The 59,811-nt window shown below is 46.7% G+C and overlaps 1 protein-coding gene across 1 annotated transcript; it reads right to left on the bottom strand.

The window, feature by feature from the left end:
• Window positions 1-4,457: 4,457 nt before the first annotated feature.
• On the bottom strand, window positions 4,458-45,972 carry LOC140379560 (phospholipid-transporting ATPase ABCA1-like). Its single transcript, XM_072464232.1, has 14 exons — window positions 45,894-45,972; window positions 42,190-42,265; window positions 41,274-41,367; window positions 36,834-36,975; window positions 35,252-35,370; window positions 26,788-26,909; window positions 23,073-23,276; window positions 22,777-22,869; window positions 12,080-12,320; window positions 9,432-9,571; window positions 9,123-9,239; window positions 7,355-7,549; window positions 5,650-5,852; window positions 4,458-4,542 (listed from the first exon to the last, which is right to left on the bottom strand). Exons 2-14 carry the CDS (start codon window positions 42,253-42,255, stop codon window positions 4,458-4,460), a joined length of 1,821 nt encoding a protein of 606 aa, XP_072320333.1. The 5' UTR covers window positions 42,256-42,265; window positions 45,894-45,972.
• Between the last annotated feature and the right edge of the window lie 13,839 nt (window positions 45,973-59,811).

Here is a 59,811-nt window from a genome sequence, read left to right as displayed (position 1 = left end):
CAGAGGAGTCCAGTGTGTGATGTTCAGATCAGAACAAACATTTACATTCTAATCAACTTTTAATAGCGCAATAAAACATTTCAATGTATTTAAAAAGCACCATTAGACTATTTGTTATAAATCATAATAAATTGATAGTGAAAAATAACCAGACATATTATAATTACGTCTGTTATATAGAATACTACTATATATTTTTATATAAAAGTGGCAGAAATGCAGTCTTTTAATGATTTAATATAACTTGTTTTGTCACTTTGGCAAGAATGAACAGTCGGGATAACTGTCATATTTGTACTTGACCTTCTTTGTGTTATGTTGTGATGAGTGAATGCTATTGCAGTCCATCCATCCATGATTGCTTTAATTGTCTAATAAGAACATTAATTTTTAATGCTAATTAGTATTAACAAATACAATGTGAACCTTCAGTAGTTCATAGTTCGTTATGGTATTTAACTTGGTATTCAACAAATAAATGTTCAACAAAATTATATTTTAGGTACATTTATTTTGTTATGAAAACAATTTGACCATAATTATTTTTCATAGCCAATATTGTATTGAGTAATTAAGTTTACTAATGTATGTCGGTGTAATCCCTCATTCGTCCAGGCGTGTTCCATAGTAGAAAAAGCTTCAGTTGTAGTCATCTGGACTCAGTTTGAAAAAAGAAGGCACTGTCCTCATTCTCAGGCATAGCCTGATACTTTTGTAACAATCAAGAAACAAGAGCTGGAAACCTTCTCTGATCACATCAATGCTGTGGACCCACATATCAGGTTTACAAGAGAAGACGCTAAGGAGAATCGCTTGGCCTTTCTTGATTGTTCCACGATCAGAGGAGAGGACGGGAAACTCCAAATAGAAGTATATAGGAAACCTACACACACAGACCAGTATCTGCTCTTTGGCTCCAACCACCCACTACAGCACAAGCTGGGTGTGATCAGAACCTTACAACACAGAGCTCAAGGTGTGCCCACCAGCTCAGAGGGCAAGAAGAAAGAGGAAAAACATGTCCGAAATGCCCTCTCAGCCTGTGGTTACCCCGCTTGGGCTCTCAACAGAGTGAAGAGAACCAAGAAGCAGGACAAAAGGGAAACTGAACAGAGAAGGAAGGGTGTTTCTATCCCTTATGTGTCTGGCCTGTCGGAAAAACTGCAGAGAATTTTTAGACAACACGAAGTCCCTGTTTATTTTAAACCAGGAAACACTTTAAGACAAAAACTGGTTCACCCAAAGGACAAGTTGCCGACTCAAAAACAGAGCAATGTAGTTTATTCGATCCAATGCAGTGAAGAAAGTTGTAAAGAACATTACATAGGTGAGACGAAACAGCCTCTACACAAGAGGCTTTATCAGCACAGAAGAAATACTAGTTCAGGACCACAGAGCGCCGTGCATCTCCATCTTGAAGCCTCTAATCACTCGTTTGAAGACGGTGAGGTGAAGGTTTTAAGCAGGGAGAAAAGATGGTTTGAAAGAGGAGTTAAGGAAGCTATTTTTGTTAAAAAAGAAAGACCTTCTTTAAACAGAAATGGAGGGCTTAGGTTTCATCTTCCTGTTATTTATAATGGGATTCTGAACCCCTGGAAAGGTAAAGGACATTCAGATGCTAATCAGGTACTCAGGGTGGTTGAGCCAGGGTCTCACAAAGACAAAGAGGTTTCTAATAGCCCATTAAGATTCTGAATAGGCTAGCTCGGTAGATACAAGGGGGAGTTTCTGTTGAAACAAACAACTCTTTCTACTTCAGGAAGGCTCCTCCCAATGGGCGGGTCTTACCACAGAACAGTATTAATATCGGAGTTCTCGACCTAAATTCTGTTATTGACAATGACTCTTGGATGAGAGTCGAAACGTCTATTTTTTCAAACTGAGTCCAGATGACTACAACTGAAGCTTTTTCTACTATTTACTAATGTATTAATAACTGGCTTTAGTCATCACATCATAATTTTAAAGCATTGCAACCTCAACATTTTACTCTTACTTTAGCCGGCTGGACCACATTAAAATGCACCAGAATACACACAAAAAATGTGAAAATTTCTGGGGGAGAGCCCCCAGACCCCCCTGTTCATTCATTTAAAGTGCTAATGTGGCTGTAGATCCTTAACGCTCACAAATACATTTGTAACAACATATCTGGGAGGTGTGTTATTTGTACAGGGAGTAGAGATGATGTCAGCGGAATACCAAGTTGCATTGTGGGATTTGAGTAATCAATATTTGAGCTTGTGAGATGCTGAGAATAAACTAACCAAGATGGCAAACGGATGCCCAGGCGTTTTGGTGCGCTTTGTTTGCGTCGAAGTAAGTTCCTATATATGAATTGTTCACTGACAACGGCAATAAAACTGATTCCGATGACGTGGTGAGGGGCCCCCAAAGAAAATTTCGCTTAGGCCCCCCTGAAGGCTTGGGCCGGCCCTGGGTCAAAGGTGACTTTTTTGTTATTAATTCTCGACTTGTGTATGCGCAAGGATGATCATCCAGTGCTTTATGCACCGCCTCTGGCGGTCATCCGGGATTCATAGAACCGTAGTTACAGTCGTAACCTTCGTTATGGACAGAGAAATGCGCCGGAAGAGCATTAGTTGTGAATATTTTCACAGTAGAAAACGCTGTTTACTGTAGAATTTTGTCAAAGTCGATAACTTCAGGAAAAATACAAGTGGATATTGTTTTTCTGTGGATTCTTACGGACAGAACGAGTACAAATTCAGATGGTTTGAACGCCGTTGAGTTGTCATAAATAGCAAACAGGTAAGACATGTGTTAGGAAAAGTTGAGATTTCATCACAAACTATTAGTAATTGCTTAATGGGGCGTATTATTCAATGTAAATCAATGACACATTCGTTTTGTTGAGAAAATAATCTTTAAAATTATGTATTGCTTGCTTTGACTGATAATGAAAAATAAGAGTGATTATGCCTTAGAACTTCTAAAGTCCCGTTTTTGCCCGCGCGTGGGAGTGAACAGCTTAAAGTCACAAATTATTTGTTATTTGGGAGCGCAAAATAATAGGTCTGTTTGCCGTAACCCGACCGACCCGGTATAAAACTAGCCGACTGAAACACAAATATCAGCATTTTGTTTAAAAAACGCCAAATTCTTTTATCTTTCAAATATTTCGCCGACTCACCGACCGGTCTTTCCTAAAGCGCCGTGTAGAATAATTTTATAGCGCTGGCAAACCTATCTTTCACCCCAAGGGACAGATAACGCATTGCGCAACGCATATGCGTCTTCATTTTCGGTCCTCCAAATATGTAACAGATCATGCAGGAGGGAACATATTATTGTCTTTTACTTGTTGAATTGGCTCTATCAGCACCACTGGCCTGGCCACCGCTCAAGTCTGGTTTAGACACTATAATTTTGAGTTTGGCAATGTTTTTTAGATGGTAAAAAGCTGCTGATGTTTTTGATTTGACGTGGCTGTTAAAGTTCAAGTCTGAGTCCATTATTACCCCCAGATTTCTAACTTGATGTGTAGGTTTTAGAGCGAAACTCTAGAGGTGACTGCGAACACTTTCTCTTTTTTTCTGTGGGCCAAAGACGATGATTTCAGTCTTGTCTGAGTTCAGCTGGAGAAAGTTGTTTTGAAACATAGATCTGAGTGTCGTCAACATAATTATGATGGGACACATTTTTGCTGCCCTAACGGCAGCATGTAGAGGTTGAACAGAAGGGGTCCCAGGATTGACCCTCGGGGCATCCCAGAGGTCAGGGGCATGTGGTCTGAGACACAGTTACCAATTTCAACAGAGTACTTCCTGTCTTCCAGATAGGACCTGAACGCATTGCCATCCTTCTGAACTTTAGAAATATGCATCTGGACCTCAGAACTCCTGCCATGGACACAATAAATGGCTTTGTTTGGAATGTACTTTTGGCAGCAGGAAAAAAGGCAATGCCAAAGAAATGGCTGATACAAACATCACCAATGACTCAAATCAAATCTCCCACATTTGGCACTCCGATGAGAGGATGTAACTAGACAGAGTTTATGTACACAACAGAAAGCCCACATGGGGCAAAAAGTCTGATGATCAAATAAATCAATCTACAATCGTTACTTTCTTCAAATGAAGAGAAATGTCCTATTATGTGACTATTACCTGAGTTTACATATGTAACTCCATCTCTTGTCACTGCTCAGTTCTTTGTGTTTTGCATCTTCCTTAGGAGCACCTCTGCTTCTCCTGCTGTTCTGACCATGTGCTTTTTGCCTTCAGCTTCCGTAACTCCTTCATAATGTTAGAAATATGCCGCTTTGCTTTGCCAATGCATGCTCTGCCTCCTCCTCCCACTTTTATGTCTACTTTGATTTGGTCAAGTCTCGTTTTGTTGTTCCCTGCGCTCACCTCCACTCTCAATGACACCATGTCACGCTGTATTTCATGCAACATAAGGGCCACCTGTTGTAAAGAGATGTCCTCTCCTCATTCCGATCCATCTGGAGGTTCCACACTGGGGACGGTGCTAGGTTTAGCGGCGGCAGAGGACAGGTTTTCGAGGGCGCTAGGCCTGTTAACCATGCAAGCCTCGTTAGCTTATCTGTTTTCCACAGAGGCCATGGTCTGTCAGCTTTCATCATTTAGCTCTTGTAGCGTTTCCCGTCTTGTGTATTCCCTGTTTACTAATCTCTTGGGTTTATGTGGGATGAACTGTAATTTTTAGGCAAAATTTTGGCAGCAGTAGAGCGAGTACGTGTCTTTAGCCTGATTTCATAACGGGAAGTCCGCTGGACTATATTCTATCTATGGACAATTGTTAGGAGTCAGGATTAAAGGAAATATAATTTGGGAAGATTTGGGATCTGGCAGGTATTTTGAGCTGTGAGTTTAGATATCAAGACGGTGCTCCGCACATCAGGTTCTGGAGAAAAATTTACCTTTTCCCATTGACCACATTTATGTATATTTTTATTCTGCTATCAATTTTGTACTGTATTAATCACTATTTTTGACGTATGTGTAATTCATCATGAGGTGTCACTATTTGTCTATCGTTTTGGCTATTGTTAATGTGTATGATAATGTTTGTTCTGATGTGTTTCTAAAACGTCTGTGATTGGCCACTCCTATTTTTTAGGCCCCTCCTATCTAAACCTCTGTCCCATCCTCAGTTACCCATTTGCCGAAACTTTGCCTCTTTACTAATACATTTTTATTTGCAAGTAAGACAGTGTGCGGGATTTCTTTCCCTATTAGAGCTGTGAGTTTAGAAGATGTGTCAGTTTTGATGCCACATTTACTTTGTTAATGTTAGTAAGCGCTTAGCTCTTGAAACACTACCACACACAAACATGGCCCGTCTGCTCTCACATGAGCCTACACTAAAGTTCCTAGTGGCTGTGTTATCTGTGTTTGCATGTGAAAGAGCTGTAACAGACTAGTCTATTAAAAAGTGGCAAACTACTTACTACATTAAAACTTAGAATAGCAAAAATATAGCTAAATAATAAATTAATAAAAAGTCAGCTGTGGATTAGCAAATTACTTTTTACATAACATAATATTTTTCAACAGTCATATCAGCTATTGTCACCTCCAAACGCAGATATATCGGTATCTGCACCAAAAACACATATTGGTCAAGCTCTAATCAGCAGTAGCATTTAGTAATCCTTACGCATCCTTGATCTTGTTGGTCCGCTCCACATTGTCGATGTCCATGCGGATCTTGTAGTCCATGTGGGGGGGCAGCTCGGAGGCGTTGGAGGGGATGTTGAAGACAATCCCGGCCCAGAACTTGCGGTCCTCCAGAAGAACCATGGAGCGATTCACCAGCAGCTCCTCTGTGGACACTGGCTGTAGCTTGTCCAGGTTCACACACTGAGGGACACACATGCTGCGGTTAGGAAAAGTACAAGGAGATTACACTTGCCATCTTCAGTCACTCTTTATGGATGGGTATATAATGATAGTAAAATGTGGAACTCAAACCCTACCCACTGAACTCAAGTGCATATCAGAGTTTAATGGAGACCATATTAGAGTTGCTCTGATCGTCTGAAACGTTCTTTAATGTGTGTGTGTGTGTGTGTGTGTGTGTGTGTGTGTGTGTGTGTGTGTGTGTGTGTGTGTGTGTGTGTGTGTGTGTGCGTGCGTGCGTGCGCGCACATACACAGTTATAACTGTCTATAACAACAGGGGTGCCATTAAGTCGACCTGTCTATTTTTAGTTTGTAGCCTGACATTACAAGTGAGAGCCCTACAGCAGCACGAGTGAGAGAGTCAAGGTAAGAAGCAGGAGGAGGAGAGAGGAAAGTCAAGGCAAGAAGCAGGAGGAGGAGGGAGGAGAGTCAAGGCAAGAAGCAGGAGGAGGAGAGAGGAGAGTCAAGGCAAGAAGCAGGAGGAGGAGAGTCAAGGCAAGAAGCAGGAGGAGGAGGGAGGAGAGTCAAGGCAAGAAGCAGGAGGAGGAGAGAGGAGAGTCAAGGCAAGAAGCAGGAGGAGGAGAGTCAAGGCAAGAAGCAGGAGGAGGAGGGAGGAGAGTCAAGGCAAGAAGCAGGAGGAGGAGGGAGGAGAGTCAAGGCAAGAAGCAGGAGGAGAGAGGAGAGTCAAGGCAAGAAGCAGGAGGAGAGAGGAGAGTCAAGGCAAGAAGCAGGAGGAGGAGGGAGGAGAGTCAAGGCAAGAAGCAGGAGGAGGAGAGTCAAGGCAAGAAGCAGGAGGAGGAGGGAGGAGAGTCAAGGCAAGAAGCAGGAGGAGGAGGGAGGAGAGTCAAGGCAAGAAGCAGGAGGAGGAGAGTCAAGGCAAGAAGCAGGAGGAGGAGGGAGGAGAGTCAAGGCAAGAAGCAGGAGGAGGAGGGAGGAGAGTCAAGGCAAGAAGCAGGAGGAGGAGAGTCAAGGCAAGAAGCAGGAGGAGGAGGGAGGAGAGTCAAGGCAAGAAGCAGGAGAGAGGAGAGAGAGTCAAGGCAAGAAGCAGGAGGAGGAGGGAGGAGAGTCAAGGCAAGAAGCAGGAGGAGACAGGAAGTGCTGGTTAAGCTCAACGTTCTATCATTTAGCGTACTTCAGTGTATTTTATTTTTTAAATGCTCTAATTAGACAGCGGATTTTCTCTCTCCTTTTTATATTGCACATTTGTATATGATAAACAAAAGCTATTAATGAAAGCCTGAATTTTGTTTCTGTAGCCTAATTATGGTTAAGCAAAAAATGAAAACCTGTTTAATACTGACAATGAAAACATTACTAAATTATACAATAATTTAGATCAATAGGTAGATCTTCAGGCTTTGTTGAATATAAAAATAGCTCGTGAGCCGAAGTACAAGAAGAGTCTGTGAAGCTGTTGGTGTTCTCGCTCTGGCTGTTAATACTGATGGTTAAAGTCCTGACCTCCATGAAGCGTGAGATGCTGGCAATGGCCTGGTCCGTCTCATTGAACACGTCTCTCCAGGTCAGAGTGGCCCCTGCTGACCGCCCCGTCTCTTCCTGTTTGGCCAGGAAGCGACTAACGTCATCCACTGTCCAATCAGTGTTGGCCAGCTGAGCCCCAAAATACCGAGCAGTCACATTGTTCCGCAGCAAACTCTGGAAGAAAGATCCATTTGTAGACTGGGTTAAGTCCTGATTTAGTCCTTTAGTGATGGTTTGAGTCCTATTTTGAGTCCTAGTTTGAGCCCTAATTATAACCTTGCATTTGTTCTAGTTATTGGACAGGTTTATTTCTACTTTTAGCCCTGGTTCTTGTCCCAGTTTAATCCTGGATCTTGTCCTGGATCTTGTCCCGGATCTTGTCCCGGATCTTGTCCCGGATCTTGTCCCGGATCTTGTCCCGGATCTTGTCCCGGTTCTAATCCAGTCCTGGTTCTTGTCCTGGTTCTTGTCCTGGTTCTTGTCCTGGTTCTTGTCCTGGTTCTTGTCCTGGTTATAGTCCTGGTTATAGTCCTGGTTATAGTCCTGGTTATAGTCCTGGTTATAGTCCTGGTTATAGTCCTGGTTATAGTCCTAGTTATAGTCCTAGTTATAGTCCTAGTTATAGTCCTGGTTATAGTCCTGGTTATAGTCCTGGTTATAGTCCTGGTTATAGTCCTGGTTGTAGTCCTGGTTGTAGTCCTGGTTATAGTCCTGGTTGTAGTCCTGGTTCTAATCCAGTCCTGGTTCAGTCCTGGTTCTTGTCCTGGTTATAGTCCTGGTTATAGTCCTGGTTATAGTCCTGGTTATAGTCCTGGTTATAGTCCTGGTTATAGTCCTGGTTATAGTCCTGGTTATAGTCCTGGTTGTAGTCCTGGTTGTAGTCCTGGTTGTAGTCCTGGTTCAGTCCTGGTTATAGTCCTGGTTATAGTCCTGGTTGTAGTCCTGGTTGTAGTCCTGGTTATAGTCCTGGTTGTAGTCCTGGTTCTAATCCAGTCCTGGTTCAGTCCTGGTTCTTGTCCTGGTTATAGTCCTGGTTATAGTCCTGGTTATAGTCATGGTTATAGTCCTGGTTATAGTCCTGGTTATAGTCCTGGTTATAGTCCTGGTTATAGTCCTGGTTATAGTCCTGGTTGTAGTCCTGGTTGTAGTCCTGGTTGTAGTCCTGGTTCAGTCCTGGTTATAGTTCTGGGTCAGTCCTGGTTGTAGTCCTGGTTCTAACCCAGGTTGTAGTCCTGGTCCTTGTCCTGGTTGTAGTCCTGGTCCTTGTCCTGGTCCTTGTTCTGGTTATAGTTCTGGTTCAGTCCTGGTTCTAATCCAGTCCTGGTTCTTGTCCTGGTTCTTGTCCTGGTTCTTGTCCTGGTTCTTGTCCTGGTTCTTGTCCTGGTTCTTGTCCTGGTTCTTGTCCTGGTTCTTGTCCTGGTTATAGTCCTGGTTATAGTCCTGGTTATAGTCCTGGTTATACTCCTGGTTATACTCCTGGTTATACTCCTGGTTATACTCCTGGTTGTAGTCCTGGTTCTAATCCAGTCCTGGTTCAGTCCTGGTTCAGTCCTGGTTCAGTCCTGGTTCTTGTCCTGGTTATAGTTCTGGGTCAGTCCTGGTTGTAGTCCTGGTTCTAACCCAGGTTGTAGTCCTGGTCCTTGTCCTGGTTATAGTTCTGGTTCAGTCCTGGTTCTAATCCAGTCCTGGTTCAGTCCTGGTTCTTGTCCTGGTAATAGTTCTGGGTCAGTCCTGGTTCAGTAATTACCCTGAAAAGGTTCATCTGCTCACTATTCTCTATGAAGTTCCAGACTTTGGGTTTCATCTCGTCCCACATTCCTCCCAGGTCCCTGAAGACCCCCAGCTCCTGGAAAGTCCGGTTCACCTGGACACACAGACAGGCTGGAGATCAAAACACTGGGGTTTAACTTGTACCTGCCGTATGAGAAATAGAGTCTGTGCCTGGAGCATGACACACTGTGTGAGTGGTGTGTAGAGGAGTATGAACCTGATGATCCTCTGAAAGCAGCGAGTGGAGGGTGCAGAGAAGGGCTGAGGTGCAGAGGATGCTGGTTACCTGGTGGATGATCTTCTGTGTGAGTGGTGTGTGGGGAGTGTAGAGGATCTGTCCCAGCAGCAGGGGTTTGATAGCGGTCCAGATCATCCGGGACATGGGGTTTGAGTCCAAGTTTTTCACCAGGCTGTTGCAATACGGGGCTGGAACACAAAAACAAACATACACGGGCTAAATCAGACTTTTGCCATTTTATCTTGATGTTATGTGTCTTTAAGACAGTTTGAGAAGTGGCTTCTCCTTATTATGTGCACTTTCTCCCACAGAGGATGGGCACCAGTGGATATTTGAGACATGAAGCTGCCCATGTTCGCCTAGCTGAGGCTGACAGGGCCCGCAGCTTCCACAAACAATGCTCAACGTGAACACACAGCGTTGTAAGATTTAGCCTCGCTCTAAGCCTGTGCTATCTCTGCTCTAACCAAAATGACCAGTTTCTGATGTCAGAAAGTGGGCGGAGCTAGTCCGTATTGCACCAATGATCACAGGCAATAGATCAACGCGGGCGTGACGTCAGAATATTAATGAGCACTACAAATGTCCCGGATGACATTCAAGCCCGCTCAGGCCGTCAGGGAAATAACATGGGAAAATGGCAGAACAACAGCGACCACGACAGTTAATCTCAATCAAATTGACGGAAGATGACATCTCAGAAGCGAAGCTGAAACCGCATAAAGTAGAGGACCATTCTGTGTTAGAGTTGAAGCGATTGCTGCAGTGCAGAGGACGTCGCAGAGTTAGCAGAAAGAAGGCTGAACTTGTAGAAAGGTACGTCCGGGCTTTTTCAGCGTCATCATCTAGACCAGTAGTTCTTAACCTGTGGGGAATTCCCAAATGGTGGGGAATGGCAGAGTTGCCAAGTGGGGAATGACCCACCAATTTCAACAAATTTTTCAAATTTTTCAACCAAATTTCAAATCACAACCATTTACAGACTGTTTTAATAACAAAAACAACCGCAGCAAAGGCTGTTTTTGCGGAGAAAAGCCTGAACGCATTCTGGGCCATTATGCATAGTTCGTATCCTCGTGTTGCCAAATCCGGCCAGCCAGACGTTTTAATCTGGCCCGCCGAACTGATTTTTTAAAAATCAATTCATAGAACCGTAATTACATCCGTAACCGTTTTTATCTCTCAAACTACGCGTCCCTCAATGCCGCCAGTGGCCGCCCCTCCCCCACGGGGCTCTGCTGCACTGCTGTGTGAGCTGCCGAGGGAGAAGTGCACTTTAAGCACTTTTGAGCAGAAGTTTAGTGGTGTGTCAGTTCAGGTGTGCAGATAACTACACAGACGTGGAAATGTTAGTTAGTACATTTAAAAGTTTTATTTTGTTATAAAGTCAAATGTTTATCTCTGTGTAGAACTGTAGATCAACTCTGAAGTTGTAATGCACATAAACTGAAGCACAGTATCGGTGAAATTACACTTGTTTTTCTAAATACATTTCAGTTTATGAGAACAAACGTTTTTTTGTTTTTTTTTATCGATCCAGTAATTGCTTCAAAACAGCGTAGGCTATATAAAGCTATTTATTTCTTATATTTTTAATAGTTTTATGTTTTACGTTTATGTTCGGCCCGCGACCCAGCCTGAGCGTCGAAATTCGGCCCGCGGCCCAAATGAGTTTGACACTCCTGATATAGACTCTTCTCTCCTCGGTTCACAACAAGTCTGATTTTTGAAGATTACGACATGGCATTTGTAAGGGTTTACTGAATAAAACTGATGTTAATTCTCCAGCGTGCGCGGAACACGATAAACTTATATCCGGGGCTCCAGCCGCAGGCAGCGGTGCGTGACAACCTACGTTCCCGGGGTTTGCTTACTTTCACGGGCAGAACACGTCCCCTCCGCCGCGCTCTCCGAAATCTTTTTTCAACCCGGTTTAGACCTGTTTTAGACCCGGTTTAGACCTGTTTAGACCCGGTATAGATATGTTCACACGAGTCTTTGACCACTCTCCGGAGAGCGCCGAGGAGGGGACGCCTTCTGCACCGCTGCCTGTGGCTGGAGCCCCGGATATAAGTTTATAGTGTTTCACGAACGCTGTACATCAGTTTTATTTAGTGGACCCTTACAAATGCCATGTCATAATGTTCAAAAATCGGACTAGTTTTATGTCTACTTAAACTATATGTCTGGGATCCACCCCACAACTCCGAATCCACCTCACGGATCCCAGACATAGTGAAATCAAGTACAACTTAGTAGGCAGGCCTAGCTAAAAACTGGTTGTAGCCTATGCAAGTCAAAACAACACTGACACTCACTGTCACTATTATTTATCATCATTTTATTACTATTTATTTATTATGTTTATTACTCTAACTTTTTATACTCTACTGAACTATACTCAGTACCAGTGATTCTCATCTGAGGGGTTGGGGCTCAAAGATTTACTGGGGTCAGTGGTTATTAAAAACTAGATTGCTCAATTATAATGAAGGATTTCAAGTTAACTGCTTATACAAAAATATTTTTTTATAATTATTTCTAATTAACCATAAATCAATTATATTTTTACATATTTTATAGAAATATTTGACAGTAGCTTCACAAGTGGGAGAAGGATGTATCCAGGTACAATAGGGGTGACGGGGAGAAAAATATTTCCCTGCTTTAGTCCCAGTTAGTCCCGGTTTACTCACTGGAGGAGTTGTCATAGAGCTGGTGCGGCTGTTCGTCGCTGGAGTTGCTGTTGCCGAACAGGGCTTTGTAGTTGCTGTCCTCGTACCAATTGAGGCTTTTAATCTGCAGACCTCCTCCCTCTGGATGGCCACACACGATACGTGATACGGCCGAGTACAGCACGCTCGGGGACGACGTTGCGTTCTGTGTCAGGTACACAATCTCGTTCCTCAGGTCCAGCCATGACTTCATACCTGCCAGCTGGGCACAGACACACAAGGCGGAATGTGTAAACGCTGATGCATATTACATGTTATTATGAGCATTTTTTGACCTGAAAGGTTCCAAAGTTCTAGGTACCAACCAGGGAATAAAGAAAGGAAATATATGGCTTTTTTATTTAAGTGACAAGCAATAGGCATTTTTTCTGAAATTAAATAATAAAATACTTGAACATTTATTAACAATTTACTATGTAAGTCATAATTCATGCCAACCTCTGCATTTACAATATATAAAATTTAAAGAGAAACAAATTATTCATTGTCATTATATAATGACAGTATTTTTGTTGAGAGCATGTTGTAATTTGTTTAGAGCATGTTATAGTCATAACAAAGTCATATTATGTTATAGTCATAGTAAAAATAGCCCCCCCTAGTGCCATTTCTGTAGTCACCACATACAGATGGGAAAACAATTATCTGTTCCGGATACTTGCTGGCGCCTGTTTCGGGCATGTTCCACCGGGAAGAGACCCCGGGGAAGACCCAGGACACGCTACTGCTGGTGCCCAGAGTCAGGACTAAACATGTGCCGGCCTCCTGCTGGTGCCAGAGTCAGGACTAAACATGTGCCGGCCTCCTGCTGGTGCCAGAGTCAGGACTAAACATGTGCCGGCCTCCTGCTGGAGCCAGAGTCAGGACTAAACATGTGCCGGCCTCCTGCTGGTGCCAGAGTCAGGACTAAACATGTCCGGCCTCCTGCTGGTGCCAGAGTCAGGACTAAACATGTGCCGGCCTCCTGCTGGAGCCAGAGTCAGGACTAAACATGTGCCGGCCTCCTGCTGGAGCCAGAGTCAGGACTAAACATGTGCCGGCCTCCTGCTGGTGCCAGAGTCAGGACTAAACATGGACCGGCCTCCTGCTGGAGCCAGAGTCAGGACTAAACATGGACCGGCCTCCTGCTGGTGCCCAGAGTCAGGACTAAACATGGACCGGCCTCCTGCTGGTGCCAGAGTCAGGACTAAACATGGACCGGCCTCCTGCTGGTATATGCCAAATGTACAATGAGGTGCACTTTAGTCAGCGCCATGTTTGATCCAATATGGCCGACTTCCTGTATGACTTGGGGTGAGGTCATAATATTATTTTTTACATGTCCTCACATGATTTGGAGTGTCATATTTTTACGTTTTTTTTTAATTGTAGGTGGCTCTAGTGAGTCATTTTGCGTCATTCAATTTTTTAAACACCCCCAAAAAATGTTTTTCACCAATCCTGAATTTTGGGTAAAACATGTTTTGGACTTTTCGTTAACGTTCAGGGGGTCAAAATTGGGGGGGGGTTTGGGAGAGAAAAACAATAACGGAAACTTGTCATATTGTGCCCGGTAACAAATGTTTCAGTTGTCTAAGACAAATAAATTGTCGTTTATGAATTTTTAAAAGCTAGTTTATTAGTTAGCCACTACATTTGCATATCAATGCGTTCAGCTTTAAAATCTCCACAAACGCTACATCAAAATTTTCCCCCAATTTTTTTTTCAAGAAACGTAGATTTTTTGAAATTTTCCATAAATCACGATTTTGTTAAAAAATCACTATGACCATACCATAACAACATATCGGCTTCAGATTTAAAAACACTACATTGCTCATGAACACTGACACGGGCAAAGCCTCAGTCTTAATTCTGTTAGATCTGATGCTGCTTTTGACACTGTCGATCATGGGATCCTCTTACAGAGACTAGAGGACTGGGTGGGCATCACTGGCACTGCCCTAAACTGATTAAGGTCCTATCTGGAAGACAGGAAGTACTTTGTTGAAATTGGTAGCTGTGTCTCAGACCACATGACCCTGACCTGTGTGCCCCAAGGGTCAGTCCTGGGTCCCCTTCTGTTCAACCTCTACATGCTGCCGTTAGGTCAGTTGATAAGCAGTGAAAATGTGTCCTATCACAATTATGCAGACGCCACTCAGATCTATGTTTCACTGTCAGGTGAATATGGACCAGTGGATTCACTCTGTCACTGCATCCAACAGATCAGTGTGTGGATGCAAAACAACTTTCCAGCTGAACTCAGACAAGACTGAAATAATCGGTTTTGGCCCACAGAAACAAAGAGAAAGTGTTAGCGGTCACCTCCAGAGTCTCACTCTGAACCCTACAAATCAAGTTAGAAATCTGGGGGTAATAATGGACTCAGACTTGAACTTTAAGAGCCACATCAAATCAATAACATCAGCAGCTTTTTACCATCTAAAAAACATTGCCAAAAACCAAAAATATAGTGTCTAATCCAGATTTAGAGAGACTTATCCATGCGTTTGTCTCCAGTAGATTAGACTACTGTAACGGCCTGCTCACTGGTCTCTCCAAACGAGCTGTAAAACAGCTGCAGTACATCCAGAACGCTGCTGCTCGGGTCCTGACTAGAACCAGGAAGTACGATCACATTAGTCCTGTTCTCAGGTCTCTGCATTGCCCCCTGTGGCTCAGAGAATAGACTTTAAAGCAGCTCAGCTTGTGTACAAGTCTCTCCATGGCCTAGCACCAAAGTACATCTTGGATATGTTAGTGCCATATGAACCATCTCGGACTCTGAGGACCTCAGGGACCGGCCTCCTGCTGGTGCCCAGAGTCAGGACTCAACATGGGGAATCTGCGTTTCAGTTTTATGCAGCTAAAATCTGGAAAAGGCTTCTACTCTGACAATGTTCAAATCTTAGCTAAAAACAGTTTTGTTTAGCTGTGCATATGACTGAAAGGATTTTTCTTTGCACTCTTCTCTTTTATGTTTGTGATTTCATTAGTTTAGACAATCAGTTGGATTGATTTAAAAGGGAGTTGGACTCCGAAACACGTTGGACGTGTAAAAGTACGTACAATCAGTTGGACTGATTTAAAAATGATTTAAAAAGGAGTTGGACTCCGAAAACACGTTACCCTTTGTGGCTAGGTGTTTTTTATTTTTATTTTGTTAATTTTATTGTATTTCTGTTTCTGTAATTTCTCTGTGATTTTAATGCATTTTTCCTGCTGTATGAAGCACTTTGAATAGCCCTGTGTATGGGTTATGTGTCTTGAGGCCAACTGTGAAGTGTTTTCTAAGAAAATTGTAGGAGAAAAGGCCAAAAGTACGAAAGGTGCACTTTTGGCAGTGCCGTGTTTGATCCAATATGGCCGACTTCCTGTTTGACTTAGGGTGGGGTCTTAATATTATTTTTTACATGTCTTCACATGAACTATTTTTGGAGTGAGCGTCATATTTTTACTGCCACCTTTTTTTGGCCGTTAATGTTAATATGTTAATTGATTTTTGAGGTGGCACTACTGAGCCGAATTTTAACACGAAACCTTCACTCAAAATTAGAACTCACGGAGTTCTAATTTTCTCTAATTTTCTCATTTTTTTTTTATTAGAACTCACGGAGTTCTAATTTTCGATACCGCTCACTAGCATATCCGTCCTTGTTTACTACTTTATTTTTGCGTTTTTCCAGCCCCCGGATAAAATATTAATAAGTCCTTCACCGGGAAGATTCTCGTTCTTCGACTCGGGCCTAATAATAATAAGAAAACAGGCGAGAACAATGACTCCTCACATTCCATCAAATTAATTCTGAATAAATTGTGCAAATCACTAAAATAAAATGAGTGATTGTGATCTCCCTAGTCTGAGATTGTCCTGAGTAGTAGAAGAGGAGTCCTCCGGAGCCAAGACTGTAAATCCTAGTCAGGATTGAAAACCTGTGAGGAAGAGTGAGAGCTGACTCAAGTGATCTATGTGCAGTGTGACATCATCAAGACAAAGCTCCTGCGTTTGTTAATGTGAGTGAGCCAGCAAACGTCATCTTTATTCTTAAGGAAACAGGAAGTCCGCCACCACAAAGCGCAGCATCAGCTTTTATTGGGAAGGAGAAGTGGCTGTAGCTGGTTTTGTTGTTGCACTTTGGACTAGTTCATTAGATTTGATCAAAATGAATTAGAAAATATGCAGAACAAAAACGTCAAACCAAAAACTCCGTCAATCGACACCAATCGAATCTGCCCAGGTCTTGCTTATCCGAACATGCCTAATTTCATGTTCAAACAAGGGCTAAACTATTCTTGCTGTAGTGGCAGAGATATTTTTATGTGGCATAAAAATAGTAGTGGCAGGAAACAGACAGTGCTATTCTGCATTATTCACTCCATAATTTTCTGGTGAAAATCTTACTTGCTTGATGTCATGTTATTGCTTTGTTTTGTACATAAACTGTTTATGTACCGATGTACTGTTTTTAGTATGAACTCTTGTTTTTCATTTTATCTTCTTTTCCGTCATGTTTCTGTAGTTCTTGTGTTTATGTGTTCAACCAGAGTTCTATTTCATCCCTCCTGACCGCCAGAGGCGGTGCATAAAGCACTGGATGATCATCATCACAGGTCAAGAATTAATAACAAAACTAAAAAAGTCACAGTTGACCTCCCGGTGGCTCACGTGAGTCTATATAGGTAAAGTGACACCGGCAGCTAAGTCCCTTTTCACCTTCTCGCATGCATGTTGTATATTTTACGCTAATATATTGCCATTTCAACAAATTTGGGTTTGTTTTGCTGCTTTATTCTGTTAGTCTTGTGACTGTTGTACAGTCGGTGCTGCAAGATCGCTCGTGTCTGGTAAGTTATCCCTTTAATGCATTTTGCCGTAGCCGCTCGGTAGATTTTTGTTGCATTTTAAACCCGTACAACCATACTCGGTTTTCTATTTTTCCGTGATCCGTTTGTTTGGGTTTACGGATACAGCCACAGGGCTTTATATTCTTCTAACTATAGCCGTGTTCGGGTTATTAGTTCTGAACTGCTTTAATTGAATGGTTTTGACCATTGTTTTCAGCTGGTTACACACCATTGGTGGCGTATTCGGCTCTACTTGGGTGGTTACCTGTAGCTGGTTTTATGTTTATATTGGGTTACTAGTGGCGTTCTCAGCTCAACCTGATCATGCAGTGTCTCCCTCACATAGGGGGTCATTTGTGGCGTTCACTGCTCACCCTGACCCCGCTGCACCCCTCTTACCGGGGTAGAGGGTTTGTATTATAGAGTCGCTAGTGGCGTTCCGCTCAACCTATTGGACTCCTGTGACATAATGCTAGAGTCCCTGTGTTGCCGGTCCTGCCTGGCGCCGCTGGAGCCTGATGATGGGCCTGATCTCTGCCCTTCTAGTCTGGGAGTGGATCATCTTCGGGAAGCACTCTCCGATGATGCTTTCTCCAACTGTTCCGTTATGCCCCGTTCTGTGCGTGTGGTGGCGCGCTTGGCTGCTTTCGCAGACGCTTCAGACTGGTTGTTTGTGGCGCCTCCAAGTCAATTACCAGCTGGCCAGACTGGGGACGGCAAGCGGCAGTCCACGGCTACTCAAGGCGGCCCCCCATTTAAGAAAAATAGGGGCTCCTGGAAATTAGCGGCACAAGTGCGCACGCTAACATCTGAACTAGCCCAAATGCAGGCCGTTATCCAGAATCTCCAGACTGACGCCAGTTGGGTGGTGGCACAACGGCAGGAGGGGCATGATACAGCCTCAGCGTATGATGATGTCATATCTGTGGCTGCTTCAGACACTCAGTTTCAGCTGGAGTCTGACCGTCTGAGCGCCAGAGTATATGAATCTGGCTCACTAGCCTCTGCTGGCTCTCAGCCCGACAGTGATGACACTGTCACAGCTCCTATACGGACGGCACTTTCCCGCTTGAAGCTGGATGTTCCACGGGATGAGGCAGCACCCTCTAGCGCCTTCTTTCGGCATTGGGAACTCCTTATCTCATTTGATGCTGGGCCTGTCCGTTTCCCTTGAGACGGTTCCGGTGGTCAACCAGACCAACTTGGGCTGGTTGACGCCTCCTTGCAGGCTTTCACCCTCATGTCAAGGGAACTAGGGCGTCTGCTCTCATCATCAGTGCAAGCTCGCCGCCAAGTGTGGCTGGCACAGTCTCCGCTCTGAGCTCTCTGAAGACCTTGAGGAGTGTTCCAGTTCTTCCTGGAGAACTTTTCAGCCCGGCCGCCCTGGAGGCTCTCGAGTGCACGGCCCAGGCTTGCCGTACACAGCAGCAGTTGGCAGGGCTTCATAGACAGGGGGTCTCGCCGACTGGCTCAGGCTGCCCCTCCGGAGGGTATAGTCTGCAGTTCCACCACCAGCCTCCTGTTCATGGTTGGATCCGAATGACTCTTATTCAGGACCCGGCCCAGGCGCAGGCACTCTCTCGAAATGTTGGCTGTCAGACAAGTGCTTTAGACAATCTTCCCAAGCGACACAACAGTAGTTCACAACAGTAGACCTGAAGGATGCATATTTTCATGTCCCCATTGCACCTCCACATTGGAAGTTTCTCCACTTTGCTTTCTGGGGAGAACACTTCCAGTTCAGAGTCCTGCCATTCGGGCTTTCTCTGTCCCCTCGAGTGTTTACAAGGTGTGTCGCTGCAGCCTTGTCCCCCTTACAAGCCCAGGGGTTGCGGATTATGGCCTATCTGGACGACTGACTCATTTGTGCTCCCAGCCGCAAGCAGGCGCTTCGAGATACAGAGACGGTGCTCAGGCATGTGGCCAACTTGGGTCTGCGGGTGAACTTGGCAAAGAGCTGCCTGGTGCAGTCACAGGTAGCTACTTTCCTCTGGATGGTCCAATTCCCATACAGCGGCTGCATGCCCTTCGCCCAAGCGGGCAGAGGATATTCCTTTGACATGGGAATTCTCTTCCTTACGTCATGCTCCTAAGCCTCTTGGGTAAGCTGACTGCGGCTGTAGCGGCGGTTCGGCTGGGGCTGCAGTCTTTGCGCCCCTTCAGAAGTGGCTCAACGGCCTACACCTGGATCACAGGCAGCGGCAGCTACCCGTGTCTCCTCAGTGCCGGGTGTCTCTGTGCAGGTGGCGGAACGAAGCCTTTATGACGCAGGGCGTTCCACTGGGTCCTCTTCCTGCCCAACGGGAGATTGTCTACACCGACGCATCCCTCCCGGCGGATGGTGCAAGGGGCATAGTCCCAGAGGTAGAGCAGGCTTCACATCAATGTGCTAGAGTTCTTGGCTGTTGAACAAGCGTCATTTCTTGCCACACCTGTGCGGTAGTTATGTGATCGTACAGTCCGACAACACCAGTGTGGTTTTTCACATAAACCAGGGTAGCACCGAAATATTTCCCTGTTTCTAAAGAGTGCCAGGCATTTGCGTCCGCCCGCCCGTTCTGCGGTCCTGCCCCTGATGCTGGAGGCGTTACGATCCCCTCCGTTTGAGCCTCTTTCGCAGATTGACCTTCAATGGCTTTCAATGAAGACTGCCTTCCTTCTGGCGATGGCCTCGGCGAAACGGGTGAGTGAGCTCCAGGCTTTGTCCGTGGCAGACTCCTATTTTCGTTGGCACTCCGACAACTCTGGTGTTTCCCTTTGGCCGAATATGGATTTTGTTCCAAAGGTGATTTTGCAGCATCTTGCGCACTGGATTGTTGGTGTAATCACAGAAGCCTATGCTCGACAGGGGCGACCGCTGCCTTCCGGGGTGAGGTGTCATTCCACAAGGGGGCTCTCAACTTAGTGGGCCGTAATGAATGGGGTGATGCAAGTGATAAACATCAAAAACTACAACAACAACAAAAAATGTTTTTTTTTTTTTAAATCATACAATTCATCATACAGAGGCAAACAAAAGAGGGGAGTTGCAATTTTTATTTCAAACTCAAAAATGTTGAATGAACAGAGTTTTGAATGTAAAGACAAAGCGCAGATATGTACTGGTTAAAGGAACTATCAAAAGGAAATATTTTTTACACTATTTAATGTGTATTCTCCCCCAAGGAGTGATATTCCCTTCTATACTGATATTATGGACCTCATTGTGAAGCACTCTGAGGGAACCCTAATTTGTGGCAGCAATTGGAAGCTTTGCATTCAACCTACATTAGACGTGTCAATCTCAAGAGGCACTGGAAGAAAAACAAATAGCAAATTCCACAAACGATTGAAGAATGTAGGTTTGTGTTGAGACAAACTGGAGAAACGAGAATAAATTATGTTAAAAATAAGCAGAAGGCGCCATGGAGAAATAATGATTCTGTCAGGGCACAGAAAAGGGAGTGCTGCCGGGCCGAACGGAAATGGCGTAATTCAAAGTTCTAGGTTCAGAAAGAGATTTACAGAGAGAAGTTGTACATGTACAACCTCATTTTATGTAGGACTAGGGAAAGATATTTTTCTGAAATAATTGGAAGCTGCAGTAACAACCTGCGTGTCTTGTTTGCCACAGTAAACAGATTAGCAAACCCTCCAGCTCAGCTGCCGTTAGAACTAATTTCCACATCCAAGTGTAATGAGTTTACATTATTCTTTAATGACAATGGTCTTGACTAGAACCGGGAAGTACCATCACATTAGTCCTGTTCTCAGGCCTCTGCACTGGCTTCAGGCTCAGAGAATAGACTTTAAAGCAGTTTTGCTTGTGTACAAGTCTATCCATTGCCTAGCACCAAAGTACATCTTGGGCATGTTAATGCCATATGAACCATCTCGGACTCTGAGGACCTCAGGGACCGGTGACTCCTGCTGGTGCCAAAGTCAGGGCTAAACATGGACCGGCCTCCTGCTGGTGCCCAGAGTCAGGACTAAACAAGGGGTCTGCGTTTCAGTTTTATGCAGCTAAAATCTGGAACAGTCTTATTGAAGATGTGAGACAGGCTTCTACTCTGACAATGTTCAAATCTGTGCATATGACTGAAAGGATTCGCTTTGCACTCTTCTCTTTTATTTCTTAAACTGTTTTGTGATTTCTGTCATGTCTTTGTGCTTTTAATGCATTTTGTTCCTGCTGTGTGAAGCACTTTGAATTGCCTTGTGTACGAAATGTGCTCTACAAATAAACTTGCCTTGCCTCCCACAAGATAATGGTTCTTCTCTTTCCCATTTCCTTTTCATATATTTAGTAGCTCAGTAGTAGATCAAGGTTTTGTACCGAATAGAACTGAACTGAGATTTAAGGTCTGGTTTACAAAAGGTATAAAATGTTTTCACCAGATTGTAAAAGATTATCACATGAAAAGCAAGTAATGACCATTATAACCCTCTGAGATGTTTATCAAGGCTTATGAATCAGAACTTTCAAGGGGAATAATACCTAAATTGTATCAATGCATTTCCAATCTGGAAAGTTACTCTACATCCATATATCTTTTGAATAAGAAAGAGAATATAACCATGTTTTGACAGATAAAGAGTGGGAAAATGTGTGTCCTTTTCAGTGGAAGAGCTCAATGTCACATGTCATGAGGGAATTTAGTTGGAAAGAAGTCAAGTTTTTTCATAACTATGTCAAAGTTCTTATTATCCACAAGGAAATGCAGCTGTTGGAGAAACTGTGGCTCCAGGAGGCAGGACGTGTTTTGGGACTGTCCTGTCACTCGAAAGTATTGGACTGAAATCAAGACTGCAGACTGTTTTTGACATTTCCATCCCTCTTAATTTTAGAACTATGTACTTGGGTCTCAAAACTGCCGTGGACACAATGAATGGATACCTATGGAATGTACTTTTGGCGGCAAGATTAAATAAAATCACAAAGAAATTTAATTAAACTGTGTGTGCGGCTTCTGTAATCATTGCTTTATTGTCCAGTCGTCTGTGTCCTAGTTAGAGCACGTGTCCCGACTGGATCCCCCCCTCTCGTCCCCTGCATCCCCCCCTCTCGTCCCCCGCCTGTCCCTTAATCACTGCGGGGCCCTTGCATTTGCCCCGAGTCCAGCTGGGTCTGGGCTCCACAAACACATGAAGAGCTTGCAGCAGTGGACAGGAGCCAGATGAACCCGAGGACTCTTTGAACACTTCACTGTGTTCTTTACAAGAAAAGTTAGGAAATACAAGTCTGAGTCCAAGCTCGTGGCAAGCCAGTGATCTGGATACAGAAACGCAGGGGACTGCTCAGGGGCGCTGCAGCCCTCAAAAGGGAGAGTAGGGAATTTAACTACCTCTTTCGCGCTTTCACACTAAACAGAAATCCGTGCTTAATCCGTACAAATCAAGTCCTAGAGTAGCCCAAGATCTATGGCCATATTTCCAGTCGTTCTCTTGGAGCGGATCTACTCGGTCTGAATGTGTCTCCACTGTTTCAAAGGAAACATAGTGACCGGTTTATGTAACAAAGAAGAGATGTACGTACCATCTCCCAACTGCAAGAGAGCATGAGTTATATTTGGGAGACATCAGTGGCTCATGTAGAAGATCTTTGTCTCTGGACCCGATTCATGCTCAGTACGACTGGCACCAAGACCAGAGCAAGTCCAAATGTGCCTAAATAACCCGGGTCTCGGGTCGTCTAACTCGGGTCGTCTAATGGTCAAACTCGGGTCTAACTCAGGTTAGACCTAACTCAGGTCTAACCTCTAAATTATAACTTAGACTGGAATAAACCAAATGTGCATAATATGCCAGGGTTTTACTGATCAGATGAACGCATGGCTCTATAAAACCCTGACCTCCACAGCAAGCAGGCCCATGGTGTCCAGCAGGTTGTTGGTGGCCTGGGCTACTCGCTTGACGGCCACGGGGTCAGAGGTCACATCTCTCGGCTGATAAGAAGAACAACAGGATTAAGGATTAAGATATTCAATTTGTGCTTTAACAAATATGTAAATATGTATATGTGTATATTTCAAATTCCCCATAATTTGTGAACTTTAGTACACCTGTAATTCAGTTTCCAGGCCTTGCTATAGGTATAGATATAGCTATATAAAATATAATAAAAAGCATATAAATAATGAAGTGTGACCTTGACGGGTTTGAAGAAATCCAAGTTGTGCAAAAAAAGCTGTTCAGCAGCCTGCAACCAGGAGGGCGGTGCCGTGCAGATTTTGTCAGTGAGCGCTGATTGGATGTCAGGGCTAGAGATGGTGATGTAATTGCTCAGACTCTGTCCCCCGGGTTTGGAGGGACACAGATCAGTGAGGTGCACACCGAAGCCCTTCAGCAGGACCTAGGACCAGAGCATGAGACGCTGTGACTGCTGAAGAGGAAGAAGAATGCCAAGTTTCGACCTCTACAAACATACACTACATCAGATTCTCGGATTAGTTTAGACCATTGGATATAAAACAGGCAGGTTATGGGAGATGTTTGATTTTTTTCATGAATTGTGAGAATTTGTGAAGTGTTTTGATGCAGCTCCTCTGCAGAGCAGGACTGACCCACACTCTGTCCACATAGAGAGGACAGGAGAGGAGCAGGACTGACCCACACTCTGTCCACATAGAGAGGACAGGAGAGGAGCAGGACTGACCCACACTCTGTCCACATAGAGAGGACAGGAGAGGAGCAGGACTGACCCACACTCTGTCCACATAGAGAGGACAGGAGAGGAGCAGGACTGACCCACACTCTGTCCACATAGAGAGGACAGGAGAGGAGCAGGACTGACCCACACTCTGTCCACATAGAGAGGACAGGAGAGGAGCAGGACTGACCCACACTCTGTCCACATAGAGAGGACAGGAGAGGAGCAGGACTGACCCACACTCTGTCCACATAGAGAGGACAGGAGAGGAGCAGGACTGACCCACACTCTGTCCACATAGAGAGGACAGGAGAGGAGCAGGACTGACCCACACTCTGTCCACATAGAGAGGACAGGAGAGGAGCAGGACTGACCCACACTCTGTCCACATAGAGAGGACAGGAGAGGAGCAGGACTGACCCACACTCTGTCCACATAGAGAGGACAGGAGAGGAGCAGGACTGACCCACACTCTGTCCACATAGAGAGGACAGGAGAGGAGCAGGACTGACCCACACTCTGTCCACATAGAGAGGACAGGAGAGGAGCAGGACTGACCCACACTATGTCCACATAGTAGGCTTGTGTTCAAAATATTGATACGGCGTCACAGTATCGATATTTTTTGCGCACGCACACTCTTTAAAAATCATTTTTGGGTTTATACAAGGTGGAATAGTATTTTTTTTATGCTATTTGTGCCACGCTCCTCTCCGTCGAGGTGAGAAGGAGCTGTGGACCTGATCAGAAGCTGATCTATGCAGAAGATGCTGCTGCAGCATGTTCAGACCATGATAATTGTTTGGCCAGAAACATGCAATACTTTACTAGAATGTATTCCTTATACTTCTATTTGGATCAGTTGGTTGGATGTATGAAGTTATTAGAGCAGAATGGATTTATAAGTAAGTGCTTTATGGATAAACATGACATTTCATACATTTCTTATCCAGAGAAAAAACATTATCCATTTGGTACATTTTTAAGACCCTTTTTTCAAAAATGTATCGGGATACGTATCATAATGAGGGAATTGTATCGGAATATACATGTATCGGGATACGTATCGCGAGGGTCTTGGCAATACCCAGCCCTACCACACAGCAGAGGGGACAGGAGAGGAGCACACTGACCCACACAGCAGAGGGGACAGGAGAGGAGCACACTGACCCACACAGCAGAGAGGACAGGAGAGGAGCACACTGACCCACACAGCAGAGGGGACAGGAGAGGAGCACACTGACCCACACAGCAGAGGGGACAGGAGAGGAGCACACTGACCCACACAGCAGAGGGGACAGGAGAGGAGCACACTGACCCACACAGCAGAGGGGACAGGAGAGGAGCACACTGACCCACACAGCAGAGGGGACAGGAGAGGAGCAGGATTGACCCACACAGCAGAGGGGACAGGAGAGGAGCACGCTGACCCTCACAGCAGAGAGGACAGGAGAGGAGCACACTGACCCACACAGCAGAGGGGACAGGAGAGGAGCACACTGACCCACATAGCAGAGGGGACAGGAGAGGAGCAGGATTGACCCACATAGCAGAGGGGACAGGAGAGGAGCACACTGACCCACATAGCAGAGGGGACAGGAGAGGAGCAGGATTGACCCACACAGCAGAGGGGACAGGAGAGGAGCACACTGACCCTCACAGCAGAGAGGACAGGAGAGGAGCACACTGACCCACACAGCAGAGGGGACAGGAAAGGAGCAGGATTGACCCACACAGCAGAGGGGACAGGAGAGGAGCAGGATTGACCCTCACAGCAGAGAGGACAGGAGAGGAGCACACTGACCCACATAGCAGAGGGGACAGGAGAGGAGCACACTGACCCACATAGCAGAGGGGACAGGAGAGGAGCACACTGACCCACATAGCAGAGAGGACAGGAGAGGAGCAGGATTGACCCACATAGCAGAGGGGACAGGAGAGGAGCAGGATTGACCCTCACAGCAGAGAGGACAGGAGAGGAGCACACTGACCCACACAGCAGAGGGGACAGGAGAGGAGCAGGATTGACCCTCACAGCAGAGAGGACAGGAGAGGAGCACACTGACCCACACAGCAGAGGGGACAGGAGAGGAGCAGGATTGACCCACACAGCAGAGAGGACAGGAGAGGAGCACACTGACCCACACAGCAGAGGGGACAGGAGAGGAGCAGGATTGACCCACACAGCAGAGGGGACAGGAAAGGAGCAGGATTGACCCACACAGCAGAGGGGACAGGAGAGGAGCAGGATTGACCCTCACAGCAGAGAGGACAGGAGAGGAGCACACTGACCCACATAGCAGAGGGGACAGGAGAGGAGCACACTGACCCACATAGCAGAGGGGACAGGAGAGGAGCACACTGACCCACATAGCAGAGAGGACAGGAGAGGAGCAGGATTGACCCACATAGCAGAGGGGACAGGAGAGGAGCAGGATTGACCCTCACAGCAGAGAGGACAGGAGAGGAGCACACTGACCCACACAGCAGAGGGGACAGGAGAGGAGCAGGATTGACCCTCACAGCAGAGAGGACAGGAGAGGAGCACACTGACCCACACAGCAGAGGGGACAGGAGAGGAGCAGGATTGACCCACACAGCAGAGAGGACAGGAGAGGAGCACACTGACCCACACAGCAGAGGGGACAGGAGAGGAGCAGGATTGACCCACACAGCAGAGGGGACAGGAAAGGAGCAGGATTGACCCACACAGCAGAGGGGACAGGAGAGGAGCAGGATTGACCCTCACAGCAGAGAGGACAGGAGAGGAGCACACTGACCCACACAGCAGAGGGGACAGGAGAGGAGCAGGATTGACCCACACAGCAGAGGGGACAGGAAAGGAGCAGGATTGACCCACACAGCAGAGGGGACAGGAGAGGAGCAGGACTGATCCACGTGGAAATATAATTATCCTATTATTTGAAACAATTTTAAAAAGGTGGACTTTTCACAGATTCTAGTCTTCCAGGATCAGGTTGAACTCGGGTCCAGACCTGTCTTGGATCCACGCCTCGCCCGGCTCCACAGGCGCTTTTAGAGAAAAGAGAAGCAGGTGGGAGGAACACTATCAAGGATTACCTCACAACTGCAATTAGCCTTGATTATAGCGTATGTCCTAGAGGAGAGTTCTCAAGATAGATTCACTCTGCCAATGTGCCTTTTAGCAGAACACACGTACAGTGCCAGAGTAGCGGCGGTTTGGTAGTAGTACCTGGTTGAGGTTGACCGGAGCAGACAGGATCTGGTCCACAGTGGCCTGAGGTAAGGACGCGTTGATCTTCAGAAAGTGGCTCATGGTCTCCTCCTCCTGCAGGAAGTGCTTCAGAGGGAACCCTGGACCACACGAGGAGAGACCATCTCATCAAGTCCAAATGAAGAATTAACAAGCACAAAACAGGTCCTAAACCAGGACTAAACCAGGACTAAACCAAGACTAAACCAGGACTACATCAAGACTAAACCAAGACTACATCAAGACTAAACCAAGACTAAACCAGGACTACATCAAGACTAAACCAAGACTAAACCAGGACTAAACCAAGACTAAACCAAGACTAAACCAGGACTAAACCAGGACTAAACCAAGACTAAACCAAGACTAAACCAAGACTAAACCAAGACTACATCAAGACTAAAACCAAGACTAAACCAGGACTAAACAAAGACTACATCAAGACTAAACCAGAACTAAACCAGGACAAAACCAGGACAAAACCAGGACTAAATCAAGACTAAATCAGGACTAAACCAAGACTAAACCAGGACTACATCAAGACTAAACCAGAACTAAACCAGGACAAAACCAGGACAAAACCAGGACTAAATCAAGACTAAATCAGGACTAAACCAAGACTAAACCAGGACTACATCAAGACTAAACCAGAACTAAACCAGGACAAAACCAGGACAAAACCAGGACTAAATCAAGACTAAATCAGGACTACATCAAGACTAAAACCAAGACTAAACCAGGACTAAACCAAGACTACATCAAGACTACATCAAGACTAAACCAGAACTAAACCAGGACAAAACCAGGACAAAACCAGGACTAAATCAGGACTAAACCAAGACTAAACCAGGACTAAACAAAGACTAAACCAGGACTAAACCAAGACTACATCAAGACTAAACCAGTACTAAACCAAGACTACATCAAGACTAAACCAAGACTAAACCAGGACTAAACCAAGACTAAACCAAGACTACATCAAGACTAAACCAGGACTAAACCAAGACTAAACCAAGACTAAACCAAGACTAAACCAAGACTAAACCAAGACTAAACCAAGACTAAACCAGGACAAAACCAGGACTAAATAAAGACTATATCAAGACTAAACCGGGACTAAAGGCCTGGGATAGTCCTCGGTTCAGCAGGACTAAGTGGGACTGAATGATCCGATCTAACCAAAGACCTTACCTCGGGAGTGCATTGTTTTGCATGTATTTATTTATTTTTTTAGAAATTAGTTTCTAGTCCAATAGAAAAGCAATAATGGCTGTTGCTAAGCAGAGTTAAGAGTAAAGAGTTAAGAGTTGGCTCAGCCTCTGATTGGCCCAACAGCAGCTTCATTGTACTTGAGTATTTACTAGACTTTAAATCCCACAACCTTGTTACCAAACGGTTGTCTAGTCCTGGTTTGGACTGGATTAAGTCCATGTTAAGCACTTTGTTTAGACCTGGTTTAGTCTTGATTTATTTAATCAAAGCAGGCACTTTGCAGGAAGGTACGAGTTTGAGTGAAACATTCTTGTACTAGGCCTAGTAAAAGCAGTACTTTTGTAGTAATAATACTGCAGTTGTGAAGTTGTGAAGAGAGTAGAGTTGCAGTAGTTGTCCATGTACGAGTGCGTGGATGTCCCTCTGGTCCGCAGTATCACAGGAGTCTGGTTACAGCTCTTTGTCACACTCTTAGCCTCATTTAACTCCCACAAAAGAGTTTCAGAGTGAAACTGAGGCAGGACCAGAACAAATGTACAGGATCACAGTTTAAGACAAGGTTAGGAAAGGAGGAGGGGTGGAGAGAGGGGCCAAGGAAGGAAGAGAAGGAGAGGAGTTAGGGGAAGATGCGAAGAAAGGAGGTTAAAGCTCAGGTCCTAGCTCTGGTAGAGCAACAGACGTCACCCAAACATAACTCATAGTTTCATGATAAATCGTAGCTGAATTATACTCTTTATTCATTGGACCAAAATCCCCTCAGGGTGTGCCTCAAACCCCTTAAGATAAGATAAGATAATCCTTTATTGTCCACACATGGGGAAGTTTCGTTGTTACAATGCAGTAGATGCAGGGGGAAAGGACTGGTAACTTATAAGAAGTTTCAAAAAAACAAATACACTACAGACAGAGGAGACCGGCCTGCTCCAAAACGAACCAGAAACAAGCCACAGGATGTGGAGGGGACAACGAGGACAACAAAGGTAGACAGGGTTAGGAAGCAAGGTTAGGAGGGGAAGAGAAGGGCTTGGAAAGGAGGCGAGATGACAAGGGGAGGGACAATGACTACTGAGGCGTACTTAGGAGATGAGATTGGAAGGAGCAGAGGGGGGGAGGAAAGAGGAAGTGACTTAGTAAGGACATGAGGAGAGGAGGGAAGTAGGTGAGATTAAGAAACAAGGAAGGAGACGAGGAAGCAATCTTAAATACTGAAAGGTTTAGTCCAAGTGTAAACCTACTGTAACCTTACTCCTGGTTCAGTCCAAGTGTAGGCCTGCGTTAACCTTAGTCATGGTTCAGTCCAAGTGTAGGCCTACGTTAACCTTAGTCCTATATTGCCTTTGAAATAACCTTTTTCCACATGAGTTGTGCCCTATTATTCTCACAAACTCCAACTGAGGGTGAGGGAGTTTAGGACGACAGCTGAACAAACAAGCAGATTTACCCTCTTTACTGAGGGGCTAACCACTCTGCCACAGGAACACAGGGAGAACAGGAGACAGGCTTAGCCTCAGACAAGCCTCGAGTAAGACTAGAATTGTACAAATAAATCTGATGCGTTTATTTCCGTTACGCATGCGAAACGGAATCAAAATCTAATTAGCCTCACCTCAGATTAACTCAATTTTGTGTTTTGCCCATTGATTCACTCTGACTTTTTAGCAAGTTGTTCCCCTCGTAAGCAGCCACGGTCCCCCCTGTAAGCGGCCACGGCCCCCCCCGTAAGCAGCCACGACCCCCCCCCGTAAGCAGCCACGGCCCCCCCCCGTAAGCAGCCACGGCCCCCCCCCCGTAAGCAGCCACGGCCCCCCCCCGTAAGCAGCCACGGCCCCCCCCGTAAGCAGCCACGGTCCCCCCCGTAAAGCAGCCACGGTCCCCCCCGTAAGCAGCCTCGTTCCCCCCGTAAGCAGCCACGGTCCCCCCCGTAAGCAGCCACGGTCCCACCGTAAGCAGCCTCGGTCCCCACCGTAAGCAGCCTCGGTCCCCACCGTAAGCAGCCTCGGTCCCCACCGTAAGCAGCCTCGGTCCCCCCGTTCTTCCCCCCGTAAGCAGCCATGGTCCCCGCGTAAGCAGCCACGGTCCCCCCGTAAGCAGCCACGGTCCCCCCGTAAGCGCAGGCGACTGATGCAGTGAGATGATGTGGAAAGACAAATCCCGTGGTCATGGAAAAGATGTGAGTGTGTTTGAGAAGAGTCAAATCATTGACATCAATCATCAATCAGAGAAAACATCTGCAGAGAAGAATAAACTAATGTACTTTAGATCTGAACCCCACTCTGTCACTGAGCTACTGCCACCCCAATGTATGCTGTGATTAAAGCTGAAGGCGTTTCACCAAATATTAGAGCGTAGGCCCTTTTTCGGTCAGGATAGTGTAACAAACTCCTCTCCTTGAACCGACACCTTAACGTGGCGGAGGGGTTTGAGCGCCCGAATGGGAGCTATGTTGTCGGGGGCTTCAAGCCCCTGGTAGGGTCTCCCAAGGCAAACAGGTCCTAGGTGACGGGTCAGACAAAGATCGGTTCAGAAGCCCCCTATGATGAGTAAAAGAACAAGGCCGTTTACGTCGCCCGGATCGGCGTCACCGGGGCCCCATCCTGGAGCCAGGCCTGGGATGGGTGCTCGATGGCGAGCGCCTGGTGGCCGGGTCTTACCCCACGGAGCCCGGTCGGGCACAGCCCGAAGGAGCGACGTGGGGCCGCCCTCCCGTGGGCCACCACCCGCAGGAGGATCCATAAGGGGCCGGTGCAGAGAGATCTGGGCGGCAGTCGAGGGCAGGGGCCTCGGCGACCAGATCTCCAGACACAGAGACTAACTCTGGGGACATGGAATGTCACCTCGCTGGGGGGAAAGAGCCTGAGCTTGTGCGGGAGGTTGAGCGATACCGACTACGCACAGTTTGGGCTCTGGAACCCATCTCCTTGAGAGGGGCTGGACGCTCCACTTCTCTGGTGTTGCCCGCGGGGAGAGGCGGCGGGCTGGTGTGGGCTTGCTTATAGCCCCTCAGCTCAGCCGCCACGTGTTGGAGTTTACCCCAGTGAACGAGAGGGTCGCGTCCCTCCGCCTTCGGGTGGGGGACAGGTCTCTCACTGTTGTGGCGGCCTACGGGCCGAACAGCAGTGCAGAGTACCCGGCCTTCTTGGAGTCCTTGGGAGGGGTACTGGACAGTGCACCGACCGGGGACTCCGTTGTTCTACTGGGGGACTACAACGCCCACGTGGGCAATGGCAGTGACACCTGGGGAGGGGTGATCGGGAAGACACGGTTTGTCCATAACGAACACAATGTTCAAGCACAAGGGTGTTCATCAGTGCACATGGCACCAGGACACCCTAGGCCGGAGGTCAATGATCGACTTTGTTGTCGTGTCATCTGACCTCCGGCCGCGTGTCTTGGACACTCGGGTGAAGAGAGGGGCAGAGTTGTCAACCGATCACCACCTGGTGGTGAGTTGGATCCGCTGGCGGAGGAGGAAGCCGGACAGACTTGGCAGACCCAAGCGCATTGTGAGGGTCTGTTGGGAACGTCTTGTGGAGCCCCCTCTGTCAGTAGGGTATTCAACTCGCACCTCCGGGAGAGCTTCTCCCATGTCCCGGGGGAGGTTGGGGACATTGAGTCCGAGTGGACCATGTTCTCCGCCTCCATTGTTGATGCGGCTGCTCGGAGCTGTGGTCGCAAGGTCTCCGGTGCCTGTCGTGGCAGCAACCCCCGAACCCGGTGGTGGACACCGGAAGTAAGGGATGCTGTCAGACTGAAGAAGGAGGCCTATCAGGCCACTCTGGCTTGTGGGTCTCCGGAGGTCATCGATGGGTATCGGCAGGCCAAGCGAGCCGCGGCTCGTGCTGTCGCAGAGGCAAAAACCCGGGCCTGGGAGGAGTTCGGGGAGGCCATGGAGGAGGACTATCGGTCGGCACCAAAGAAATTCTGGCAAACCGTCCGGCGCCTCAGGAGGGGGAAGCAGTGTCTCACCAACACCGTTTACGGTGCGGGTCGAGGCCTGCTGACCTCGACTGGGGATGTCGTCGGACGGTGGAAGGAATACTTTGAGGATCTCCTTAATCCCTCAGTCACGTCTTCCGAAGAGGAAGTAGAGACCGGGGACTCAGAGGCTGGCTCATCCATCACCCAAGCTGAAGTCACTGAGGTTGTTCGCAAACTCCTCTGTGGCAGGGCTCCGGGGGTGGATGAGATCCGCCCTGAGTACCTAAAGTATCTGGATGTTGTAGGACTGTCTTGGTTGACACATCTCTGCAACATCGCGTGGCGGTCGGGGACCGTGCCTCTGGACTGGCAGACCGGGGTGGTGGTCCCTCTGTTCAAGAAGGGGGACCGGAGGGTGTGTTCCAACTAGAGAGGGATCACACTCCTCAGCCTCCCGGGAAAGGTCTATTCCAAGGTACTGGAGAGGAGAATCCGACCGATAGTCGAACCTCGGATTCAGGAGGAGCAGAGTGGTTTTCGTCCCGGTCGTGGAACACTGGACCAGCTCTAGACTCTCCATCGGGTGCTCGACGGTTCATGGGAGTTTGCCCAACCAGTCCACATGTGCTTTGTGGATCTTGAGAAGGCTTTCGACCGTGTCCCTCGGGGTGTCCTTTGGGGGGTGCTCCGGGAGTACGGGGTACGGGGCCCTTTGCTCAGGGCTGTCCGGTCCCTGTATGACCGGAGCAGGAGCTGTGTTCGGATGGCCGGCAGTAAGTCAGACCTGTTCCCAGTGCATGTTGGACTCCGCCAGGGCTGCCCTTTGTCACCGGTTCTGTTCATAATTTTTATGGACAGAATTTCTAGGCGCAGTCAGGGGTCGGAGGGTGTTCGGTTTGGGGACCACAGGATTCCATCTCTGCTGTTTGCAGACAATGTTGTCCTGATGGCTTTATCAAACCCGGACCTGCAACATGCACTGGGACGGTTTGCAGCAGAGTGTGAAGCGGCTGGGATGAGAATCAGCACCTCCAAATCCGAGGCCATGGTTCTCGACCGGAAAAAGGTGGCTTGCCCTCTCCAGGTGGGTGGGGTGTCCTTGCCCCAAGTGGAGGAGTTCAAGTATCTCGGGGTCTTGTTCACGAGTGAGGGAAGGATGGAGCGTGAGATCGACAGGCGGATCGGTGCAGCGGCTGCAGTGATGCAGTCGCTGCATCGGACCGTTGTGGTGAAGAGGGAGCTGAGCCGAAAGGCAAAGCTCTCTATTTACCGGTCGGTCTACGTTCCTACCCTCACCTATAGTAGAAAAAGCTTCAGTTGTAGTCATCTGGACTCAATAAAAGAACACTTTAAGACAAAAACTGGTTCACCCTAAGGACAAGTTGCCGACTCAAAAACAGAGCAATGTAGTTTATTCGATCCAATGCAGTGAAGAAAGCTGTAAAGAACTGTACATAGGTGAGACAAAACAGCCTCTACACAAGAGGCTTTATCAGCACAGAAGAAATACAAGTTCAGGACCACAGAGTGCCGTGCATCTCCATCTTGAAGCCTCTAATCACTCGTTTGAAGACGATGATGTGAAGGTTTTAAGCAGGGAGAAAAGATGGTTTGAAAGAGGAGTCAAGGAAGCTATTTTTGTTAAAAAAGAAAGACCTTCTTTAAACAGAAATGGAGGGCTAAGATTTAATCTTCCTGTTATTTATAATGGGATACTGAACCCCTGGAAAGGTAGAGGACCAGGACCAGGGCATGTAGATGCTAATCAGGTACTCAGGGTGGTTGAGCTAGGGTCTCACAAAGACAAAGAGGATTCTAATAGCCCATTAAAATTCTGAATAGGCTAGCTCGGTAGATACAAGGGGGGAGTTTCTGTTGAAACAAACAATTCTTTCTACTTCAGGAAGGTTCCTCCCAATGGGCGGGTCTTACCACAGAACAGTATTAATATCGGAGTTCTCGATCTAAATTCTTTTATTGACAATGACTCTTGGATGAGAGTCGAAACGTCTATTTTTTTCAAACGGAGTCCAGATGACTACAACTGAAGCTTTTTCTACTATGGAACACGCCTGGACGAATGAGGGATTACACCGACATACCCTCACCTATGGTCATGAGCTTTGGGTAGTGACCGAAAGAACAAGATCGCGGATACAAGCGGTCGAAATGAGTTTCCTCCGCCGTGTGGCTGGGCGCTCCCTTAGAGATAAGGTGAGGAGCTCGGCCACACGGGGGGAGCTCGGAGTAGAGCCGCTGCTCCTCCACGTCGAGAGGAGCCAGCTGAGGTGGCTCGGGCATCTGTTCCGGATGCCTCCTGGGCGCCTCCCTCGGGAGGTGTTTCAGGCATGTCCCACCAGGAAGAGGCCCCGGGGAAAACCCAGGACACGCTGGAGAGACTATGTCTCTCGGCTGGCCTGGGAACGCTTCGGGATCCCCCCGGAGGAGTTGGAGGAAGTGTCTGGGGAGAAGGAAGTCTGGGAGTCCCTGCTCAGACTGCTGCCCCCGCGACCCGGCCCCGGATAAGCGGCAGAAAATGGAATGGAATGGAGTGTAAAAAACCAGGCGTCAGTAGATTTGCATATGAACTATAATGCGTGACTCAGCATGTTAGGAGGGCAAACTGACCCAAAACCTCACCCTGTTGTGCCCTGCCTAAGTGTGCAAGATGACGGTGGGATGCGTGTAGAGTGGGAGAGAGTTTTTGTGTCCGGGGCTGTGCATAAGTGTGTGACTCAGGGTTTCATGCCTGTGCCTGTCCCAATGCGATGGAAAGGCGGGGCATCTGGATCACCTGAATGCACAGAGATGAGCAGCAACACGCACTGGCCCAGAAGCACCTACCCCCACGCAATATGCTAATGCTACAACAAGCCCAAATCAATGTAATGACACAAAACTGTCCCCGCCTGCCCTTAAAAACCTCCAAAACCAAAAGAGCACAGACTGGCCGGTGTGTGAGGCCGGTGTGTGAGGACGGTGTGTGAGGACGGTGTGTGAGGACGGTGTGTGAGGACGGTGTGTGAGGACGGTGTGTGAGGCCGGTGTGTGAGGCCGGTGTGTGAGGCCGGTGTGTGAGGACGGTGTGTGAGGACGGTGTGTGAGGACGGTGTGTGAGGACGGTGTGTGAGGCCGGTGTGTGAGGCCGGTGTGTGAGGCCGGTGTGTGAGGCCGGTGTGTGAGGCCGGTGGGTGAGGCCGGTGGGTGAGGCCGGTGGGTGAGGCCGGTGGGTGAGGCCGGTGGGTGAGGCCGGTGTGTGAGGCCGGTGTGTGAGGCCGGTGTGTGAGGCCGGTGTGTGGCTGGTGTGACTGACCTGTCCTGCTCTCCTGCAGCCCGCGTAGGGCAGACGCCAGCTCCTTGAAGCCTTCCAGGTTCTTGTCGTTCTGGCTGTACAACAGGATCTTCTTGGCATCAGAGAAAAGTCGAGAAACTCTGACAAAAAGAAAACATTTCAATGGAATCTTTTAACTGTGCACATTTGGCAACAGTCCAAAGTTGTTACATCTGTTAGTTTTCAGTTTCATACTGAAGAAGAATTTTCCTGTGTATTCCTTATTGATTCAAAGTACTCAGCAGTTTTAACACCTGCTTCTACACTTATGAGTGGCTAATAGTACAAGGTTCTATCATTATACTTGCATGGGAATTTGGGAATTATTTTATGATTGTGAGAGGAACATGAGGCAAAAACAGGGAGATCAAAGTTCCAGAGTAGCACAGATTTAAGTCTGGCATAAGTTCCTGCTCCTTTTATGGGGACATATAACCCTTTTTTTTCAGTGAACCTGGAACAATATCTATAAATGTCTCTCCTGCAAACACTTGGAATGCAAAAGGACTAAAAGCCCTCCAAACTGGAATGCCTTTTTAATAGGCCGTGGCTGAAGAGCCGCGGCGCGGTCAAATGGCCGCGCAGTTTCAGGGACCGCTGCATTTCCCTTATAGCCCGTTATAGCCTCATGGCTGACCCTAACCTTAACCCGCGCGGCCGGCACAAAAATAACATGGCAGTTTCGGCCGCGCGCCGCGGCTCTGCAGACACTCCCTTTTTAATAAGCTTCTCGGAGGACTTCCGGTTATGGCGGCACGTTGAGTAGACGCACTTCACACCGCTGCAGCAAAATTTATCATTAAATTCATCGTTTGACCCACCTAGTCCAAAAGAATTTACTTACTTATTTATTTATTTTTATACGGCGAGCGCTGCGCTCACGGCGCGTACGGGGAGTGCGTACGGGGAGCACGGCGCACCGTCGCCAACGCGGCTGGTGCAGAAAAGTTGGAAAAGCTTTTTGGCGGCAAGACGCGGCGCAGCAAATGATCAAGAGATTTTGCTCTAGTAACGTGCTACGCACTGCCCGGAAGAAGGAAACAAAATAAACCCGCATGAGGTTTCGGCCAATCACAGAAGACGTGCGATTCTCACTGAGACAAAAGCGCGTGTTCTGCTTCTGTCATTCTGACATGTCTAAGGTCTAAACTCAATTGCAGTTGACAATTACAGGTTTTGACGAGTAACATTAGTTTCTCACTCTCTCATCCTCTTGAGACTATCTCAATGTGGTCATCTCACAGTTTGGGTTTAATGGGATGTGCCGTAGGGCCCCTAGGGCCCGTGGACCATGTGGATTGAGTAAACAAACATGCGCGACAGGTGACACTATTTGGAGAGTTCATAACTTCTAAATATAAAACGTACCAAAGAATGTTCAGGGATGTTCACTAGAGGTGAGCAGGGTCTATCAAGCTACTATCGTTTTAACAACGCGGTCCAGAGAGAGACAAAAAAACATTTTGAGATGATCCCTAAGTCCGGCGGGACCCACACTAAGCCACACACTAAGCTACACCCAGATTGGAGTCAGTGTACACCAGGCGTTAGGGACAGAACTTACATGGAGTGGTTGAAATTCCCGACAATCCCCGGAGACTCGCCCGGTGTGGGGCTTCGGAAACACGGGTTGTTGGCATTGCATAGAATCCCCTGTATCCACGGCAATGTCCCCGCCGACGGCATCGCCTTGTTCGGGAAGTGACCTGCAACATGCACACAGAGGACAGGATGAGCCCAGGGCCAGAGAGGGGCCCAGAGAGGGGCCAGAGAAGGAAAGTAAGTATTTGAACTCCATGCGATTTTGTACGTTTCTCTTAGAAATGATTGGTGGGGGTCTGAAATGTTCATTTTAGGTGCATTTAGACTATGAGAGACAGAAGAAGAAGAATCCGGAAAATCACATTGTATGATTTTTTTTCATATTTTATTTGTATGTTATTGCTGTACATTAGAATTTGAAAACCTGCCAATCAACAAGAATTCTGTCTCTCACAGACCGGTTGGTCGGTCTTTAAAAAGTTCACCTCTGCTCCACATATTAATCTGAATTAGCAGCAGCACCTGTTTGAGCTTGTTAGCTGCATAAAGACCCCTCCCACAATCAGTCAGATTCCAACTACTACCATGGGCCATACCAAAGAGCTGTCAAAAGACCCCGGAGACTAAACGGTCGACCTCCACAAGGCTGGAAAGAGCTACGGGGTGATTGGCAAGCAGCTTGTGATAAAAGATCAACTGTTGGAGCCATTGTTAGAACATAAAGATGACTGTCAATCTCTGATGAACATTTCAGACCCCTCCATAATTTGTGGGAGAACTTGCAAAATTGCAGGGTGTTCAAATACTTAGTTTCCTCACTGTATATCAGGACTAACACATAACTTAACCAGGACTAAACCAAATATCCTGGCTAAACCAGGTTTGAAATAGTCTAGGACTGAACGACCATTATTCCAGACCAGGATTTAAAACAGTAGATGAAACGGGCCTGAATCATGGTGAAAACTAATCCATATCTTAAAATCCTAATCCCGGTCTTAAAATCCTAATCCCGGTCTTAAAATCCTAATCCCGGTCTTAAAATCCTAATCCCGGTTTTAAAATCCTAATCCTGGTCTTAAAACTGGACTACATCCCAAACTAGTGTAAATCCTGTGGGTGAGGCGAATGGGGCCGGCGGTTGTGGGTGGGGCCATGGTGGAGGTGTCAGGACATGAACTGAGCATGTGCAGAACCATACAACAAAAGACCCAATGTGACCTGGACTCGACCTGGACTCGACCTGGACTCGACCTGGACTCGACCTGGACTCGACCTGGACTCGACCTGGACTCGACCTGGACTCGACCTGGACTCGACCTGGACTCGACCTGGACTCGACCTGGACTCGACCTGGACTCGACCTGGACTCGACCTGGACTCGACAACAGTAGTTCTACACAGTAGACCAGGCCTAGACCAGGCCTAGATGGTCTCTAGGTATAAAATGGTCTCGGGTATAAAAAATAGAGCAGCACCAGGAATAAAACTAGAACTAATCCAGGAGTCTGGCCTGAACCTGGACTAACCCCCCCCCAAAAAACATAGGGAATTTGGCTAGAAAAATGTGTCAGAAAGGAAACGCAGTGCCAACTAGGTACAGCGTCCTCGCTCCACGTCTCCTTGTGTCCTCGCTCCTTGTGTACTCGCCCCACGTCTCCTTGTGTCCTCGCCCCACGTCTCCTTGTGTCCTCGCCCCACGTCTCCTTGTGTGCTAGATCCACGTCTCCTTGTGTCCTCGCTCCTTGTGTCCTCGCCCCACGTCTCCTTGTGTGCTAGATCCACGTCTCCTTGTGTCCTCGCTCCTTGTGTCCTCGCCCCACGTCTCCTTGTGTCCTCGCCCCACGTCTCCTTGTGTGCTAGATCCACGTCTCCTTGTGTCCTCGCCCCACGTCTCCTTGTGTCCTCGCCCCACGTCTCCTTGTGTCCTCGCCCCACGTCTCCTTGTGTCCTCGCCCCACGTCTCCTTGTGTCCTCGCCCCACGTCTCCTTGTGTCCAAGCTCCTCGTCTCCTTGTGTCCTAGCTCCTCGTCGCCTTGTGTCCTAGCTCCTCGTCTCCTTGTGTCCTAGCTCCTCGTCTCCTTGTGTCCTGTCTCCTTGTGTCCTGTCTCCTTGTGTCCTGTCTCCTTGAGTAATAGCTCCTCGTCTCCTTGTGCCCTAGCTCCTCGTCTCCTTGTGTCCTGTCTGCTCGTCTCCTTGTGTCCTGTCTCCTTGTGTCCTGTCGTCTCGTCTCCTTGTGTAATAGCTCCTCGCCTCCTTGAGTAATAGCTCCTCGTCTCCTTGTGTCCTAGCTCCTCGTCTCCTTGTGTCCTGTCTGCTCGTCTCCTTGTGTCCTGTCTCCTTGTGTCCTGTCGTCTCGTCTCCTTGTGTAATAGCTCTTCGCCTCCTTGAGTAATAGCTCCTCGTCTCCTTGACTCCTAGCTCCACGTCTCCTTGACTCCTAGCTCCACATCTCCTTGACTCCTAGCTCCACATCTCCTTGACTCCTAGCTCCACATCTCCTTGACTCCTAGCTCCACATCTCCTTGACTCCTAGCTCCACATCTCCTTGTGTCCTAGCTCCTCGTCTCCTTGACTCCTAGCTCCACATCTCCTTGACTCCTAGCTCCACATCTCCTTGTGTCCTAGCTCCTCGCCTCCTTGAGTAATAGCTCCTCGTCTCCTTGACTCCTAGCTCCACATCTCCTTGTGTCCTAGCTCCTCGTCTCCTTGACTCCTAGCTCCACATCTCCTTGACTCCTAGCTCCACATCTCCTTGTGTCCTAGCTCCTCGCCTCCTTGAGTAATAGCTCCTCGTCTCCTTGACTCCTAGCTCCACATCTCTTTGTGTCCTAGCTCCACATCTCCTTGTGTCCTAGCTCCACATCTCCTTGTGTCCTAGCTCCTCGTCCCCTTGCTCTCTAAAGTGAACCTGGAGGCGGTGGATTTTGCTCAGATTCCAAACATGTCACAACAGGTTCAAGTATGACTGTAGTGCGTTCACCGGCCAGAAGACCAAACCAAGCCTTAGTGAGCTCTAGAATTAGTTCAGTTTTTAGGAATTGCCAAGTTCTACACTTCTGAACCTCCAGACTGCATTCAAGGACATTTGTATTCTGGTACTGAGGACCGTGTGTTTTGTTATTTAACTTTTTTGTTACTTTTAGCTTTTAACACTGGTGTAAAGGGATATCCATGAATTAGGACGTGCATTGTATCATGTTCTGCGTATTGGGATTCGTATCGTGAGGTACAAGGCAATATACCAAGCCCTAGTTTGATGTCTGTAATAAAACCTTAAGGTGACTATTTCTGAAGTTATTTTTTAAAAATAAAAATGTTTCATAACTCACAATTCTAGGTGTGGTCTGCGGAGCCTTTATAAAACTTGAACAACTTTTGATTTGTGCCATGCCTCACCTGGTCTTGTTTAATTCCCTCTCATACGGTTGGTACAATACATATGTGATGCTCGTCCTAGGTACTTTTGAATTGGTCGGTGCCCCTCGGAGCACTCGATGCCCTACTCACAGGGCGTAATGGGAGCGGTGGCACTGTAAACTTCCGCCTGTGCTATATGCGCTGGTCCTATTCACCTTATTCCAGAAGCCTGTCCGGGCGCCACCATACGACGTAATCCTTCTTCCAATTGTATTAGTGAACATAGGGCTGCCAACCTCCAGAGAAAATAAGTTCTACATGGACTAAAAATCCGTTTTTGGGCCGTCCAGGGAATCTGTGCATTGTTGACTTGTTGGTCACATGAACATTGGATATTTTACACAAATCAATCTACTTCATAGAATGTTTTAGCAGTCAGACCCTTCCCTCTTTCTCTATTTAAAGCAATGGAGTTTCCACTGGACTGGAAGTGCAATTACAACGGCAGTACCAATCACGAGGGAAAGGTGGGCAGGGCGGAATAAGGTCAATAGTAAGTGTGAGGGAGATGTACAGAGGTTTTACCTGCTGTAGAGGCAAAAGTGATGTAAAGTTGCAATCGGCAGCTCTGATTCATATTCATGTAAATATACGTGGTTCAAGTGCTTGTACCCTCACCGTGGACTGTAGTGACATTTAAATCAGCCGCCAACACCCCTACACACCTGCTCCAGAATGCCACAGAAGCAGTGAAGAGACCATCTGTTTTAGCTGTCTCGGAGCGTCCGTTCTCTGCGTGTCAGACTGGGGCAGTGGGAAAAAGACCAAAGACTACACTTCACAAGGCTGAACTAGTACTACAGCAGCACTAAAGAGAGAGAGAGGGAGAGACTATCGCATTTTCGTCCCGTGGGCTTTACTGGACAGGGCAGTGCACCTTGGGGGATGAGATTGGGAAAGTATGCAGCAAATTGCCGGTGCTAGATTGGAACTCCTGCTACTGTAGTCTGTCCAAATGGGAGGCATGTGTGCCATCCACTCTGCCACAGAGTGGCACTAATGAACAGTATTGTATTTAATAAAGATTATGGTAGACACTCACATTCATGCTGCTCGTAGGGAGGGTAGTTGAGTCGGACGGCGATGAGGATGAAGAAGATGAAGAGCGGCCACAGGATCTCAACCAGCAGCTGTAACTGAGTGCGCACACGCACACGCACACACACACACACACAAGCACACACACACACACAGAGCAGCAAAACATGATCAGAATAAGCAGTCTAATTTCTACATTTATGGTTGGTAGCAAGCGCTTGTGTCCTCTATAAAAGACAATAGTGAAACCGGGCATTAGGCCTAAACCAGGGTTTAAGCAGGACCAGGTATTAACCTAAACCAGGGTTTTACCAGGACCAGGAGTAGGCCTAAACCAGGGTTGGACCAACTAAAGGATCTGTGCACAAAGCTTGGTCTCTGACAGGAAGTGGCTCGTTATGAGACATGAATATTTGATTAGAATTGATCGACGCTGACACTCTCAGCCATAAAACTACAAACCTACAACTAGAGCTGCTGTAGATCCTGAGACTTTACACCTTAGACTTTGACTTGGTCCTGGTTAAGACCGGGTTCAGGTCCTGGTTTCGTCCTTGTCAAGTACTGGTTTAGATCTGTGAAGGTTTTATTTGGTCCAGCTCGTGTTTATCATGATTTATCTGCAGATAAGTGTCACTGCGTGCACCTCAGCACTATCTGTGTTATCAACTGGACCAGGACCGGACCAGGACCGGACCAGGACCGGACCAGGACCAAGACCAGGTCCCGGTCCCGGACCCGGACCAGGACCCAGACAAGGTCTGGACTTAATCAGGTATAAATAAGGACTAAATGTGGAGAAGACTAGTCTTGGGTTTAGTCCCAGTTGTGGTGTGGACACAGGCTGAATGTGGAGGGTCAGTGAGGGTCAGTGAGGACGAGCATAGAACCCTCCACCTGGTGTTGCTGTGTGTTCTTACGGTCTGTCGTCGTCTGTAAGTGAAGTTCTTCCACAGCAACAGTCCCAGCTGAGTCCAGGCCGACATCCTTCAGGGCCTGAAACAAAAGCACACGTGTTTAAATGGATTGAAGCAGTCAAATGTAGTTGTGCACATGTGCATCCGACTGCGCCTCTTGACACAGATATGAGTGCGGTTCATTCAGTCCATGTGTCGTGTGATTTTGAGGTTTAGTCTGCTTAATCCATGATATTCAAATGAACTCTCTCTGTGGTCATGATTGGCCATTAAAGCCACGTTTCGACTGGCCCTGGGCCCCAGACCAGTTGACTTTAGAGCGCTGTGGAACGGTCTACACAACATTACATGAGCAGCTGTTGTCACCCAAACAAGGCTTTCTTAATGATTAAAACCTAAATTGTACTGGAATTACACTTCAATCATGAGGTTGATCAACAATTCACAAAAAGAAAGTATTTTTGTCGCATTCAAAATACAAACTGAACCGAACTCAAAGTTCTGTAGAGGCGCTGTGTACATGATCAGCCAAAGGGAGGACTTAGTTTACTTAATTACTTTACTAGAATGTGTTCCTTATATTTCTATTTGGATCAGTTGGTTGGATGTATGAAGTTATTAGAGCAGAATGGATTTATAAATAAGTGCTTTGTGGATAAACATGAAATTTCATACATTTTATCATCCAGAGAGTGTGTGTGTGTGTGTGTGTGTGTGTGTGTGTGTGTGTGTGTGTGTGTGTTTTAAGTGCCTTAAAGGTCAAAAAGCGCTATACAAATCTGACTTTTTCATATGAATCTTCTCTTAAAGTCCTTTCACAGACACGATCACATCTTTGGATTTGAAAAAAGGCCCCACTTTCTGAGGCTGTTGTGAACAAATGATTTGATGTTTTTGTGTTGTATTTGTGAGAGAGAAGATGTTGAACTTTTGTTTCAATCAGATTGGCCCAATAATTCCAGAGATATGAACAGAGTACAAATACACAAGTGAGTGCGAGTCCCTGAATGGCTCATGATGCATTCATCGCAGGTAAAGGGTCATCCAACGCAGCGCTCTGGATTCAAAGGTCACTTATCTGGACTTTTATCAGGGATAAGGATAAAGAAAGGAAGCAAGGGAAGGATGCAAGGAAGTACCAAAGGAACTAGGCCTACCACTAACCAAACTAAAAAACAGCAAAAGTCAAGTCTGCTTTAGTCCCGCTTTAGTCCCGCTTTAGTCCCGCTTTAGTCCCGCTTTAGTCCCGCTTTAGTCCCGCTTTAGTCCCGCTTTAGTCCCGCTTTAGTCCCGCTTTAGTCCCGCTTTAGTCCCGCTTTAGACCCGCTTTAGACCCGCTTTAGACCCGCTTTAGTCCCGCTTTAGTCCCGCTTTAGTCCCGCTTTAGTCCCGCTTTGGACCCGCTTTGGACTAGGGTTGTGTTCAAAATATCAATACGGCGATATATCGTCACGTACTCCGTATCGATATGTGTATCAATATTGAGTCACAGTATCGATATTTTTTGGGGGCACGTAGGCTTTAAACGAGATGGAATAGTATTTTTTATATGGTGTTTGTGCTGCACTCCTCTGGGCCGAGGTAAGAAGGAGCTGTGGACCTGATCAGAAGCTCCTCTGGGCCGAGGTGAGAAGGAGCTGTGGACCTGATCAGAAGCTCCTCTGGGCCGAGGTGAGAAGGAGCTGTGGACCTGATCAGAAGCTCCTCTGGGCCGAGGGGAGAAGGAGCTGTGGACCTGATCAGAAGCTCCTCTGGGCCGAGGTGAGAAGGAGCTGTGGACCTGATCAGAAGCTCCTCTGGGCCGAGGTGAGAAGGAGCTGTGGACCTGATCAGAAGCTCCTCTGGGCCGAGGGGAGAAGGAGCTGTGGACCTGATCAGAAGCTCCTCTGGGCCGAGGTGAGAAGGAGCTGTGGACCTGATCAGAAGCTCCTCTGGGCCGAGGTGAGAAGGAGCTGTGGACCTGATCAGAAGCTCCTCTGGGCCGAGGTAAGAAGGAGCTGTGGACCTGATCAGAAGCTCCTCTGGGCCGAGGTGAGAAGGAGCTGTGGACCTGATCAGAAGCTCCTCTGGGCCGAGGTGAGAAGGAGCTGTGGACCTGATCAGAAGCTCCTCTGAGCCGAGGTGAGAAGGAGCTGTGGACCTGATCAGAAGCTCCTCTGGGCCGAGGTGAGAAGGAGCTGTGGACCTGATCAGAAGCTCCTCTGGGCCGAGGTGAGAAGGAGCTGTGGACCTGATCAGAAGCTCCTCTGGGCCGAGGTGAGACGGAGCTGTGGACCTGATCAGAAGCTCCTCTGGGCCGAGGTGAGAAGGAGCTGTGGACCTGATCAGAAGCTCCTCTGGGCCGAGGTGAGAAGGAGCTGTGGACCTGATCAGAAGCTCCTCTGAGCCGAGGTGAGAAGGAGCTGTGGACCTGATCAGAAGCTCCTCTGGGCCGAGGGGAGAAGGAGCTGTGGACCTGATCAGAAGCTCCTCTGGGCCGAGGTGAGGAGGAGCTGTGGACCTGATCAGAAGCTCCTCTGGGCCGAGGTGAGAAGGAGCTGTGGACCTGATCAGAAGCTGATCTATGCAGAAGATGCTGCTGCAGCATGTTCAGACCATGATAATTGTTTGGCCAGAAACATGCAATACTTTACTAGAATGTATTCCTTATACTTCTATTTGGATCAGTTGGTTGGATGTATGAAGTTATTAGAGCAGAATGGATTTATAAGTAAGTGCTTTATGGATAAACATGACATTTTATACATTTTCTTATCCAGAGTAAAAACATTATCCATTTGGTACATTTTTAAGACCCTTTTTTTCAAAAATGTATCGGGATACGATATGTATCCCGAGGGTCTTGGCAATACCCAGCCCTACTTTAGTCCCGCTTTAGTCCCGCTTTAGTCCCGCTTTAGTCCCGCTTTAGTCCCGCTTTAGTCCCGCTTTAGTCCCGCATTGGACCCGCATTGGACCCGCATTAGACCCGCATTGGACCCGCAATAAGATAAGATATTCCTTTATTGTCCACACATTTGAAATTTCGTTGTTACAACGCAGTAGATACAGAGAAAAAGACAGATAGCTTAAAGGACGTTTTTTGAAAAAACACTCTTAATAGAAGAACTCTTATTAACAAAACTCCTCTCATTAGTCCCTCATTAGTCCCGCTTTTGTCTCGCTTTACAGTCCACTCTACAGTAGTACGTGTTGCTTTTGACTGGTGTCAATAATCCGGACCTTTCCACAGTCTGAGCGGAGCCTGACTCACACTAAACTAATCACTATTGATTAAACACCAGCATCAGCAAGTCAGCCTGGCCCAGGCTCAAATCTGCTCCACTTTAGACCAACTTATCCTGGTTCAGACCTGGTTCAGTCCTGGTCCAGACCTTTTGTTATCTAAATGTCTCTCTTTCTCCTCACATTGCGCCTCCTCCTCGCGTCCGGGGTTTTCAGAACTTTTATCTGCCAATGGACCGGGTTCTTTCTTTTCCTTAAGCCTATATTGAGTTTTGTTTTAAGTGTCTTGTGGAAGGAAATGCCGTGTCCGCGCACATCTCCGCGTTGGGTTCGCGTCCCTCCGTAAGATTCACAACTCAAATACCAACAGTAAACAACCACTGTACTTTCCCCCAAATCCCGTTCCCCCGGGACAGCGCGTGTTAGTCCCCCGGTGTGTGTGTTCCTGCCCGGTGTGTGTCCGTGCAGAGTATGGGTCCTACCGTGCCGCTCGTTCCGCCGCTTCGGTGCATCTGCGGTGGCCCCGGGGCTGCGCGACTCTACACGCACACGCGTGCGCTCACAACGGGAAGTAAGACTTCCGGTTGGACCTTCAAAAGAAAACGTAAGAAACGTCTGTCTGTGTCTGTGCGTGTGCGTGTGTGTGTGCGTGTGTGCACGCTCAGGATATCACTGTCAAGAGCGGGATTCGAACCGCTGACCTTCGGCCCTGTGCCACAGAGCTCCTGCTGCCCACAGCACTATGGGCCGGTTGTTTTAAGTGTTCTTTATAAATAATCTTGACCATTCTTTATTGACATTTGGATTTAATAATGCCACTGTCTTGTTATAAAAGGGCTCCTCATATGTGTATCAGACTCCGGTCCAGAGAAACGTTATCACAATACGTCTGAATTAGCCAATTAGTCATTGTAGGCTGTAATTATTTATTTATATTATTATATAGGTATATATATAGGTCTGTATATTAACTTAATGTTGCACAATTTCCAAAATAACTCAATGTATGTAAGAAATAACAGGGCTATATAGTACTGTGCTTAGAAGCGTTATTGTTGTTTTATTTTGAAGGCCAGGACGTGCTCATGCGGTGTCCGGTGTGAACAGCTGTTTGGGGATCACTCCCGGTCATCAGGCGAGGAGGCATGAGGGAAGGGTGCTGAGATAAAGTCATGTTCATCATCTTCCCTTTTTCAGGTTGTCCTGAAAAGAGAAAGAGGCACAGAAAGCACAAAGTGGAAATGTGCAGTGAAAATATGGGTCACCAAAGGTCAAATAGCATATTGGCACAGGAATGAGATCACTATTTTAATGTTATCACCATATTGAACAGCCTTAATACACTTTATTCCTGAATATTCTTTATCTAGAAGCAATAAAATGGAATAACTGATTTGTTAAAGAGTGTCCCATCGTTGAAAAGCTTTCAAAAGTAGGTGTTGCCCAGTGGTCCAGTGGATATGGCTCAGTAAGTAAGTAAGTGAACGTTATTTGTTTAGCACCTTTCACAGACAGAAGTCACAAAGTGCTTCACAAAAACATAGAATAAAATAACTAGTTAATGTGCAATGGCTGAAGCCATTGCGAGTGTCTGCATTCTTGCGTAAAAGTACTACATGTGTGTAGTAAAGACTTTATTCTTGTTAGGCTCGAGCCTTATTCCTATTCTTCATGTTCATACTAGGGCATTTTTGACCCCCTGAACATGGATGAAAGTCACACATGGGACATAGACGCAGGGCCGGCCCAACCTATAAGCAAACTAAGCAGCCGCTTGGGGCCCCGAGGCTTTAATAGGGCCCCCAATCTGGCAACCCGATTTATGCGAAGTGCAAGCGCAGCGTGCGCCACTGGTGTAGTAGCGCTGCTAGCGCTGCAGCGCGGCAGCGCACACAACTGTAACATATAAACGCACAAACCGCATTTATTTGTAATGACAATCTGGCAACCAAGGCACCAAAGCTGCGCTGATTGGGCAACTTCATTGTGCGCGAGCAGAACGAGAGCAAAACATAAACACAACAGAACGTGGTCATCATGTCCAGAAGAATTTCTCCCCGGTGTGGAAAAACTAAAGAAGAAACGACTTGACGATGTAAAAACTGCAAACTCAACAACACTCTCCAGGTATTGAACTTGTTTTACAAAGTGACGGTTAATGCTGCTGTTTCAAAGTACATGAGTTCGCTCAGGCTGGTGGCGAGACGAGAGCTCTGGGCCCCGCACATACCTGTGTCAGCGAGCACCGCGCGTAACATGAATGAAGGATATTAAGTCTGAATGAAGGATATTAAGCATAATATTAACACCAGAGATTCATGACACCAGCCCGGTAGTGTTAGCAGCAGGTGAGGGCGCTGAGGTGGCGTCTATGCCCCGGGTCACTGCGGTCCGGATCCGGACATAAGCGTCGTCTCGTCTCTCTTTCTCTCCCTCCCCAAACACGCTGCCTGTACATCACCATGTGTGAGATCAATCGTGACTCAAGATGTCTGTTTTACTTTGACTTCTTAAGAAATAAGAGCAACGCAGACAAATGAGAGGAACATAAAGGTTTATGCGTGTAAGGTCCATCAGCCAATCACATCGCAGCATTGTTTCACGCAGAGGAGTCCAGTGTGTGATGTTCAGATCAGAACAAACATTTACATTCTAATCAACTTTTAATAGCGCAATAAAACATTTCAATGTATTTAAAAAGCACCATTAGACTATTTGTTATAAATCATAATAAATTGATAGTGAAAAATAACCAGACATATTATAATTACGTCTGTTATATAGAATACTACTATATATTTTTATATAAAAGTGGCAGAAATGCAGTCTTTTAATGATTTAATATAACTTGTTTTGTCACTTTGGCAAGAATGAACAGTCGGGAGCAGTAAAAGATAAATTTGTAAGGATAACTGTCATATTTGTAGTTCTGCTGATGTTTGGTCAGTTTGTACTTGACCTTCTTTGTGTTATGTTGTGATGAGTGAATGCTATTGCAGTCCATCCATCCATGATTGCTTTAATTGTCTAATAAGAACATTAATTGTTAATGCTAATTAGTATTAACAAATACAATGTGAACCTTCAGTAGTTCATAGTTCGTTATGGTATTTAACTTGGTATTCAACAAATAAATGTTCAACAAAATTATATTTTAGGTACATTTATTTTGTTATGAAAACAATTTGACCATAATTATTTTTCATAGCCAATATTGTATTGAGTAATTAAGTTTACTAATGTATTAATAACTGGCTTTAGTCATCACATCATAATTTTAAAGCATTGCAACCTCAACATTTTACTCTTACTTTAGCCGGCTGGACCACATTAAAATGCACCAGAATACACACAAAAAATGTGAAAATTTCTGGGGGAGGGCCCCCAGACCCCCCTGTTCATTCATTTAAAGTGCTAATGTGGCTGTAGATCCTTAACGCTCACAAATACATTTGTAACAACATATCTGGGAGGTGTGTTATTTGTACAGGGAGTAGAGATGATGTCAGCGGAATACCAAGTTGCATTGTGGGATTTGAGTAATCAATATTTGAGCTTGTGAGATGCTGAGAATAAACTAACCAAGATGGCAAACGGATGCCCAGGCGTTTTGGTGCGCTTTGTTTGCGTCGAAGTAAGTTCCTATATATGAATTGTTCACTGACAACGGCAATAAAACTGATTCCGATGACGTGGTGAGGGGCCCCCAAAGAAAATTTCGCTTAGGGCCCCCTGAAGGCTTGGGCCGGCCCTGCATAGACGCCATCGGCTCGGCCCCAACTCCAATAAAATGGAGCTTGCCGCGCGGATCCACACGGCCCGGCGCCGCGCCCCCAGGGGAAGAACAAAAGACACGAGCATTCCATGGAATGAACATTCCATTCCATGGCTCGAGCCTAACAAGAATAAAGTCTTTACTATGCACATGTAGTACTTTTACGCAAGAATACAGACACTCGCAATGGCTTCAGCTGAAAATGCTTTATTCTTTAGACTAAAGTCTAAAGAATAAAGATTATTCCAAGTCTAAAGAATAAATAATATTTGATCTTTAAAGTCTCTTCAGCTCCAGTACTAGTTTATTTAAGCTGAAGTTGTGTAATGTAGTTTAGTTGTTGTTTTTGTTGTTGTTGTTGTTGTTGTTGTTGTTGTTGTTGTTGTTGTTGTTGTTGTTGTTGTTTTATGGCATCCAAGTGTTGCATTACCGCCAGACTTTATTCTTTAGACTTCATTTTTCAGAGTCCGACCGGCTTTATTCCAGGGTTGACGCTTCTTCATCTTCCTCTCCTTCTTTGATGTTCGGTGCTAGCCTGTTTTCTATTTCTGCCTCAAGCTCTTTTGTTCCAAGGAATCTTCCTGCAGCTTTAGCAATGATCCTGATCCTTTCAGTTCTGCTTTGAGTTTGAGCAGCACATTTTATAACATCCACCATAAAGAGTACAAAATCCTCTCTATCCACAACCAAGGTATTCTCATTAATTTTGGCACCTCCACACTTTGAATCTTCACAATTCTTGGAAGCAACGCTGGCTTCCCTCTCTTCGCTCTGGCTGTGAGCAGCGTTGGCTTCTCTCACCGTATTTACGTTTCGTTATTTGACACTTTCTTGACTGCATCCGCATAGGATATACCTTGAGAGACCTTAATTTTCTGCACCTCAGTAGCTCTTTTGCTAAACTTGCATCCCCGTAGGCAGAGCTATGTTCTTCCCCACAGTTAAAGCACTTCAGTTTAGCTCCTTCGTCACACTTCCCATACTCATGACCTCCTGCACATTTACCAAATCTTTGTGATAAAATGTGAATATATGATTATATTTCTGTGATGTATTTTATCTGCATAATAGTGATATTTTATCTGCATCATTAGTCTAAGAGAAAAACGGGTGTGTGACAGCATTTGTTTGTGAAGGTGTCGTAAAGAATGTTGTGTGTGACAGCCCAGAGGAGTTTGGGTAATGTTTACCCAAGGCTTGATCTCTAGGAAAAATACCAGCTGTAAAACAAGTGCCTTGATGTGAAGCTGACCAATGAGAAATGTGACCCGCCTATTCCAGAATATCTAATAAAACCAACCAGCATGGGAAAAAAACGGGGTGAGATGCAGGAGGGTCACGCAGGCTGCTTACAACAGCCTGCGTGACCCCGTCCCGGCGTTTTCTCCCAAGCTTGCCATACAAATGTCTGATATTTCTGTGTCGTTTCATATTCTAAGTTGAATTGTGAATTGTGAATAGCATTGGTGTATGTCTCATTCCATGACAATCTTTGCTTCCCTCTGCAGATCGCTGCAATATGCCCAAGTGTTATCATTACCGACAGGCTGTCACATCTTTTTCCAAACCGTGTTATTTTCAACCGCCCAGCGTCCACTACCTTAGCTCCAGTCAAATTCTCCTTTACGTCATCCACAGTCACCGTCCTAGGAACGCCTGTGATAACTCCTCTGACCGTGTTTCTTTCAGCGTCCGAAACAAGAATGTTCTTTCCATCCAGACTTCTAATCCCAATCGCTTTCCTTTGCTGAGCTGCGTCTTTGCACATAACCAGCAGCGAGCCATCCCTAAGGACTCTTGCAGCTCTGATTTCTCCCACCGCCTTATATATGCAAACAATGCAAACAGATTCCACTCCTTAAAGGACGCATTATCCCAGGGGTGGGCAATTATTTTCCTCCGAGGGCCATATTCGAATCCAGGCAAGTAGCAGTAGGCTGGCCCGCGATCATTGGTGTGAAAAAAAAAAAATCAAATAAATTAAATATCAAATAAAATATCAATTTTCTGTCAAATATAGGCTATTGAATATATTATTTAATTCATTTCACATCATATTTATTAAGGATACAGGATACATTTTAAATATTACCTGGCATGTTTGGCGGGCCGGATTATAAAGACATACATATGGCCCGCGGGCCGTAGTTTGCCCACCCCTGCATTATCCTGTGCAAGCTTCATGATCACCTTAGACACCTTGCTCTCAGCCCCAATATCAGCAGCTTCATCCTGCTGCTCACTTCCAGAACCCTCGGACAAGCTAGAGGACATTTTACGTTTCCGTTTTTGAGACTCCTTCTCCGGCTGCTTAGCGACTTGAGCAGCGGTGTTGGTTGAACCAGCAGCGGCCGCCTCCTTCTTGTTTTCCGCCGCCTTCAGGGTCTCATACGGGTCGGTCTCATCGTCCAATAGCTGGTCGAACCGGTTGGTCACGACGCAGCTGAAGCATTCTAACAGGTGTCTGGGCATGCTTCTTCTTCTTCTCTGATGTTTATTGCGGGCATGCTTAGTTATAGAGTTGGGGTGTGTTGAATAATGTGCCGAGGATGAGGAGGAAGAGGATGTTCTAACGTGCTTTGAAACACCAAAGTAATGGAAGAAGAACTTCTAAAGAATACAACAACAACAACTGTTGTTGTTGTTGTTGTTGTTGTTTTATGGCGGTTGGCATCCAATTGTTGCATTACCGCCAGACTTTATTCCTCAGACTTTTCGTAGTCCTCAGACTGTCGTAGTCCGTAAAAGTACTCCTCCCATTGCTTTGGTGTTACAAAGCCCATGAGGTCATGATATGTCTTTGTGACTAGAATAGTTGTTGTTGTTTCAGAGACCAACCGGCTTTATTAGAGCCGCCATAAGTAAGAAGAAGAAGAAGAAGAAGAGCTAGTCTCCGGTCTGGAGAGACGGGAGATGGCGGAGGAGAGTGGATCGGTGGTCGAAGACGTTCTGGACGGCGTGGAGGAGCAGCCTTTTCTGGCTGCACGTGCCCGGAAACGTAAAAAGTCCCTTAGCTCGTCCGAGGGTTCTGGGAATGAGCAGCAGGATGAGGCTGAAGCAATTGATATCCGGAGTGAGAGCAGAGACTGTAAGGTGATCATAAAGCTTGCACAGGATAGTGCATCCTTTAAGGAGTGGAATTCAGTGGCATTGTCAAAGAGCCTAACTGTAGCTGTGGGAGTGATCAAGAGTGCGAGTGTCCTTAGAGATGGCTCGCTGCTGGTCGTGTGCAAGGACGCGGCTCAGCAACGGAAGACGATTGGAACTAAACGTCTGGGTGGAAAGGACATTCTTGTGTCTGATGCTGAAAAAAACACGGTCAGAGGAGTTATCGTAGGTGTCCCCAAGGCGACGTCTGTGGATGAAGTTAAGGAGAATTTGACTGGAGCTACGGTGGTGGACGCTAGGCGGTTGAAGGTGACCCGGTCTGGGGTAAGATGTGACAGCTTGTCGGTAATGGTAACACTTGAAGGGAGGTGCCTGCCTAGTAAGGTGTTCATTGGGTTCATGTGCCATGACGTTAGGCCATATGTTCCACCGCCCCTGCGTTGCTTTAAGTGCCAGCGCTTTGGGCATATTGCAGCGGTCTGTAGAGGGAGGCAAAGATGTGGTAAATGTGCAGGAGATCACGAGTATGGGAAGTGTGACGTGGGAGCAAAACTGAAGTGCTGTAACTGTGGGGAAGAACATAGCTCTGCCTATGGGGGATGCAGGTTTAGCAAAAGAGCTGCTGAGGTGCATAAAATAAAGGTCTCTCAAGGTATATCCTATGCAGATGCAGTCAAGAAAGTTTCAAGTAACGAGTTTAGAGTAAATACAGAGAGAGGAGCCAGCGCTGCTCCCAGCCAGGGCGAAATGAGAAAGGCCAGCGTGGCTCCCAAGAAGTGTGAAGGTTTCAAGAGTGGAGGTCCCAAGTGTGCAGGTTCCAGAATTAATGAGAATACCCTGGTTGTGGATAGAGAGGATTTTGTACTCTTTATGGTGGATGTTGTAAACTGTGCTGCTCAGACTCAAAGCAGAACTGAAAGGATCAGGATCATTGCTAAAGCTGCAGGGAGATTCCTTGGAACAAAGGAGCTTGATTGGGCAGATATAGAAAACAGGTTAAAGGCGCTAAATGGGAGTCGGAGTGATGGGGGTCTGCTTTTGGGGAGTCAGAGTGATCAGAGTGACGAGATGGGGGTGGGGGTGGTCTCCTGTCCTCGTCCAGTCTCGTAGACGCACGGCTACCAAGCAGCGACATCAGTGGAAATATTAAAGCCTATAGAATGAAGCCTAAAGAATAAAGCTGTACGGCGGAAGCACCGAACGTCAAAGAAGGAGAGGAAGATGAAGAAGAGTCTCCCTGGAATAAAGCCGGTCGGTCTCTGAAACAACAACAACTATTCTAGTCACAAAGACATATCATGACCTCATGGGCTTTGTAACACCAAAGCAATGGAAGGAGTACTTTTACGGACTACGACAGTCTGAGGACTACGAAAAGTCTGAGGAATAAAGTCTGGCGGTAATGCAACAATTGGATGCCAACCGCCATAAAACAACAACAACAACAACCGGCTTTATTCCAGGGAGACTCTTCTTCATCTTCCTCTCCTTCTTTGACGTTCGGTGCTTCCGCCATACAGCTTTATTCTTTAGGCTTCATTCTATAGGCTTTAATATTTCCACTGATGTCGCTGCTTGGTAGCCGTGCATCTACGAGACTGGACGAGGACAGGAGACCACCCCCACCCCCATCTCGTCACTCTGATCACTCTGACTCCCCAAAAGCAGACCCCCATCACTCCGACTCCCATTTAGCGCCTTTAACCTGTTTTCTATATCTGCCCAATCAAGCTCCTTTGTTCCAAGGAATCTCCCTGCAGCTTTAGCAATGATCCTGATCCTTTCAGTTCTGCTTTGAGTCTGAGCAGCACAGTTTACAACATCCACCATAAAGAGTACAAAATCCTCTCTATCCACAACCAGGGTATTCTCATTAATTCTGGAACCTGCACACTTGGGACCTCCACTCTTGAAACCTTCACACTTCTTGGGAGCCACGCTGGCCTTTCTCATTTCGCCCTGGCTGGGAGCAGCGCTGGCTCCTCTCTCTGTATTTACTCTAAACTCGTTACTTGAAACTTTCTTGACTGCATCTGCATAGGATATACCTTGAGAGACCTTTATTTTATGCACCTCAGCAGCTCTTTTGCTAAACCTGCATCCCCCATAGGCAGAGTTATGTTCTTCCCCACAGTTACAGCACTTCAGTTTTGCACCCACGTCACACTTCCCATACTCGTGATCTCCTGCACATTTACCACATCTTTGCCTTCCTCTACAGACCGCTGCAATATGCCCAAAGCGCTGGCACTTAAAGCAACGCAGGGGCGGTGGAACATATGACCTAACGTCATGGCACATGAACCCAATGAACACCTTACTAGGCAGGCACCTCCCTTCAAGTGTTACCATTACCGACAAGCTGTCACATCTTACCCCAGACCGGGTCACCTTCAACCGCCTAGCGTCCACCACCGTAGCTCCAGTCAAATTCTCCTTAACTTCATCCACAGACGTCGCCGTAGGGACACCTACGATAACTCCTCTGACCATGTTTCTTTCAGCATCAGACACAAGAATGTCCTTTCCACCCAGACGTTTAGTTCCAATCGTCTTCCGTTGCTGAGCCGCGTCCTTGCACACGACCAGCAGCGAGCCATCTCTAAGGACACTCGCACTCTTGATCACTCCCACAGCTACAGTTAGGCTCTTTGACAATGCCACTGAATTCCACTCCTTAAAGGATGCACTATCCTGTGCAAGCTTTATGATCACCTTACAGACTCTGCTCTCACCCCGGATATCAATAGCTTCAGTCTCATCCTGCTGCTCATTCCCAGAACCCTCGGACGAGCTAAGGGACTTTTTACGTTTCCGGGCACGTGCAGCCAGAAAAGGCTGCTCCTCCACGCCATCCAGAACGTCTTCGACCACCGATCCACTCTCCTCCGCCATCTCCCGTCTCTCCAGACCGGAGACTAGCTCTTCTTCATGACAAAGGCATCTCATGACCTCTTGAGCTTTGTCAAAGCACTGGAGGTCAAAGCACTGGAAGAACAACTTTTAGGACTACGACAAAGTCTGGGGAATAAAGTCTGGCGGTAATGCGACACTCGGCTGTCGACTGCCATAAAACAATAACAACAGCAACAACAGTCTAAGGAATAAAGTCTGGCGGTAATGCAACACTCGGATGCCAACCGCCATAAAACAACAACAACAACAACAACAACAACAACAACGTCTCAAGAATAAAGTCTGAAGAATAAAGTCTGGCGGTAATGTAACACTTGGATACCAGCCGCCATAAAACAACAAGTGTAATGTGCAAAATTTGTGGAAAAGGTACTGCATTTGTGTAACGCATGTGTGTCAGAGTACTACATGTGTTGTTGAAAATGTTCAATATTTGTTGAAAAATATTTAGCTTTCCCGCCCGCCAATGTTTTCTGCTGCGTTTTGCGGCATACCAATGACGCTCAGTAATTCGCAGTTGATGATTGCGACTCAAATAGTTGTTTTTCCTGACAAATTACAAAGTTGAATTGAGTTGAGTAGCTGAATTCAGACCTGAGCAGGGAGAAAGGGAGAGAGAGCCTCGGTGACCCGGGGCTGCACCCCCTCCCCCCTGTAGAGAGTTAGCATTAGCAATTTACTTTTGCAAATACTGAAAAAAAGTACGGTATGTAAAAATGTCAAAAGCAATAGCCCCCCTAATACAGTGAAAGCGATTGTAAAGAGGTATAACTTGTTGAAATTGGTGAAAGTGTTATGGAGTGGAAACGCGTAAAAAATCCTACAACAATCCTAAAATACAAGAACATAATAGTGTCTGCTTTATGACATCATAAGCAGACACTCAATAAAACACAAAAAAACTTACAGTTAGCAATACACATACAACAATATAAGGTCAAATCAGTTGATTATTTACATGTCCATTTGGCTGCCATATGAAAAAGCCATGTGTATTCCTAATCTATATGCATGAGGGACAGGACCACCACCACATCTGTATGCAAGAGCTGCTAAACCAGTCAACCCTGAATAAATGCATAACCACAATACACTGAACTGTAGCGTAAATGTCAGAGGGTACGTGATTGGGATAAGCGAAGGGATTCTTGTGCGGCGCTGGGTTAAAGTGTCCTGGTATGTTATCCTCGCACCAACGCGGGACAACAGGTCGTCAAACTGGGTCCGGGACAGACGAAAATAGCGCTGAAAGCGTTGTTTGTCGAGACGCAGCTCTTGAAGCAAATGGTGGTATTCGCCAAACTCACAAACTCAGACCGTCTCTGCAGTATCTGGTGTACCCAGGCACGTCGCCGCCGAGCCCGGCGCCTCCGTGTGAGGGTTTTGAAAACCAAATACGTGAAAACAACGCTCTCGATATCTGCCATTTTACAGAAATGAAAGGCCACGACAACAACTCCACTGCTCATGCGACAACACCTCTACTGCGCATGTGCGCAGACAGCTGGAGCGCGCCATACGCGCCACTGTGTACAATGCGCGGGGTGTCGATAGCGCGCATCTGGTGCGTAAACCTTTCAAATGTACACGCTCTCAAATTCTGCGTCGGGCGCGTTTAGGCGTCTGCGGTTTGTACGTACCATTAGGTCTGAGGTTCTGATCCAAAGACCTCAGTGAGCGAGGGCGAGTGTAAGGTCTAAGGTTCTGATCCAAAGACTTCAGTGAGCGAAGCCGAGTGTAAGGTCTCAGGTTCTGATCCAAAGACCTCAGTTTGCGAGGGCGAGTGCAAGGTTTCAGGTTCTGATCCAAAGACCTCAGTTTGCGAGGGCGAGTGTAAGGTTTGAGGTTCTGATCCAAAGACCTCAGTTATCCAAAGACCTCAGTGAGCGAGGGCGAATGTAAGGTCTCAGGTTCTGATCCAAAGACCTCAGTGAGCGAGGCCGAGTGTAAGGTCTGAGGTTCTGAGTGTAAGGTCTCAGGTTCTGATCCAAAGACCTCAGTTTGCGAAGGCGAGTGTAAGGTCTGAGGTTCTGATCCAAAGACCTCAGTGAGCGAGGGCGAGTGTAATGTCTGAAGTTCTGATCCAAAGACCTCAGTTATCCAAAGACCTCAGTGAGCGAGGGCGAATGTAAGGTCTCAGGTTCTGATCCAAAGACCTCAGTTTGCGAGGGCGAGTGTAAGGTTTGAGGTTCTGATCCAAAGACCTCAGTTATCCAAAGACCTCAGTGAGCGAGGGCGAATGTAAGGTCTCAGGTTCTGATCCAAAGACCTCAGTGAGCGAGGGCAAGTGTAAGGTTTGAGGTTCTGATCCAAAGACCTCAGTGATCCAAAGACCTCAGTGAGCGAGGGCGAGTGTAAGGTCTCAGGTTCTGATCCAAAGACCTCAGTGAGCGAGGGCGAGTGTAAGGTTTGAGCTTCTGATCCAAAGACCTCAGTGATCCAAAGACCTCAGTGAGCGAGGGTGAATGTAAGGTCTCAGGTTCTGATCCAAAGACCTCAGTGAGCGACGGCAAGTGTAAGGTTTGAGCTTCTGATCCAAAGACCCCAGTGATCCAAGGACGAGTGTAAGGTCTGACGTTCTGATCCAAAGACCTCAGTGAGCGAGGGCAAGTGTAAGGTCTGTGGTTCTGATCCAAAGACTTCAGTGAGCGAGGCCGAGTGTAAGGTCTGAGGTTCTGAGTGTAAGGTCTGAGGTTCTGATCCAAAGACCTCAGTGAGTGAGGGAGAGTGTAAGGTCTGAGATTCTGATCCAAAGACTTCAGTGAGCGAGGCCGAGTGTAAGGTCTGAGGTTCTGAGTGTAAGGTCTCAGGTTCTGATCCAAAGACCTCAGTTTGCGAAGGCGAGTGTAAGGTCTGAGGTTCTGATCCAAAGACCTCAGTGAGCGAGGGCGAGTGTAATGTCTGAAGTTCTGATCCAAAGACCTCAGTTTGCGAGGGCGAGTGTAAGGTTTGAGGTTCTGATCCAAAGACCTCAGTGATCCAAAGACCTCAGTGAGCGAGGGCGAGTGTAAGGTCTGAGGTTCTGATCCAAAGACCTCAGTGAGCGAGGGTGAGTGTAAGGTTTGAGCTTCTGATCCAAAGACCTCAGTGAGCGAGGGCGAGTTTAAGGTTTGAGGTTCTTAGCTAAAGAGTGTACGGTGTGATCAGATCGCTGATGTATCAAAGGGACCTGACCATGCAATGCTCAAAAAGGACTAACATTTTAAACTGTATCCGTAAGAGACCGGCAGCCAGTGAAGGGCTTTAAAATGTGGGCGCTTCTGTTTGTGCGGGTCAAGATCCTCACTGCAAAGTTCTGGACCAGCTGCAGACGAGAGAGCAGACGAGAAGAGACAAAATAATGAATTATAAGTTCCAGATCATTTTGAGACACCATTTTGCTGAGTTTAGAGATTTTCCTCAACTGACAGATGTCAAAGATAACGCCCACGTTTCTAAGACTCGGTTTAGCCGACTGGCCTAGATCACCCAAATACTGGTTTATCCCTGGAATGGCATCATCAGGGGCAATAATCAGTGTTTCTGTTTTGTCTGTATTTAGCTGCAGAGAGTTTCTATTCAGCCATTGTTTTATTTGCACTAAACAACTGAGAAAGGAGTTAAACTTCTGGATCTCAGAAGGCTTAAAAGAGCACTATAGTTGAATATCGTCAGCGAACAGGTGGAAGGACACATCACTAAACTCTTAAATGATGATCCCAGGGGGATTATACCCTGAGGAACTCCACACAACAAATCAGCTGAATCAGACATAATTTGGTTTGCAGCGACACTAAAACTCCATATATAAATAAATATATGGATAAATATGAAGAAAAATATGAGGAAAACTAATGAACTAGCCTAGTCAAAGAACTGACCCTGATCGTCCAATCATGTCCCTCAAATCCTTTTAACAGTATATGATGGTCGACAGTATTGAAGGCTGCAGACAGATCCAGCAGAACTAGAACAGAATATTTTCCAGAATCAGTAGACATCACATATACCCAGCCGTGCAGCCGGCCGCAGTGTTGTGAGTTCGTATCCTTACTCTGATCATTTACTGCATGTCCTCCCTTGTCTCTCCCAATTTACTGTCTTTTCCTGTCAAATAATGCCCACAGGCCACAAATTGCTGTAAAAGAAACAATGTTTTGTTTTTTAAAACCATGATCTTCTGACTTCCATCTCATTTTCAGAGCAGTATAAAGTCTAACTTCTCCGTCCAGCTCCTACAGATGGAAAATGACCTTCAGATGGAAGTCGAAATGTCTTTTGAATTTATTTTATTTTATTTACATTTTTACATGAATTATACATACAAATAGAAAAGGGGGGAAAAACACAAGATAAAATAAAATAAACGCAATAAAACAGACCAGAGAGAAAACAATATGTGATAATGGTTTGCCTCCTAGTGCTACACTTTCTCCAACAGTGAAAATGTCCTTGTGAATAATGGACATGTTATGTGTTACACAGAATTCCCTCCAAACATGTGATTTTGTTCCATTATTCTTCCACTGAAATGTACATATGAAGCTAGCTTAAATTCAGCCTCTCTACATCCACTGCTCACCTGCTCTCCAGCCTCAATCAACGCGCCCGAGTTACTCCTC

Source organism: Eucyclogobius newberryi, unplaced genomic scaffold, assembly GCF_026437365.1.
Source record: "Eucyclogobius newberryi isolate DKJ021-1_F unplaced genomic scaffold, fEucNew1.0.hap1 SCAF_417, whole genome shotgun sequence".
NCBI lineage: Eukaryota > Metazoa > Chordata > Actinopteri > Gobiiformes > Gobiidae > Eucyclogobius > Eucyclogobius newberryi.
The sequence above is the reverse complement of the archived record's forward strand: the minus strand, read 5'-3'. Positions and strand labels throughout refer to the sequence as shown.

Coding starts and splice junctions, on each gene's coding strand:
- LOC140379560 (XM_072464232.1), bottom strand. CDS start 42,255: ATGTCGGCCTGGACTCAGCTGGGACTGTTGCTGTGGAAGAACTTCACT. Junction 22,870..23,072: donor ATTTCTTCAAACCCGTCAAG/GTCACACTTCAT, acceptor TCTTCTTATCAG/CCGAGAGATGTGACCTCTGA. Junction 5,853..7,354: donor GCATCTCACGCTTCATGGAG/GTCAGGACTTTA, acceptor TGTGTCCCTCAG/TGTGTGAACCTGGACAAGCT.